Below are 72089 nucleotides of genomic sequence, written 5' to 3' on the forward strand. Positions count from 1 at the left end.
ATACTGTTATCTGAATCTAAAATATAATTAATTACTTGATGTTAAAAAAAAGAGAGAGGAAATGGGCACTTTCAGACAGTTCCTTGTTGCCTAACATAATAGGAAATATGAAAGCTGAGATAGTTTTCCATGCTGAAATAATTGCATGTGTCAAAGAAATTGCTGGCAAAGGCATATTTAATGCTGGATTAAAAAAAAATACTGACAAAAAGACTTTATACAAGGAAAAGTTATTTCTCTTCCTTTTAATAATAAACCTGATTCTCAATGCACTACTACCGTCACAGAAATGAAAACAATTTTGCACCCATGGAGGCCTCATTTGACTCACTTTGGGGCCATCATGAACACCTGAATTCTCTATTTGCTGCTATGAAGGGCAGGCATCGTGGGCAGCCTTCCAAGTTGCACATCTTCTTGTAAGGACTCCGCAATCAAACTTTAATGTAATAACTTTTGTCTGGCGATAAAACACATCCAGAGTCTTTCTCCTTAGGATGCAAGGTACAGAAAAAAAAATCCAAGCTTGGGTTAGCTTTAATGGGATTAGCAAACCCATGAGCAATACTTTCAAAATTTTATATATTTATTATTAAATCTTAAAACGTTTTAGAAATAAAACACTTTGAAGAGGTCTCCACACAATTTCGAGTTTTGGGCCAGAGTGCACCCACACACAAACACAAATGGAAACACTCGCAATTAGCATTTCCACTTCCGGGTTGGCGCCTCCAGCAATGGCTGAATTCCTCTGATCGGGAGGAATTTGCTTCGTGGAAATCAGGGTCTGGCCGCCACGGCGAAGGCGGGGACTCACCAAAAATCACAGGCGGGAGAAGCCTGTGAACGTGGGATTCGGCTGGCACCTTTTGCACCTCCCCTACTCGCGGGGAAACCCGGTTTCGGGGATCCGGAGCGAGGTGGGGTGAGTGGCGCGGTGCTTCGAATTGACTGCTTCTTTCACGGAGTGAAGCCGCATTGCTGTTGCCGGAGAGCGCTGACTTTTTCCTGTGGACAACTTGATCTTAAAACAACTACCCGTGAGTAGAACGGAAAATTGGATTTCTAAATGTCTTAATTTGGCACTGAAACGGGGAGGTTTCAAACAGGAAGTCCGCCTTCCCCTTTTGTAAATAGACTGAAGCAAAGAGGCTGCAAGCTAAAGTCTTGGAAAGTCCTCTGTAAAGGGTTAAACTTCCATCGGCTAAAATCATTAAACCCTCCTTGGAGGCAGGAGAAGAGGGGGGAAATTTTGGACCGCGTAAGCCTGCGGGAGAGAGAGTGAAGAAAGTTAAATTACCACCGCTCTGAACCTGGAAACGGGCTGCTAGTAAGTCTGACGTTTTGGGAAAGTTCATTGACTGTGAATAAAACGTTTGTTGACAGATAGTTAAATAAGAGAAATACATTGTTTCCATTGTTTCCCTCTGCATTTAAAAAGGAGTAAAAGTAACTGAAAATTGAAACTAATTTTATCACTTGAACCGTACTTAAAAGGATTGATACAAATAGAAAATGTTTCCCTCTAGAGGGAGCCTTTGAAACTGTTACAAGAGTTGAGCTGGGGGAATCTCCAGCTGCAAGATAAAAAACCGTGAGAACCAGGGATTGACCTTGGATCGGTAAGAATGTCGACAGAAGAAGCCTTAGTGATTGCATTATGCAAGATAAATGATTCATTGGAACAGCTCCATAAGAAGACGGATGTGATGACTATCAAAATTGATAACTTGGGACAAAAAGTGACTAACTTAGGACAAAAAGTGAACATCTATACAGAAACTATTCAGGAATCGATACAGGAATCTACTTTGACATGGCAAACTGTGGAGAAGGCGAGGAAGAAAGTTGTTGTTGTTGAACCTAAAGTAATACAAGTGGAGAGGGAGAGAGCCCCAGCCTTACAGAGGCAATTTGATGAATATAAGTTGTTGCCTTCTATGACTGAATTTAGAGAAAGTCAGATTTTGAGGATTGGAGCCCCGCTTGGACTGGAGAAGGAAAGTTGGATAGATCCCCCCATGCAGGGATGTACTGACCTTTGGGACCTGGACTTGGGTCAGGAGGAGATTGGAGTTGTGGGGACCTTCAGATTTGGAGGGATTTTGAAACACGTCCTGAAATATCTTTTGGATTTTAGTTTTAACTACGGAGATTTGGCCGACCTGTCGAGAAGGAATAAAAACATTGCTAAGTCGGAGCTTCCCCGAGATCTACTCTTCAGTATCAAAGGAAGGAAATTAAGAACAAGATCAGCAGAAGACAAAGTAAAGTGCATGTATAAATATGAAGATCTGCAGAAGGAACTTAGAAAAGAGTTAAGAGCCTCAGACAGAAGATCAGCAGGTTGATGGACTATATGGAATTGACGGAAAGGACTGGCAGAATCCGAGACCAGGGAGAAGAGACGGTGGAAGAAGATTGGAAAAAGTTTAAAGTTTATTTATAGAAATACTGTAAAATTAATGAGTGTTAGAAAAATGTTGGAATGAAATTATAGGGCTTTAGTAGAAATGTTATAAGGAGTTAAGTACAAATAAGTATTATAGTATTAATGGAAAATAAGGTTAAAATAAATTAAGAAAATTATATGACAGAAAAGAGAGAAAGATGGAAAGGAATTGCTGAAACAATTAACAGAAGTGGAATGCAAAAAGGGAGGTGAGAGGAGGTCGATGAAACGAGGGAATGAAAGATAGGGCATTGAAATGGTATGATGTATGTTTTAAAATTGTTTTTGCTTTGTTTTGTTTAGTCTAGTGTATTAATGTTGCGTTGTGTATTGTTTATATATTGTATTGTATTTTTTTCTTTTGCTTCTTCTTCTTTTTCTTCTTTTTTGTAAGGTTTAAAAGTAATAAATATTATTATTATTATTTTAAAAAAGCATTTCCAGCCTTCCTACTGGTGTAGGTTGACTTTACTTTGTACAGATTATTCTGGAAAAAGTAAAAGTCAGCATTTCTAATCGCAGTCATACTCTAGCAGCAGGCTAGGGGTGGCTGGAAATGCTGAATTAACTTTGTACAATTATTCTGCGCAAAGGATCAGGTGCTGGTGGCGCTGTGGGTTAAACCACAGAGCCTAGGACTTGCCGATCAAAAAGTTGGTGGTTCGAATCCCCGCTACGGGGTGAGCTCCCATTGCTCGGTCCCTGCTTCTGCCAACCTAGGAGTTCAAAAGCATGTCTAAGTGCAAGTAGATAAATAGGTACCACTCTGGTGGGAAGGTAAATGGTGTTTCCGTGCGCAGCTCTGGTTTGCAAGAAGCGGCTTAGTCATGCTGGCCACATGACCCGGAAGCTGTACGCCGGCTCCCTCAACCAATAAAGCGAGATGAGCGCCGCAACCTCAGAGTCAGCCACGACTGGACCTAATGGTCCGGGGTCCCTACCACTTAAGTACTGAGGTGGGAAGAAAGGTTGCATTTCACTCTTAAAGAGTAGGTAGGCTTTATCTCCAAACTTAGCACTCTGGTGCTTAACACAAATATTGGAGCTAGAAAATCCCTAAGGTAGAGCAGTTTAGCTCCCAATCAGATTGTGAGATTAGGTTATCGGGGAGGAGGGCTGGTTGGCTCTGTGTAACTGGAATTTATCGCCTTTTGATATATTTCAAATGCATTTTTTAATTACATTTCCCCAAATGTTAAGAAAACAAAAACATGCAGCTCAAGTACCCCACATCTGCATCTCAAAAGAGCAAATGGGTGAGTCTTTCCCTCACCCATCACACCTGACTGGTAGGTAGAAGAACAATAGCCAGAGCTGTTGTGTGAGGGAGACGAAAGCTAGAGAGACATGTCTTGTTCTGTGCTGAACCCAAGATGGACTTTGGGGCTTCTCTGAAAACCTAATGGAGAAGCTGGATCTGTTGGGGTGTTCATGATGTTGGGGTTCCACAGGGCTTTGTGTTGTCCCAGATGCTATTCAATATCTACATGAAACCACCAGGAGAAGTAATTTAAGAGTCTGGGCTGTGGCGTTGCCAATGGGTGGATGGATGACACTCAGTTCTACCTTTCATTTTCATTTTCGGGTTCCAGGAAGGCTGCTGAAGATCTGAACCAATGCCCAAAGGCAGTTCTGGGATGGACGATAACAAACAGAAGTTTAATCTGAGCAAGTCAAAGGGAAATTGCCAGCTTGGAGAACTGCTATCAGTTTTGCATAAACATCATATCCGCCTATTGGGTGACTGAGGGTCAAATGTATACAAGAAGAACAAAAAATGTGCAATATCAGGTCTCCCCGCTACACAGACCAGGTAGGAAGTCAAACCCAGGAGATTGCCTTTTAGAGAGTAAGAAAGTGTCAATTGACCTTCTGTGACCTAATAGTGCTTCCTTGACAGGTTTCTGCGCATTCACCCCTGACATTCCATAGATGATCTCCTATGGGCTTCAATCTTGACCAGGGGTCAGCAAACTTTTTCAGCAGGGGGCTGGTCCACTGTCCTTCAGACCTTGTGGGGGGCCGGACTATATTTTGAAAAAATAATAATAATGAATGAATTCCTATGCCCACAAATAACCCAGAGATGCATTTTAAATAAAAGGACACATTCTACTCATGTAAAAACACGCTGATTCCCAGACTGTCCATGGGCCGGATTGAGAAGGCGATTGGGCTGGATCTGGGCCCCGGGCCTTAGTTTGCCTACCTATGATCTTGACTATGGAACATAATGGCTTGTTATCTGATCATGTAAAATTATCCAGATTTTAGCAATCCTTTATCATAGCACATCTCTGTGTATGCAAAGAGCGAACCACTTTAGGCTTATTTGTGCATAGTTGCGAGCATAACTTATTTTCAACATGGACATACAGTAACTGGTTGTCTTAAAGTGCACTCATTTGGGGTTTCACGTGACAAATGCTATTAATGACAGCTGGGGTTGTGTGTGCATCAGGTACTCTCTTAGTAATAGCTCAATACATTCAAGCAATAGGGATGCAGATGGCGCTTTGGTTTAAACCACTGAGCCTAGGGCTTGCCGATCAGAAGGTCGGTGGTTCGAATCCCCACAACGAGGTGAGCTCCTGTTGCTCGGTCCCAGCTCCTGCCAACCTAGAAGTTTGAAAGCACGCCAGTGCAAGTAGATAAATAGGTACTGCTCCAGAAACAGCTTAGTCATGCTGGCCACATGACCTGGAAAAACTGTCTGCAGACAAATGTCAGCTCCCTCGGCCAGTAAAGCGAGATGAGCGCCACAACCCCAGAGTCATTCGCGACTGGACTTAACTATCAGGGGTCCTTTACCTTTACATGCAAGCAATATCTTTTAATGAACAGACAAGTATTATACTGGGCAAATATAATTTTTTTGCATTTACATTCCACCATTCCTCCATGGTTTTCAGCCTCATTTTATGCTTATGACAAGACTGTTAGGTAAGTTAAGCTGAGGCTGGCGCAGAGTAAAAGCACAGATACATCCCATAACAAACAATAAATTTATAATATAAGTACTGTGTTTGTGCTCGCAGGTTACCAGGAAAGAAAACATCTGTTGCAATGGGTGCAGACTTTGCCTTCAAAGTATGCTCAATATTGTATGACCTATTTGGGGCTTTATGCCTGTTAGGAGGCATTTTTTAAAATGCTGCATCCCATAGACAGTGCTTCGCTTGTGCCACGTTGCAACGGGTTAAGCTGCTGGAAGTCAGTAGCCATTATAAAGGTAATTTAAGCTGGGAAACAGTGATGGCAACACATTATGAACCAATAATGGGATACTAATGTCCTGAGCAGACTCTTGCTATTCATTGAGATAAAAAGATGCAAGTTTCAAAACCCAACCCTTAATTATATAGATGATTTTCTGACTCGGAGCTTACCATGCTGTCAACGTTGGCAAGAGCTGGGCACTGCTTCCCTGAGCATTGGAGGACTTGGGTCTCTTCACTGCAAGCAACAAAAGCAGGGCTTTCACATCAAACAGCATTTTTGTGGGTGTGAATTTTAGCGCAAAGCAAATCCGGTGAAAATGGGTTTTCAAAGACCTCAGCAAACCCTCATGGGGCAGGTTTCATCTTCTGATGCAGAGCGATGGCTTACTATTTGGCAGCATCCACTGCTGAAATGAACAAAACACCCTAGTTTCGTCGGGACAGGAAAAGCAGCTGAAAGAGACATGTGCGGCGTTTTGGAAGCAGTCTGTTGGCTTGCTGTTTGAAATTCCTCCATGACACGATTGGATGCCAGAGACTTCCATAAATATCCCAGTGGTTAGGAAATGATGTAGGAGCATAAGGCTCAGAGCAATAGATAAGACTGCTAGGAAGGAGAAAAGATTAGCAGATCAAGCATTGCTACTTCAGAGGACCTACAGGTATACAGATTGATGGATTGCAATATAGTTTGATACAGAGGCAGGCTTTTCATCTCCTTTTGGTAACATTAAGTGTGTGAAGAGGTTTTAATAAGGCAAACATACATTTCTATGATTAAAATTGTAAGTGTGCGTATTTATTTATTTATAGGGTGGTAGCAGAAATGCTTCCATATTCTGCAGAATGCTATGACTGTGCCCTTGGAGAACACACACTTGTTACTTGCTGCTTCTTAGCTTCTGGGCTCTGGTTGTCACCTTTAAAGGCTGGATTCCTTGCATATCTTAGGGCAGAAATGGGAACCTGTATCCCTCCAGAATTTGATGGACTGCTGCCCCCTAAAACCCTTGACCATTTACCCTGCTGGGTGGGACTCCAATAAAACCAAGAGTTCTGCATGTTTCCCACTCCTACCTTCCAGAATGCTGCTTCCTGTACATCTTTTCCCAAGTCCCGAGAGAAAGCTCCTGATTCTCTTTCAGAGGTGACAGATATTGGTTTGAACACAGAGTGTACTGTAATCCTGTTCTGTGGTGTCCCTCCCCCAGAGCTGCTTGCCAAGACTGTTTGCCAGTTTTCTTTCTGCTGCCAAGAAGAAACATTTCTATATGCAAAGCATCTTCACTGTACTATTTTCGTAGATGTCTCTTTAGTTGTTTTCTCATAGCTTTATATCAGGTTCTTTGGGTTTTTAAGATGTTGAAAAGTCACTTTTTGAGAACTTATTTTAGTGGAAAAGCTACTAATATATATATATTTATTAAATGAACTGTCCACTTTAAAGAATCATCCCAGGAAAGCTTAGAAAAATGGGAAGGGGAAGGAAAATTAACCGCGTGCTTCATTTTTCATTGCTTTCTTCTGTTTTCTACAATGGGGTGCTTTGAGAATTTCCCTTTCTTAGTGACTGAACAGCCACACAAAGTTGGAGGAAGAAATTTCTTGAGGAAAAAGTACTTACCGCAATGGAGGTTGGGCATCATAGTCACACACACACCACATTATGTCAATCTCAGCATCCATCTCAGCTTGACAACACCGATCACTGCTGATTCTTTGGACTAGCAGCCATTTGCATTGTGATCACCACTAGCTCCAGGTGGGTTGTGAGGTTGTGCCCAACACTAGCAAAAAACCCAAAACCTTCTGCCTTAAAAGAGGCATGAGGGAAGCTGCTCCACCATCCTTATTCTCACATTGCAAAGATCTATTTTCCACCATCCTGTGCCCACTTGCCTACACACAAACACACACACACACACACACACACACACACACATTTCAGTCACATCCATCTTAACAAATGTGGAGCTTTTTCTACATAAAGTTTTCCCTCCTGTCACCTTATATGGAAAGGTGGTGCAAAAATATCAGAAGTCAATGAATAAAATGAACAGGCTAGTTCACACATCATAGTAGACCCACCCAACCAGCTTGAGACCAAACAGGACCACCAGCATGCAGCTAGCGCATGATTTCTAGCATCTCTATGTAGATAGGGTCCTGCATAATCAGTCCCTGGAAATCACACAAACAACACTGACCAACAAACATGTTCCTGAAATAAGCACATGGGAGTCACTGTGATGTGTGAACTGACCCAAATAGAAACAGAGCGCTTTGAAACAAATTTATTCAGTGAATGAATTGAGTTACAAGTTTTGAAAGCCTGAAGATTATTCAGTATAGACCTGGAGCACCAAGCAACCCTTACAGATGTGATCCACTTTGTCAAATTAGCCGAGATGCTGTTACTACTGTAAAGAAAAGCATCAGACAAAAGAAGACAAATTGCTGGTATATATAAAAATCTAATACTCAACAATATTTCATAAGTCTCTGCAAATTCTTCATTCATCCCAAGCACGCCAGCTTTTGATCAGATTATTTTTGTGTCATTATGGATGAATATTAGCTTTTGTGTACTGGGAAAATAGTTCCTTTGGTCTGGTGTACCTTGTTAACGACATCTTAAATTTAGTATTTTAACAGTAATTTCACAACAGTTGTCAGAAGTATTATTTTCCTTGTCAACTCAAATTCTCATTGTGTGCTCTTGGTTGAGATTTTATCGCTACTGTACTGAGCAGTAATCAATAACATTGTTTTCCCCCCATCACGTTGAATCTCTATTGAACATTTTAATTAAAACTCACATACCCCAAGCATTATTCATTTTCGGCTGAAATGTGTTGCTTGCAATTTGGAAGCAGAGTAGGAGCATAATGAGAACACTGCAGACACTCTCCTTAAAATTACTTGAAGATGCAGACAAAAGACTAATAATAACATAAGAGTAATAAATCAAAAAAATCTTAACAGTAGGCCCCTTTTAATAAATATGTTTAGGTTTTTTTATTTTTCCAGCTTTGTTGGCTAACATGAAAACAGAAACTTTTCAGACCATGAAACCAGTTTTCACAATCTGGTTTTGCATTTCACAGAAATAGTCCTGACAAACATTAATAGATGAGTGTTGGTGCAATCGTAGAACAGTATAAGGCATATTTACACCATCCTTACAAAACGAACACACAGCCACACACAAATCCTCACAAAGTTCAATTCCAAAGACATTTTACATTGATCGTCTTGGCATTGAACAAAATATTTATCCAAGCAGACAAACCTCTTGCTCTTTTGTGATCTACTTGTCAACTATTGTGCTCATGCAAAATAGACATTTGCTTTATTGCATTAACATTTTAAATAGTGTTCATGTTTAATTCTGTTATCATAAGCCCCATTCTTCTTCATCCAGTGGAATTTTGTATCACTGCTATTGTGGATGATGAATGCTCTCATGATATATTTCTTTCACAAATGAGAAGTTTGAAAACCAAAATTTCCTGATCATGCACGTTTTAAACTATTATAAAAGAATCCATAATGCTTTAGTTTCGTTTTATTACTTCATTTTTGAAAAAGGAAAAAAAAAGGTCAACCCATGTCCTACCCAACATCCAGTTCACAGAAAGAAATAAGCAGCAGGAATCACTCCAATGAGTAGATCAAAAAGAACTACATCAGTAGAAACTGGCAACTTAATATACATCAAATGCACCACCGACAAGTCATAAAATACTGAAAAAACTATAGCCCATATTTTTGCAACAGTTCAGATTGCCATGGGCGTTTCCGTTCAGGAAAATAATCCGGAATATGGATTTGTTTAAAATCCTGAATACACTTTTTCATCTCTTCTTCAACACTTAGCTTCTCACATACCTTCCTTTTGGATAGGTTTGTTTCTCGGGACTTGCTAATGAGTGTCTGAAAAAGTTCGCTGTTCCTGCGTTTGTCTGGTGGAGGCATCCACTGTGCCCCTCCTTTCTTAGAGGGCCGATCCAACGTTAGAGTATTTGGCTGGTGCCCTGTAGACTGCTGAGTGCTGGCGGCGTTTTCTTGGGGAGTGCTGGCCTCAGAGTGGCTGTCGCAACTAGAGGTGGACAACTCATTGCAGGATGTCCCACTCTCACTTCCTTTGTCTGCAACTTTTTCGTGCTTCTTATCTTCATGGTCTTGTTTGGGAGACACTGTCCTCTGTGGTGGTCCTAATAAAAGGAGAGGGGGAGAGAAAGTATGAGTAGGCAATGAATTAACTAAATAATTAATCCATAAACAATAGGACTGTTTACAGACTGACTTGTGTTTTCTTACTGTGAGCTAACTTGTAGGCTTGTTGGGCCAAAAAGAAGGGTGAAGATTTAGGGAGGAAACCATACTCCTTAATATTACATTGAACGGTATTCACAGTATACCCACTGAAATTAATGGGCCTAACTCAGCCTGTTGATTAATTTTGATTTGTCTGCTCTGGGTAAAATTTAACGTTGACTACGCATTATATATTTAAAAAAAAATTCCTGCCTTTAGCCAAAGAGTTCAGAGTGAACACAGTTCTCCTTCCAATCAGGGCTTTTTTCCCAGCCGGAAATCACGGGAACAGAGTTCTGGTGCCTCTCAGGTGGGAGCCATTGTCATTATAAGAGTACAAGAGAGGTGTTCGTGGTGAGTTCCTGCACATCTTTTTGTAGAAAAATAGCACTACTCCCAATGTTGTTTTTATAGCAACTCTCAAAGTGGTTAGTCACCCAGTGAGCACTGTGACGGTGAGACTTTGAATACTCATCTCTCTGATCCTTCCTTGAACTAATGCCTCTCTCTGGTAACAGTCCTACAGGTCAGCACTCAGTGCATCAAGGCCCCTTTGGCTCTGAACTTAGGCCTGAAGTCAGACTAAGATGGGTCCAGATAACCCCTTTCCTCCAACCATACCTGAGGCTGACCACTAGCTACTAGGGTTGTGCGATAAATCACCCTATTGTTGAATACCGCTGTGGAAATAGCATCCTTATATAGCAGTGAACAAAAGGTGAAGACTTTGACAGCTTCCCAGGGGGTAGCTCAGCTGAACTGATACTTCACAGATAATTTGCAGATAATTTGCAGGCACTGTATCACCAGCTTTGTTTGCTCTCTCCCTCCTCCCTCCTAACCAAGAAGAAATGATGATAAGCCCTCACAAAAACCAGCAAACTCAGTTTCACCAGTATCTCTTAGAGCCTGCTAACAATCCAGGAGGATAGACAAGCAAAGTAAAGTAAAGAAAGAACTGGAAAGCACTTCTTCCTTCCTTCACACACTCCACCACCAATGGAAAAAGAGGTGGAAGAGGCTTTGTTTTTATTTTCTGGTGGTGTTTATGCTGTTGGTTCCCCCTAAATAGCTTTCCTCCATATCAAAAAGGAAGGGTTGGTAGGTTGATTTATTTGAGACTATCTCAGGCACCCCCAAACTCAGCCCTCCAGATGTTTTGGGACTACAACTCCCATCATCCCTAGCTAACAGGACCAGTGGTCAGTGATGATGGGAATTGTAGTCCCAAAACATCTGGAGGGCCGAGTTTCGGGATGCCTGGGCTATCTTTTCGCTTGCTTGCCCTTGCTCCCTCCCTTTGCTAGAAAGGTAGAGAGAGCTTTGCTGAGGAGGGGTGGGAATGGAGGTGAGAAGACTTGCTGGCTACCTTATGCTGAAATGGGAGATTAGGTACTATGTGAGAATGATGGGGAGGGTGTTTTTCAGTAAGCAGTGCAAGCAAATGCATGTATACTCACAAGAAAGCCCTACTAAATTCAGTGAGGCTCAAAAGAGCCCAGTTTCTTCCCTCTCCCTACCTCAGCCTGTGCAGAAGCATCATGAGGAACAACATTCCAGGAAGTGGGAGGTCTACGCATGCTTTCTGTATTCCCACCCAGTCTGCCTTCTCTGTAGGAGAAGTGCAGAGCTGCTGAGATCTAGATCTTGAACAACTTGAGCAACACAGAGGGGGAGAACTGGATGGGGACATGGGAGGCCAGTACAGACCTCCTGTTACCTGCCAGGTGGTATGACTGGAGAGTGGGAAGAAGTGTCAGTCCACGGAGCCCTATGGGGACCCCTCCATACATCCTTCTACAGGGAACGAGGGTGTCCTAAATACCTGGAGTTCGCTACATCTTTTGAAACTTGTTCAACTCTGGATGAACACGCAGGGGTTTCCACTCGGAAGGCATATGATTGAAAGAGGACTGCACAGAATAACTGGGAGTTGTAAGAGAAACCTCAAAGTAACCCTTTCTATAATGTAGGTCACAAGACAAATGTTGCTGTAGTGATAATTAGCTCTTTAATAGGTTTGAGAACAAAAACAAAGCGAAACTGAGAAAATCAAACATAGTGATGAGTCTGTCCAGGGCTAACAAAGGCAAAATACTGTCTTGATTTATTTCATTAGGTTTGACTACAAATAATGTTAAGTGGGCAACAACAACAAAAAAGCTGTTTCTCAGAATAATTACAGTTCTCTGGTGGTATTAGCATTGGTGGTGGTGCCATCTCACTTCCTTGAGTGGAAAACAGATGACTTTCATAATTAGATTTGGCAGTTTTGTGTAAATGCTAAAGTTTTCCAGGCATATGATTATGTTCTTGGGACTGTGAGTATTTTAAAATGAGGGCCAGCTGTGTGATTGTAGTTGAAACTGGAAGATGCCTTTGATTTCAAATTCCTTTATCTACTTGGGGATAAAAGGATTTTGCTGTGTAGAATTATGTTGTGGTGAGTGCAATTCCCATAAGGGAAATTACCCTTTAATAGCATTGAGCTCAATGGTGTGTGACTGGTTATGTAGGGACTTGAAATGAATGAAGCCATTTATCATTCAGAACAGGACTCCATGTCTCTAAGTGATAAGCCATTCATCTAAAGCAATGCTTCCAAACTTCTGGAAATCGTGGATTCTTCCTGATTTAACAAGGGAACTGAGCTAGACTGACCCACACAACTTTTATGATAAGTGAGAGAGATTTCCCAGTTGTGGTGCAGTGATTACAGTTTTAGACTTAGACTTGAGAGACTAAGGACCTTTCCAGACTGATGTTTTATTGTGGATGTACAGTATTCTGCCACAATAATAGTGCATTTGTGGTGGCTTTATTCTGCTTTAGTATTTTCTGTGATGCTTCCCAATGCTACTGCATTATTGCTGTCTGGGGGGGCTCTAATACAATAAAAGCAGGACAAAAATAAATCAGAACGTTTGTGGCATAAAAGGTTACGGAATTTCAACAGGAAATTTCAGGATATGAACTGATTGGGCATGAAGCTGTGTGACCGCACAAAAACCTTTGCAGGCCCAAAGGTAAAGGTAAAGGGACCCCTGACCATTAGGTCCAGTCGTGTCTGACTCTGGGGTTGCAGCGCTCATCTCGCTTTATTGGCCGAGGGAGCCAGCATACAGCTTCCAGGTCATGTGGCCAGCATGACAAAGCCACTTCTGGTGAACCAGAGCAGCGCACAGAAACGCCGTTTACCTTCCCGTCAGAGCGGTACCTATTTATCTATTTGCACTTTGACATGCTTTCAAACTGCTAGGTTGGCAAGAGCTGGGACCAAGCAACAGGAGCTCACCCTGTCGTGGGGATTCAAACCGCCGACCTTCTGATTGGCAAGTCCTAGGCTCTGTGGTTTAACCCACAGCGCCACCCGCGTCCCTTTGCAGGCCCAAAAGGTAGGATCAAATATGACTGCACTAATAGTATTATAAGCAGAAATCACCACAAATGTTGGGTGGGCGGGGATGTCTGTAGGAGCCCTAGAGTTCAAATCATCACTCAGCCACAAAGGTTACTGCATGAGCTTCATTCAGCCTCAACCACTAAAATGCCTCACAGGGTTCTGAAGGGCAAGGAGAATAATGTACGTGACCCTGAGCTCTTTGGAGGAAGAGATAAAAAATATAGTAAATAAGCACTCCTTTTTGGCATTCCGCATGGTGGTCATCACCAATCTTGGTTACAAATCAAATGAAGTATGTTCCCAATTTGAAGAATACAACTTTAAATCAGGCTTTAATCCATCAGCTCCCCCCCATTTACTGTATCATAGCTCTGCTGTGCGTAATATAAACCCTGTTCACATTATATATGTGGGGATTTCAATGCCTGGATATAAGAGTAGAATCATGAATGCTGTCACTACCCCCAACTGCGGCACCAAAGGTCTGAACAGAACTCATATCCATACAGCAGGCTCCTAGACACCAGGGTCATTAATACTGTAATATCAGGAAGTAAAATCTACCATGCCTTTTGGAGTATTGCTCGTCTCTTTGTCTGATCTCTATGCATTTGGGCACCTCTTGTGATATCATAAACAATTTTTGCATGCTGGCTTCTGAGATGAAGGAGCAGGTTCCTGTCTATGTTTGGATACTATTGGACACCATTCTGAATCAAAATGGTGGGTTGAACCTTTCAAAACTGCATGGATTTTAACCATGGTTTTCAAAAACTGCAATTTTTTATTTTATTCTTTGGTTTCGTAGAATTCCTGAGCAACACCAGGCGCTTTCTGCTAGTAAGAGAAGTAAAGAATGCTAAGAGAAAATGGGATCATTGTGTTTGTTTGTTTTTTAAAAGATACTAAGCCATTATATTGTGCTGTGGCAAATAAAGAGAAGGGAAACTGAGCTGAAATTGTGAGGTTGAAGGAGCAATTGAGCTAATAAATATAAATGTGGACCTGAGTGATTTGACTTGGGCACACCTGGTCTAGGAAGTTAATGTTCTACTGTGGGCTCAAAATAAAGGGCTAAACACAGCTATCGCTGGCAAGTTGTGATAAGGAGGGGGACAGTTGGTTGAGAGGGTGTTTTGCACAGCAGCAGTTCTGAATAACCTTGTAAATAAATCTCTATTGCTTTCAGCATAAGACGCCACCTTTGCTCCTGAATTTCTCCTCTCCCTATCTACACAACAGTACCCACCTACTGACGCAACTTACACAATAAGAATTCAATAGAAACTCTTACTATGGAGAAAAATCCCTAGTTTCTCTTTACTTCCTATTTATCAGTTTTCCAGATAGGAGCCCGGTCCAAGGATTGGAGCACACATTAGAGCCCCTGTAGAGACATTGCCGCTGGAAACTATCTCTCCGTGGTGACTGATCACCACCCAGGCCATCGTGTTCAGAAGCATTTACTGCATGGCAGCCAACCATCATTTCATGTGTCTCCAAACTCTCATTCCACATTCCTCACAGCTGCTCACTCATGGAAGAGGGCTTGGACTTGCAACTTAAATGGCAGAATAAAGCTCTTTTCAGCCAATGGACTAGCTCCAGAGGGCACAGGCAATATTTGTTGTGTGATGTCTCTTCCAACGTCACAGGGAGAAAGCAAATACCCTTTGGCTGTCCCAGAACAAAACTATTAAGTGGAGCACTAATCAGGGATGTGATCCTGACAGCGTTAGCTCCCACGCCCTGCTCCACTCAAGATGTAGCCTAGAAAACACACCCTTAGAGACACATTCTAGTTGATTTAACAGCAGCATGCTCAAGTGAACCACATTAAGCTCAATATGGGGCACATTTCATATTGAACATGAGCACTGAACACATAATCAGATATAAATAAGGATGGGGTGGGGTAGGAACTAGTTTAGCCGGAGGTGCAGTCACTCAGCACCTGAAAACACATTTGTGTCAAAATAATAAATTTTCCGTTTTTTATAAAAAAAGGGTTTGTGAATGTTCGTTTTCCCATGAGCTGAAAAAAAATCAGATGTATAATTGTGCATGAGAAGGCACAGATATAGCATTATTTATAGTAGCAGATTCCATGGACATTGGATGAAAATAACATGCAAAAACAAGGGAAGCAGCGGAAATCCAATCCTTAAAGAACACAGCACATTCCAATAGAACTTGTATATGAGTATCTCAGATCTTCATACACAAAGAGAACCAGCTTTTTTCCCCTCCAACGACCACATTTAATCCTTCTACTAATGAAAACAGATTGAATGGTTATTGCTACTGCTTTAATTATCCCAAGCAAATTGGACTAAAAGAAACAGGCAAAAACTGGCTTCACTCTAGTTTTGTTAAGTCCGATTCCATTTACTTGGCCTTATTTTCCTCTCACAGCTTGGACAGTCACATTGGAGGTCAGGCCAGTGGAAAGTTATAATTGCCTGGGAATATTGCCACAGATATACTGCCAGGGCAGTAAAGCAGCACTCCTCAGCTGAGTACTTCTAAGCAGCCATTTAGAATTAATGGAAACTCATTCAGGAAAATATTCCTTCTTCTCGAAAGGATCTTCATTCCATACCATTTGGGTATTTCCCCCCCCTTCCTTTTTAAGTTTTAGTTCTACAGTAAACTGAAAATCCTAAAACAGCCTGATGATGTAAACAATTGCCATTGAGAAAAAGTAATCTTACAGTGGTACCTCGGGTTAAGTACTTAATTCGTTCCGGAGGTCCGTTCTTAACTTGAAACTGTTCTTAACCTGAAGCACCACTTTAGCTAATGGGGCCTCCTGCTGCCGCACCACCGGAGCACGATTTCTGTTCTCATCCTGAAGCAAAGTTCTTAACTTGAAGCACTATTTCTGGGTTTGCGGAGTCTGTAACCTGAAGCGTATGTAAGCTGAAGCGTATGTAACCCGAGGTACCACTGTATCTTGATTTTAAAATAATGAAGAATACTGGTGTTGCCATAAGGTACAGAGATACCAAGAATATATGTATTTTTAACCACATGGAGAAAAGCTGATTATATAGAGAACCCCCTGATTCAGCAAAGGACAGGTGAATGGCTCACTCTGTGAGTACATTATGTTGCTGCTACCGAAATGTTCTCCATACTCCGTCTCAAGTCTACTCTTGTTGGTAAACCAAAGACTGTGCCATTGTGAGGTCTCTTGTGCTTTTCTTGTGATCTGATTGAAAGAAGGAAGTTTGCCTGCTTTCTACTTCCTCCTTTCTACTTCCAGAATAATCTGTTCACCCTTAATTTTGATGTATTAGAGAGAAACAAAGTGGGTATCATTGTCAGCATACTAATAACATTGGGTTTTTTATTCACCGAATGGCCACTCACATTGGCTTCATAGAAGTTCTTCACAGTTTCAGATATGTTGTGCCAGCTATAGCAAAAGTCAAATGATCTTAATATTGCCATCTGTACTCATATAAACAAAGATGGAGTAGGCAATTAAAGCTGTTTCAAGTTCCAATTCTTGTCTTTAGCCTGATCTAACCACACGGGTGATCACATAGTCAAATTATTTTGGGACAGCATGACTGGAGACAACAATTAGTACTGTATGCTTGAGTGATCCTCTATTGAAACAAAGGGGCAGACAGATACTGAAATACAGCACAATCAGGAAGAAGGATATGCTCAAACTCTCCTCATTGATATCTTGTTTTCTGTATAGTGGAGCGCTGTATAATTTAACCCTTCACTTGTAATCTGAAGTGGTGCAGACCAGGTGCGATGTAGTCAGCCATTTATGCAGTCTGGGCCTAAATTATCATGTACTCAAATTAAGCAAAGTGTGGTGCTGACATAATGCAAACAAAACTTCTCTTATGCCACAAGACATTCTTTTACTGCACAACACATGTAAAATATAGACTCTGCCTTTAAATGGTTCACATGTCAAACATCTCGTTCTAAGGTTAATTATTCCTTCATTTATGCATGCTTTCCCTGGCTCCTTGTTCCCCTCTCTCTCCAAACCACACACAAAAAAATTAAAGTGCCAGAGAAACCTTTCTCTGTCCAATACGGTAAAGTGATTAAAAAAGCGAAGCTAACAGGATAATGAGATGAGGAACACAGTCTAATTGGTGATAAAACATCAATATCCCAATAAACGTGTACCAGAAGTCCATTTGATTTAATAAGCTCCCTCCCTCTCTCCCAGCCATAAATCAGGAAAGAGACAAATTGCAATGGAAATCATCTGACTGATGTGAAACAACCATATATTGCTGGAGGCAGGGTGAGGTTCTATCTCCAGAAGGTGTTAGACCCAAAGTCTCATCAGCACCAGTCAGCATGATTCCCAATTAATCAGTGAATAACACATTCAGAAGATATATAGGAAACATACTAAGCATCTTCATTTGATGGAATAATTATATTTCATACTACGTGTGATTATTTATTTAAACTGTCCAATTCTTATTAGTTCAATGATAATGTGAATTGAACTTTTGATTTCATAGTAAGGCTTCTGGAAAACAATGTTAAATTGCTTTTGAAGAGAACTGAACTCAAAAGTGGAAAATGAACTTAGATTGGTAATGTTCCAATGTGAGCTGTTTTTCATGATACCGTAAGCCAAACTATGACTTAACGGGAACACAGAAACATGTGGGCTGCTAAAGAGAAGCTGCTACAGGGCTTCTGTTTAACCTGGAAAGTACCTGGCTTAATCAGAGAGACTTTGGAGGGTCTGCCCAGGCTTGGCTCCAATACTAGTCATCCAATAAGCAGCACATTTAGGAACACACTCCGAAATCTTTTTTCGTTTAGTTGCAAGCTTCAAGCCGCATCTTGAACTATCCTGCGCCTGATACCAGGCCAGGGAAAGGTTAGTCCAAAATGGATGGATCCATCTTGAAGACCTGGCAGACCTTATTAGACTCATGGGCCAGAGGTTCTCCACTCCTACTTAGGTCCATCTATTGATTAAAGCTTGCAGCACCCATATTCTATTTCATTTATGCAGCCGACAGGGAATCAAATTGTTATATTTTAAAGCTTGTATGATATGGCCTTGATTATGGGTACAGCAAAGTGTGTTAAAGGCCTTTAGCTACTGTAAAAGCTGAAGAGCACACACAATGATGTTCACCCATTCGCTTAAACCTCTTTGGTACCACTTCTCCCCCACTCAACAGTAAGTAGAAACAGGGACAAGTAGTGTATCATATTCCTTTGCTAAACTCTCATGAGTCCACAATAGCACTGAGAACAAATTGCACTTTACGGTAGAAGTCAGGAGTGATTCAAACCACTCTTACTCTCTGCTGCTAGAAATGTGCTAAAAGCATTTTAAAGAGGCAGTGCAGAATTCAGGAGATGGTAGACTGTCTCAAGACTAACCATAGGAAGCATCTCTGTGCAACAACCAGCAGGAGAAGCAAAATGGAGCTTTACACTTATCTTCATTTCGGACTGATGAGAGCCTGGGGGAAAATGCCAGCCTCAGGAGTCATCGGAGCATTTTTATTTATGATAGACCCCACTATGAGTACAGGCAAATTGTATAAAGCCAGTCCAAACCAACTTCTTATTAAGACAAGGAAATGCCTATTAGAGCTTTACATTTTGCATCTTACGGCCTTTGAAAGAAAGGAAGGTGCTTAAAAGGGCATATGAAAGTAATTCTACCTTTTAAACATATGGGATGAAATTCAGCCTAGAGCTAAGGAGACAGTTCTCCTTATGCACCATCATTTTGGCTTGCCCAGTGGAATGATCTCCCCTCCCTGCCCGCTGTGCTGTTCTGCTGCTCCTACCCATTTAATGTATTAAAATTAACATATTAAGCATATATGAAGATCCTCTTTTCCTGGCATGATTCCAAAGCTTTTAACAGCTGTGTGAAACAGTTTCTCCCAGTTCAAAATTTCTTTCTAAAAGTATCCCAGTTCTAAATGTCTTTCCTGCATGCTGTTGTTAAAGGTACATAAGCCTTATCAGGGGGAAAAAGTTGGCAACTTTGATTCCAATTTTATTTTTTTATTTATTTCACAAAATGTAGACACCATTTGAATGCAATAAAACTTCCAAGCAGCATACGTAATTTTAGTGAAAGAAATCTGCAAGTTGCTCTTGATAAATTTGTGTACCAATGCCATGGACAACAACAACATCTTTTGAAAGTACAAGGTACCCATTGGATTCATCTGTTGCACTGTACTAAGAACTAGGCTACCGCAAGCAGGTATTTATATAGATGTTCCTTCTGATAGAGAACCATTTAATCTTTATTCCAAAGGCATGGGAGCTCTGTGTGGTTGCAGTTCTATACATGTCTTTTCAGAAGTGAGTCCCACTAAGTTCAGTGGGGCTTACTTCCAGCTAAATATATGTGTATGATTGCACATTGAATATGAATAATGTTTTATCTGATGATACTACTGGGGAGAGGCAAGCCTTCCTCCAAACATAAAAGCCTTCTAAGGAAATGGCTGCTCTAAATAAATAATATTTTTTTCATGCCTAACCTAAGAATGAATATAACATAGAAATAGACCCATAGCCATATGCACAGAAAACAATGGGGGGGGGGAAAATAAATTTACAATCTAAAACTCCCCCCAAATACCACGTCTTGCTTTAAAACATCTGTATTTCTGAAGACTATTTCTCACTAATACTATGAATTACACTACCCTTTTACACACCCTTGTAGGAGACTGGAGAACCTAATACTTTTTAAACTTACAAATACTGCAAATATATTACACTGAGTTTTGGTCCAAGCATGCACGTGAAATTTCTGGACTTGAAAATGAAATTAAATATTTCAATTTCAAATGCTCACCTATGTACGAAAGTCTCAGAGGCTAAGGAACCTTTTCACCAGTCTAGAACAAATTCCCCATTAAATCAGTAAGCTGAACCATGAACATTTCCCGAATGTAAAAGAATGTATTTCTTGTGCTAGAATGTCGGAAGAGCATTTTCAGCAGAGCAGATCAAGAGAAAAAGGCATCTTGATTGTAGAAACAGCTGACAGATAAAAGCTTATAAAAGTTTATATTAATAGAGTTCCTTTGCATTTTACAAAGGAAAATGCATGAATTGCCCTTGAAAAATCAGAATTATTTTGAGCCAGCCTATGTCTCTATCTACGGAAAACAAAATTGGTTATAGAAGCCTAATTACAAGGGAGGGACAAGTCTTAATATGTACAATGAAAATCAGGGAGACAAGAAGCAGATGGCCTGAAATGGAATCTCTTAATCCTTAAAATGAAATGAAAATGTAGCCTCTAAAAGGATTCTGCCTTGGTGTTGATGTTCTTTAAATGTGGTAAGTACTTATAAATGATTCATTTTTTTCAAGGAAGAGATACACACACGTATGTATGTATGTATGTATGTTGTATGTATGTATGACAAAAATAGAAAGTAGAATTCAATGTAGTGCTAAGTGGCATATTCATATGGGGAACGAGGTCTGCTAGCGCAATGAGACTTTCCTTACCCCATATGCCCTCCAAACCTGTTCTGTGTTTTCCCCCAACTCTCCAGAACAGATTTAGTGGGTGCAGGTGGAAGAGAGTGAGGGGAGGGTCCCATTGAGCAACTGAACCTCATTCAAATGGAACTCTGCCACCCATACTTTCACATAATACTTATAAAGGTTGATACTCCATTGCATCACACTCAGGGTAGACCCACTGAAATTAATGGGCTTAAATTACTTAGCAGTAGGAGGCGGTAGGATTGCTCCTCTAGTCTTAATTCCCATCTGGCAATAGTAGGGCTGAATCTCCATCCAGTGGGGGGGGCCACCTCCCCATCCAAAGTTCTGCTCCTTATGCTGGCCAGGGTGGGAAGAGGTTATTCTCTCTTGTGGGTCAGTCACACTGCCAGTAGCTGGATCCCATGGATTCTTGGCTGGCCAGCTCCACCTCTGCTGCAGAGCCAAATGGAAGGAGATCTCTGCCACACAGAGACAAGCATGGCAGACTGGGGGTATGGATTGCTCTGCAATAGGCAGTTCCCGGTGAAAGTTCTCTCTCAGCTGCACTAGGCAGTTTCCAGTGTTGCATACCTACCCCACAAGTGCAGGGGGCATGTAGGTGTGGATTTTGAATTACAGTGGTACCTCGGGTTACAAACACTTCGGGTTACAGACTCCGCTAACCCGAAAGTAGTACCTCGGGTTAAGAACTTTACCTCAGGATGAGAACAGAAATTGCGCGGTGGCAGTGGGAGGCCCCATTAGCTAAAGTGATACCTCAGGTTAAGAACGGTTTCAGGTTAAGAACGGACCGCTGGAATGAATTAAGTTCTTAACCAGAGGTACCACTGTATAGCATTGCAGGCTAAATTGAAGCCCATGGGTTGGAAGTTCCTTACTTCTATGCTTCAAGCTTGCAAGACTCAAGTTTAGAAAAATCTTTGCCCTGTTTGGGGTCAACTATAACTTTGACCTCTTCTTATGTTTTACGGAACACATTTTGATAAATGTCATTTTTTTTTAATAGTGGGGAAGCTACAGAGTAAAATATGATTTTATAATTTTAATCCGTAAATACTTCCAAGTCCTGGAGTTTTATTGCCCCCCCTTTTTTTAGCTCATTCAGTGTTTGTTCCATTGCTATCAGAGCTTCAAGACTCTCAGCTTTGTCCTTCAATAAATGAGGTAAATATACCTTCCACATAAAAGATTTAATACTTTCCTCACAAGCATTCTCAGATGAATAAAGTTTAATGAAAATCTTTTTGAATTTACTTACTATATCTCTCGGGTGTACAACTATAATCTACGTACCTCACGAAATGTTGCTGTTGCTTCTTTCTTAATTATGCTGCTAATAGTCTATCCAGTTTGTTGCCTTTTTCAACTACACAGTTTTAGAAAACATAAGAGTTGTTGTTTTTTACCTGGAAGCAATTTAGATATATCTAATTGGTTCCACACTGCTTCCAATTTTCTATATACAGCTTTTCAGCATATCCTTTTATGTTCCTCCTCCAACTGGCATATTTGCAAAGTAATATCTTGCACCTTTTTCTTTCTGTTCTTCCTTAATAAAGAAGTCTTTTGTATTAATACCTCTTTGATCACAGCCTTCAATGCTCCCCAGATTAATTAAAATTTGGAGAATTATTGTACTGAAAGTATTAATCTATATTTATTGTTATACTGTACTAATTCTTCAAAGGCTTACATTTCTTTGAATTTTTGATGGCTCCTGTAATTCTGTTATTGACTATTCTTTCCATTTTTTTGTGAAACAGTCCTTCTGTTTCCACCATACTCTTCCAGCCCTGTCTTCACTAAGTAATAATTTCTTGTCTAGATTGGATTCTAAAATTTCATCTATTTTTTGACAGGTGAGAATGAAAGCACAATTCCTTAAAATGACCAAACTCAGAGACTTAGGTTTATTCAAACCAAAGTTAGTTTAAGCTAATTTTTTCCAGACTTTGGATCTTCAGATGTTTTTGGACTACAATTCCCATCATCCCTGACCACTGGTCCTGCTAGTTAAGGATGGTGGGAGTTGTAGTCCAACAACAGCTGGAGACCCAAGTTTGGGAAACCCTGGTTTAAGCAAACCAGGATCGTAAAATACACTTTGATCCTGGTTTGTTTATATTAACTTTCCCATGTAATCACATCATTGCGACCCATCACTCCCAGGGGAATTGCAGTTCCACTTTCAATTATCATGGCAGCAGTGTTTGCTAGCCACTTCCTACCAATCTGGCTTTGATCCGATTCTTCACTTATGTGGTTATAGCCAGGGCTTGTGGAATTTGTGATGTTTCTGGGTGGAAGCTGGAAGTATGTAGTTATGAGTACCTTCCAGCAACTGCATCCATTCAGATTCATTGGACAGAGACTCACACTTAAACAAGTTACATCAAGCATTCTTTAGATATTATACTTACTCAACAAAATGGAGAAAACCAGAACAAAAGGCCAATAACAATGTACTACAGGACAGCACTAGATAAGAAAATGACAGGCCACTCTCACTTAAAACTATATCATCTATTATCTACAGTCCATCATGGACAAATACACTTCTCTCACACAGGCCTTGGGTGGCAGACATGCACTTGCTTACAGACACCCCCCTCCAAAACCCAACATGGATACAGGCACAGACCCTGGGGCAGACCCAGATGCTAACTCTGTCCCCATATTTACTCTGACAGCAGTATTACAAGACTTAAAAATGCCATCCAAAGCATCAGGGGTTCATTCACGTCCTTCATCTTCCAATGTGATATATGTCATCATCAACCAACAATACACATTTCTCAAGGTGTCATATGCCATCATCTGCTATCAATGCCCTCTGCATTCTACATAGGGCAAACAGGTCAGTCACAACTCTGGCAACACAGAGAAGCCACAGATAAATGTTTCAGCCTCCAAGAACTTAAAGCTACCATACTTAAAGGAACTTCAAAGGGAGCATGCACCATGAAACCACTGAATTAGAATATACCAAGAGGTTCAGTACAGGTAGAATTGGCACAATGGATTTTATCACACTGCATGCGTCAATTGGCTTTATCAATAGCAGCAGGTCTGTGTCATGGATTATTTTGGTCTCAGGGAATAATCTCATGCCGAACTTTTCTGCATTTTGTTCCCAACAGACATCACTGTTTATAATACCACCCACCCACAAAAAAATAACAATTAACTCAAAAGCTTATGCCATAATAATTTGTCTGTGGTTAACATGCCACAAGACTGTTACATTTACAAGAAACAAAAAGTTTTGAAACAGTTCTGTGAGTAAAACAACAACCGGAAAACAGAATGCACGAATGCCAAGTAAAATTAATGAGTGGAGTAAGGTGGAAACAAAATTTTACTAGGTTCAGGCAGCCCCCCCCCCAATTTTAGGTCATTCTTGGAGGGGGGCAGGCAAGAAAGAAAGCATTGTTAACATCATCTAACTTTTTCCTAATTTTATAAAATATGGTTTTACAGCAGACACAATTACTTTGTTAAACAGGAGATGAAATTTTTATCAGATTCTACACTTCACTTGACTTCACGTGGTGAGATTCTTATTTTCAGGGGAATAATCCAGATAGTTTGGTTTGAAACCCATCAGCGTTAAGAGTTCTAGCTGATCTGAGCTGCATTTACCAATTTGCATTATGCTTCTCCATGCTCAGCAGTTTCGAAAGAGTATTACAAATTAATTCATAGGGGAAAGTGAAGGAAATCCACCCTGAAAATTTTAAATAGATTACGTATGACATAAAACAATGCATGGTATAAAGAACAGCAGGGTTTAAGCAGAGCAAACTAAGAAATAAAAACTGGCAAAAGCAAATTTATAATGACTCAAGAAAGTCTAGAATATGATATTTTGTACTATTAGCTTGCAGTGAAGGAAAGGACAATGAAGGAACATGAAAATGGTAAAAACAGTTGACAGAGTAATTCAATCAGTCTACACTGCATTGCTGTTTGTGGAAGGAAGAGGGGTTATTGGTTTGTGATTTTTGTTTTATCATGTATTTTTATATTGTATTTGATGTTGTGATGTGAACCACCCTAATATCTGCAGATGAAGGGCAGTATACAAAACAAACAAACAAACAAAGGTAAATGAAACAAGTTTGAAAAAGAGAAACAACATAGCAGAGCTTTCCAAACTTTTCATGTTGGTGACACTTTTTAGATTTGCACCATTTTGCGACACAGTAATTCTGTTTTCCTAGCAAACCAGAGATTAAACTAACTCCTTTCCAACCCTGGGAGGAGTGCAGGGAGAGTTTGCGCAACACACCTGTACACTGCAGCCGACACACTAACATGTCACAACACACAATCTGGAAAGGTCTGCAATATGGGATGTCAACAAACGTTGGCTCAGGGTTAGTGAGGTGAGAAATTAACCAAAAATTCAGACAACATGCTAAGCCAAACCTTTCCTTTACTCAATGCGGTGTGGCAGTAAAAAGGACCAGAAAGGAGCAACGCAGGTTGTTCGTTCCTCTCCAGGAGCCCACACATTTCTGTAGTCAGAGCAAGCCACAGTTTGGATTACTGTGCTGTGCAAACTACGAATGACCCAGTTCATACCTAATGCTTAACCATGGTTTAGCATAGTGTACATGAGCCTCCATGAACCCAAGCAGTGCCAGCTCACCCAAATTCCTGCCTCCTTACATCTTGGAGAGGGAGGACCTCTTGCAAGTTCAGTTTTGCTTTTAACCATGACAATTCTTTCAAGGAACTCTTTTTGTTGTTGTTGTTGTTAATGCCTAATATTTTTAGTTTGAAATAGTAGTATGTGTTTTTTAAAGGCTAATTTTTTATGACTTGGGAGTCTGTGTCAATTCAAGAGACTAATCTCCCAATTATTCATGTCTTCTTTAAGTCTACTGCAATAAGCAGATGTTTAGACAAAGTTAGGCACTTTTAAATTCCATTAATTGAAATGGGCACGTTAAGCATGTGCATAACTGTCTCCAGACTTGCTTAACTCTGTATTGCATCTCTGGATAATGTGTTATACCCATAAAAAGTATAAGAGTTATCACGTGAAATGTGAATTCATGTGAAATTATATATTAATCTTGCCTGGTTTATCTTTTTTCACTTTTCAGCTTTGAGGCAACTAGTAAATATGTCTATGGAAAAAACTAACTTTACACCAGACAGAATATGCAAATTAAATTCATTGTTATGGAGCTTTAGAATTGAAAATTCACATTCTGCACCTGCATAGGAATCAATAACAAGATCATCATAAATTGTTTATATAATACTGCTGAAATGGAGAAATTTCAGGTACATGTAACACCTGATGAGGCAACTGGAAGGTTTGCCACTGACATCCAAGGTTAAATTTTCAAATACTTACACCAGAAATAAATATATTCTTATCCGAAAAGAAAATTGCGAGCAGTATGAATTTTCATATGCACTGATATTACTAATGCTTCGTTTTTATTCTTTAAGGTGTTATGTTTGCGGGTAGGTAAGACACATTCTTGTGCTGCTGCTTACGCACAAGTTCCTATGGAAAAAATATGCAGAGTGTATATTAAAATATATAGAACAGATGAATTTTATCAGAAGTTTCCGGTTCTGTTAGATGCCTATATCCCAGGTGGTTTCATTTTTACATTGCTCTATCCATAGAGCTCCAAACTAGAGGATGTGGGCGATTCATGTCATTCCTCTCTGAACTAATTGCTGGACAAGGCAGGGGGCAAGGTGGGTGTGTATAGTTACTGTGCATGCATGCATGGTTGTATGCATGTGTCAACAGGTGGGCTCTGGTCTAGTGAATCCACTTTGGGCATAGAAAGGTAGAAGTGTATGCAACATTGCTCGCTTCACTTGGTAGGCATGATGATGCCTCTGGAATAGCCAGGACTACTATAACTCATACAAGGTTGGCTTTCTGCTCTTGTCTGATCCACAGATATGTCTATCTACTTGCTATGCTTCAAGTTTCAACACAGCCTTTATTTGAGCTCCAGCTAAGCCCTCTAGCGCCGATTCCTTCCAACTCAATATATCAGCTCTAGAGCAAACTCAGGGACACTAGGTAAGAGAACAGAACCTTCAGGGTGCCTTGGTCTGGCAAAAACTAACTGGTCATTGGCCACTGTCTCACGGCTAACAACTTTCGAGGCTATCCTGCTGCCTTGTGAGTGAATCTGGTATACGATGCCATGTAATCACACAAAATTTACTAAAGTATATTAGTGTCTAAGTTATCATCATGTAGCTCTTGCACATATTAGTCTTGTGGGCGAGCTGACTTGAACAAGTGAGAAGGTGTCACGGTCTGGTTCATGGGCATTTGAAGTCACGGCAGAGGACGTCAGGACCGGGGGAAAGATGGTGGGGTGGGAGCAGGAACGGGGGTCCAGAAGCCAGGAATCCAAGAGTCCGAGGGTCAGAGAGCCAGGAGTCAGGAAGCCAAGAGTCCGAGGGTCAGAGAGCTGGGAGTCAAGAAGCCAAGGGTCCAGGGGTCAGGAAGCAAGGAGGCATAAAGCCAGGGGTCCGAGGATCAAGAAGCAAGGAGTCAAGAAGCAAGAAGCCAAACACAGCAAGGCAGGGAGCGTGTTGCTGTGGCAAAGAGCCGAAGGGAAAATGCTGACCTTATATCCCTTTCCAGCTCTTGCCACCAGGTGCTGTGAGTTACCAATCGGCCTCACCTGTGAGGCCGTGCCTTGCCTTTCCAGAACAAACTTAGGGAGGCCCCAGTCCTGCAAAGTCCTATTGCTCACAGGGCCTGGCTCCTGCACGCACACCTGACAGAAGGATTTAAAGCGGAACCTTGACATGTGTCTAGGGGAAGCTGTCAGGGAGCTGTTTATGGCTCCCTGATTCACTGTCTTCCACAATTCCAAGCAATGTCCATAGTTTTGACTCATGCTACAACAACCTGAAACCCCCAATGAGCTACACGCCAACTTGGAAGTGGCAGAGCAACCTTAGTGTTGCTTTTAAAATTTCTGGTACACTCTCGCGACACATGGGAGGCACAGAAATGAATAACTAACTAGCCCACCAACAGACACAAACTTCCCAATGGGGAAATTATTTTTATATACTCATTAGTCCATGAATACTCTCAATTTTTATTTTTATTTTTTAAAAAAACCCAATTCCAGGCAGTGACTACAGCTCAAATATGCACTGTATTCTTTTCCATCACCACATATCATAAAATGCTGGATCCAATACATAAAGCTGGATCCAATACATAAAGCTGTTGGATATTAATATTTCTCTACCTTTGCTTTCTTATCAGCTACCTAAAACTGTCATTGTTTTTCAACCAAAAGTTTTTTAGCTGCAAGAAAGAAAGCTATAAATAATTGATTCACAACAGTTTATTTCCTATTTTATCCTCACTTCTTCCATTCTGTCTTTTATATCAGTTGCGGGATTCCTCACACTGCCTCAGTGGTTTCTTTTTCATGTAAATATAGTTTTAGCCCGCATTTTTTAGAAATAGTATTATTTCTATGTTTTAGGTGCAGCAAATTGTCAAGTGTGTGAGGCTATTTTGTGGTGCAAACCGGATCCAGAAAGTCTGGCTCGAGTTTAGGGAGCTTCTACAGTGAAGTGTTGCTTTTATGAAATTAAGGCATTTACAGTTGCATTTCTGTGCCACAAATCACATTCAGACTGATTTCCAACAACATAAAAAGCATTCAACGTTTTGCAAACATTAATAATAAAAAAAACCCTGGTTTGAGGGAAAGTGTTCCTGGGTGGCACTAATTATCTGGATCCACTTCAATCTGGGTTTGGGCCTGAAATAGCTTTAGTTGCCCTGATGGATGACCTATATCAAGAGACAACAGGGGGAATGTGACGCTGCTTCTACTACTGAATCTCTCAGTGACTTTTGACACCATAGAGCACGGTATCCTTCAAAGTTAACTGTGTGGGATGGTATTGGAGGCATTGTACTCCATCCTGCCTGCATGGTCAGGTCCAGAGAACAGCATTGGGAGAGTGATCTTTGACTCCCTGGCACCTATGCTATGGCTTTCAGAAGAGCTGATATACAAAGCCCTGAACATTTTAGTTCCAGGATACCTTAAGAACCACCTGAGCTTTAACATCCCAGCTTATATCATATGGAGGAATGTTGTTAGTTGCCCCTGTGTAACCAAGGCCCAACTGACCTCAGCCAGAAGTTTGGCATTTAGTGCTGCTACTCCCAAGTTGTGGAGCATTTCCAGAAGAAATTTGGAAGGCACTCTCGCTTTTGATGTTCAGGAGACTTCTTTTTGTGAACAAGTCTATGCAGTTGTTTAAAATGTTTCTTGAGTATTTCAATGGTTTTTTTAAACTGCTTTTAAATGTTTTATGTACATTGCCCTGAAGTTTTGCAAGAGGGTGGTATGCAAATCAATCAATCAATCAATAAAAAAATCTATTGCTAAGCTCTAACAATGACAGCAGAAATCTCAATGCCCCTTAGCTGCTAAATTGCTTGTTTCCAGATAGGTCCAGTCTGTATCTATGGATGGAGTATTATCTATGGTTACTGCTTAAAACCACATAGTCCAACTATATTCCGCCAAAAGTAGAAAACTTTATATAGCAAATAGGCTGAAGTAATTTTATCATTTTACTTATTATATAGACTATGCATTACACCCTTTCTCTAAGGAGTATCTGGAGTGTATCTAATCTTATTCATTTCTTTCCCCCACCCCCACATAACCCTGCAGGGTGAGAGAAATAAAGGAACTGTTCCAAAGTCTCCAGAGTTCAAGTCCAAATTTGGCATTCTAACCACTTTGAGAAACATAACTCTCATCCTGTCTTGCCACACCTTCCTGCTACAACCAAAACCCAAGAACTTGGATTCAGATGGCAACGTTTCAGATGGCAATTTACCAATATATACATGTAATCAACTGCTCATCTGTATTGTACTGCCGATTGGCCAGGAATATTTTATTGGCCTTCCTTCCTTGTTGCTTCTCCAACATAATTTCTCCAAGTCAAAAAAAGAAAATAGGGAAGTTTGCTTCTGCTTCCTGAATGTAGTCATCTTCTTAACGTATAGAATTTATTATACAAGGAGCAACATCAATTCAGGACAACTGCTCAGGACTTTCAACTTTTGTGCCAGTATCATTTTATAGCACCCATTAATACTTAGCTGAGGAAGGCATCTTGTAAAAATGTGTGAAATCAAAAAGCTCATGCTTCTTCTTGTGCACTGCAAAGTGGAGTTATTCTGCATGGCATTCTGAAATACACTGCCTTATCCATTTTCTACAGAATTACTTTACAGTAATAATTTAAATTCACTTTGCTCCAAAAGACCCCAGGCAAGCAAAATTTCCAAGATAGTAGCAAAAGAGACCTTTTTGTTGCTAACACAGGCTGCTGTCCTAATTCTGGATACAAATGAAAGCTAACAGCTGCTTTTTAAAAAGCTGAGCTTTCAAACAAGTTCAGGAATGAGGAAAGATGAAAAGTTTTCTCAACAAAATATTTTTTTTACCATATATATAAATTAAAAGGTGGGCATGGTCCAGCTTATAAATATTTTAAATAAATATTTACACTCTCACTGTTTGCTCTTGATGGAAGGGAAGTTGTAGCTTTCTCATTCAGTTTTCATGAAAACAGGTTCCCATTAATTGCAAATTTGTGTAACTGTTGCATGTTGTAACCCCAGCCAGTGTACCAATCCAAAGTTTGATCCAACTGTGATATAGTCAAAAGTGAGAAATGCAACTTTCACCCTTCTCTTCATGTGCAGAAAAGCAAGAATGCAAGAAGGGTCACCCAAATGATGGCTTTTGATGAGCATCTGAACCAGGCTACTTGATTCTTCTGTGCAATTGCAATTATCTATACAACTTTGGTTATATTTCTACCAAAAAAGGCACAATGTTTAAATATTTTCATAATAAATACTTTCAGGAAGGCTGTCAGTTACGTAAATGTAGTTATTCCTATTCTATTTTTTATTTGAAAGTTTAGCTATTAAATCAGAAGAATTGTACCATTTTTAAAATGGGGAAGGGCAACAATTATTTGCCAGTTTTTTGTGGGCAGGAAAAACAGTATCAAATTAGGAAACAATATTACCACGCAGAGTTAAAAGATGCAACTTGAATTTTCCTAGTCTTAGATTATATTATCACATCAATTGTTTACCCTGGATTATAGAGTTGGTCGATGAATCACTTAAAACTGGGTGTTACAAAAAGTTAGAACATCGTACTTCAAAAGTTACAAGACATTTTATGACTAAATAATAAAGGTAGAAAGAAGAATTATAAGATCCCAAATTTTATGAAATCATTGCTAGAAATATGGGATAGATATAAGGAAATAATAAATCACCTAGAGGGTCTGTAAAAGGTGATCCAGAATTTTATTTAAATAATATATAGGAGCGCTTTAGTCATGCAAACCAGTGCTTTTTCATACTTATAAAGTATTGTTAAGCCATGAACATTTTGTTTAACTTTAGATCTAAAAATATTGCCAGATAACATTAATCTTTCATGATCTGAATATCTGCAACTAAGGGAATATGTAATCAAACTAAAGCATCAGGGTTTTCAAGTGAGAGTTTTGAAAAGTTTTACTTATGCAATGTAAGAGAACAGTATGTGTTAAGAATTAACATTCTGTGAGTATTTTTTTGTGAAGAAAAATGAAGTACATGCTGAAATGGGGGCATACATTTTTATATTCAAAATGAATAGTTAGATGCAACTCTATACAGGTTGGCCCAAAAGTAAGTCCCATTAAATTGCATGGGGCTTATTCCCAGGTTACATTGTGAGTAAAAAGTAAGTAGTAGTGAAAGAAAGTGTGTGCCTGAACGAGAGATTGCATGGCCTTATTGGACAGTAGCAGTTTTCTACTCAGGTACCTAAATCTCATTTAAGGGCACTTGCTACTTGCCCAAGCCAAACACCCAGTTGCAAGACTGACTTAGAATGACAAGAAACACACCCTCAAACTCTGAGACAAAGACTTGTAGCTCAGTAGCAGAACACATACTCTGCAAGCAAAAGATCCAGGGTTCAACCCCTGGCATTTGCAGGCAGAGCTGGGACAGGTACCTGCATGAAACCTGAAGAGCCACTGCTGCCATTGCTGCCCCATGTCAACAGTACTGACCTAGATGGGCCAATGGCCTCACCCATGGGTTGGCAAATGTGGGCCAGATCAGGCCCAATTGCCTTCTGGATCTGGCCCGCAGATGGTCCGGGAATCGCCACGAGGATTGCCAGCTTGCACGTTCTTTCCCTCTCTCTCCCTCTCCCTCACACAGCAGTGGCGCCTCCTCCCTCCCTCCTCCTGGCTTCTCTCTGCCCTGCCTAGAGGAGGGAAGGTGGCTGAGCTTTGTTGGTGCCAGCAGCAGCAGCGCTCGAGCGGCCACCATTTTAAGCAGCCCCTCTCCGGAGCTCTTTCACGTGCTGCTCATAGTCCCTCTGCCGCTGTCGCTGTCCCTGCCACCGCCAGCCCCTGCTGCTTGCAAGACACAGGTAAGAAGCCACTGGGGCTCGTGGTACTCTTGCATCATTCCCCCCCAAAAAATATAGTCCGGCCCCCCACAAGGTTTGAGGGACAGTGGACCGGCCCCCTGCTGAAAAAGTTTGCTGACCCCTGGATGAAAAGCACCTTCCTATGCTCCTGTGATTCTGCAGTTCTGGTCCTGACTACTCATTATGATTGCCCAATTCCTACTCCCAAGTGACACTGCAGATTAAATTAAAATGCCTATATGCAATGCACACTTAAAAGGAAAAGGTATACAATAGTTAATAATAAAAAAATATTGATCTACGCATATAAACCTGTATTTTTAACTCATTATTTCTCTTCTTTCTCCTATTAAAATTCATGACTGTTTCTCTAAGAAAAGTATTTGACATCTTATAGTTTGAAGAAGTAGAAGACCTCAACTGTACTACATGCAGTCAAATGGGTTTCCTTCATACAGTTAAAAATAATTAGACCAATACTTTTGTAGAAGGAAATACACCATTACAATCTCAGTGGGGTGCAACCTTGGCCTTTAGCTTGAGAGAGAGAGAAATCACCAAGTTACTTTCCTAATAAACAATGCAATATTAATAAGCACAGTTGGGGTCTGGTGTTCTGAAAACTCGCAGCAGGTATTGAAATTGTTGCTTGATTTAGCTTGGAAATTCACTATTCTTTATAAATGGACAATGCTGATTGCAAGTAACAGAAGGGCAAATGTAGAGCATAATCAATTAAAGGATAAAAAAAGAAACTACCTAGTAACTTTGAAATAATAATTCTGCTCTGTTCTGTGCTGATCAAATCATATTTGGAGAAATGTACTGAGCTCCGTTAACCATACTGTAAGGAGGACATTGACAATTTCTGTTTGAGGCTGTGGCTCTGGAAGAAGCGCTTGGTGTGTTAATGCTGAGAACCCCACTATTGCAGGCTAAGGTTGTATATATGTGCAAATAAACCATATATCATAAAGACACCACAGTCTCCACTGTGCCTTATTCCTGAAGGAACCACAAAGCCTGGGATAGTGTCTGGAACCCCTGGAATCTCACACCACTCAGAGATTGGGGTGGCATGTAATGGTATACAGTGGTACCTCGGATTATGAACTTAATTCGTTCTGGAGGTCCGTTCTTAACCTGAAACTGTTCTTAACCTTAGATACCACTTTAGCTAATGGGGCCTCCCACTGCTGCTGCACCGTTGGAGCACGATTTCTGTTCTCATCCTGAAGCAAAGTTCTTAACCCGAGGTACTATTTCTGGCTTAGCAGAGTCTGTAACCTGAAGCATCTTTAACCCGAGGTACCACTGTAATTTAAAATCCATTAGGAGTTTAAAAGGCGCACAAATTACAAGACTAGAATAAGCACTATGTATAAACTGTAGGCATTTATTTATGACCAGAAATTGAGAAAGCCTTCAAGTATAAACGGATGGCACTTGGTGTGTGCCAGGTCTAAGCAATTGGGATATTTTTCAGCTTATGGCAGACACTAGATTAAAAGTGCCATCTGAGAAACCTGGCCACTAATTGCCAAAGCACCATGGGATTCATCCCAGAATTATGTAAGATACTTTGCCAACACAGATGGTAAGGTTATCCAGGGGCCAAATTAAATGTGAGACCAAGTTCCTCAACAGTGTTGTTGTTTAACTGAAAAGCAGCCTGAGAAGGCTAGAAACCTGCCTAACATATGTATATTTGTTCTCATGCAGTGAAAATCAGCTTGTGTGTAACTTCAACTTTTCCCAGCCAATTTCTCATTTTAAAAATGTCTAATTTAGCCCTGTAGCTCAATGAGTAAAAACATATTTACAGTGGTACCTCGGGTTACAGACGCTTCAGGTTACAGACTCCGCTAACCCAGAAATACTACCTCAGGTTAAGAACTTTGCTTCAGGATGAGAACAGAAATCATGCTCTGGTGGTGCAGCAGCAGTGGGAGGCCCCATTAGCTAAAGTGGTACCTCAGGTTAAGAACAGTTTCAGGTTAAGAGCGGACCTCCGGAACGAATTAAGTTCTTAACCCGAGGTACCACTGTACTCTTAAGGATCAAAGAAAATAATGCAAACTGGTAGATAGTATTTTAAAATGTGGTCCTATTTAAGGAAGGCCCTTCAGTTTGTTCTTCCTCAGTAAAATAGATTACTGGTGACCATCCTTTCAAGAAGTTCTAAGCGTTGGATCAAACGTTAGAAAAGCCACATGGAAAGTTCTAGAAATCTTTTGCTTTTAGGTTATTCATTACATGGACGCGGATGATAACGTGGAGAGTTTGAGCATCAACATTTGCAGCCACTGATGCAGAAGTTCTCCATATGATTCTCCACTTTGTGAAAAACTTGGATATATTTTTTCCTCTCCCTTCTCTCTCTCTCACCCCCCCCCCACGAATTTCTATTGGACTTAATATTTGAGTCAGTTGCAATTTCACCTTCTATGCAACCTATGGTAAGTAGCTTTTGAGGTTCAGAACTGCATCTAATGAATAATAAAACTTTGAGAGCAGAGAGCATTTAAGACATATCTGTTTCTTAAAGTAAAACCCACAATGTTCTTCCAAATCTTTCCAGTAATGATAAGCTGGTTTAGATACAATAGCACCAACACATGAAACAACTATTGCTATTTGCTTTATTATTTGCTTATTAAGAAATGAGCAAATTATACAAGCTGAATGTCGTCTGGGCTTCTGAGAAAGAAAAGAAAGAGGAATCACAATCTTCATGGGACCAGGCTTTTTTCCAGCAATATGGTCAGTCTGAGGCTTCTGACCCAGGGATGAGCTGGCTATAGGTCAGAGAGGAGGATACCAGACTTGGTTTGATGCACAAGGGAAGCTGAGAAGGTAAAGCATCAGAAATGCACTACTCAAATGCCCGTGAATTTGTATTTGGCAAAAAAAGAAGAGAGTACAGTAATCGAGTCTGAATCGAGTCTCTCTGGAAGGAATGTGACTAGTTCTCATAAGCATGAGAGAGAAAGATCATTTGCAGTGTGCTTCTGATTTACCTCCTTTCATTATAGTCAAGACCAAACGGCAGTTCTTCAGTTCTCTGTATGCAAAGAAAAAGAGTAAATGAGATGATTTCTCCCTTAACCTTGAGAAAGCTGGTTATTAAACCATTCTAGATTACCAAACCATCCTACCGGTGTACTGCCATCTAGTGTAGATCAAAACCACTCTGTAAAACTACGCAGAAAAAAGAATGACTAAAGAAAAATCTGAGACAGAAAGTAGCAGTATGACAACTCAACCACTTCTGTGAACTGTGTGTACTCTGCATTGTAAAGTCACTAGAACTTAGCTCTCTTCCTGATGGCTTAGCTTTCTAGGTGCACTGAGTTTTTTACATGGGTTAATCAATCAAATACATGGTGATGTACAATCAAATGGCTTAAACGGCACAGTCCTGACAAGAGTTTTACAACGTTTGTCTCTTGGCTTGCTATGGAAAGATCCGTAGCTACTTTTCTTTAAGAACAAAACTTGATAAGCTAGGATGTAGGTAACAACAAATCGCCAAATAGGAGAGTAAAGCACTGCTGAGTGGAACAGGAATGTGGAAACCAGGATTTCCTTATTCATTATCTCTGAAGTTTCTTATGCTGTTTTGCCACGGCCATTTTTGTTTAGAAATATGCTATCTGTATGCCACGATTGTATTATTGCTTTTCCTGTTTTATGTAAACTGCTATGGCAATTTCTTTTCCCAAGAGTGGAATAACAATCCTTAAATTAATTAAATAATTGAAAATTATTGTTAATTATTAAACAATTTCCAAAAGAGTACATATTTCAATACACTTGTGAGTTCTTTATAACCCTGGAAGATTTTGTAAATTTCTAATCCTATTTGCACTGAACATGGCTCCCCAAAACCACTCTATAGTTATGTTGTCTACCATAGCTACTACAGTCGTACCTTGGTTGTCGAATGCCCTGGAACTCGGACGTTTTGGCTCCCAAACACCATAAACCCGGAAGTGATTGTTTCAATTTGCGAACGTTCTTTTGGAACCCGAATGTCCGATGGGGCTTCCGTGGCTTCTGACTTGCTGCAGGAACTTCCTGCAGCCAATCAGAAGCTGCGATTTGGTTTTCGAGGTCAAACAGACTTCCAGAATGGATTCTGTTCGATTTCCAAGGTACAACAGTATAATAGCTTCTCCAGTCTCAAAAAAGAAAAGGAAAGCCTAAGTGAACTACATGTACAAGTTGTTTAACTGATTTTCAGGAAATTCCCTTTTTAAAAAATGGAATGAAAGGAGAAAAATCAGCGTTTTTATTTTGTATTGTAATCCAATCCAAAAAGCTAACTGTCATTCCCTCCAGTACCAAACTGAGATGTGCCAAGTGGGATATCCAAAAACAAGGGATGGTTACAGTTCTACATACTTGGGGAATTCCCTAAGTATGCAGAAATGCATAACTTTAAATGTATGTATGTATGTATGTATGTATGTATGTATGTATGTATGTATTTTTAAAAAGGAAAAGCCACAAATGGCCTGGCATGGACCTACATGCCTATATAACCTAGGGGATATTGAAAGCATAGAAACACAGGAAGGCACCTTACAAAAAGTCAAACCATGGTCTACCTAGATCTCTATGCTTCACATAGTCGCTCTCTGCAGTTTCACGCAGGAGTATTTCCCAGCCCTAATTGGTGTCAGGGAACTGAAAAAGGAGAACAGCTCATTTGCAGATCAGAGAAAGTCAGGGAAACACCAGCTAACTTGCAGTTAAGTTTCTTTAGTAAGGAAGCAGAACAGAGAACATACGGAGACCTCGGCAGTATGCTCCAACCTTGTTGCTTGGGCTTGCTTGTACTTCCCACTTCACCCCATTCCCTATGTGTCAGGCTCCTCCCTCTGTGCAGGCATGTCCAAAGTCCACTTCGGGGGCCTAATTTGGCCCGCTGGTCAGTTTAATCCAGCCCCTGTGGCAGTTTATTTCCTGGGGTAAAATCCTAAAAAACACCTCAGCAACTTCAACTTCAACCCTAAAAGAAGCTCAACAACTTTGGGGTAAAATGCTAAAAACTCAACAACTTCAATCCTAAAAAAAGGTAAACAACTTTGATCATCAGCCCTCGCGGCCCTCACTTCATCAAATCTGGCCCTCTTTGAAAAAAGTTTGGACACCACTGGCAAGGAGCCCCAATGGACCCTCTCTGTTTCTGCCTTGCTCTCTGCTCTGTGAAAGGAATCAGACGCCTTGGGGGGGAGGCTTGCATGCTGTCCACAGAAAAACTGTCAGGGTGGCTCTGTGGTGAAGCTGCTGGTCCTTGTCTTTGCTCTGTGCTGGGGCACCTGCCTGTTTCCTCCTTTTCCTCATCCTCCAAGCTCCCAATCTCCAGTACTTCCCAGCTCTTCCCCTCCTCTCAGGTGTGTCCATTTGTCCACCACCAGGATCGAGAATCCAAATCTTCTACTTCGGCTTTCCCCAGGGGGCAAGGCTCTCGGTCCTACGGTTTCCACCACTTCTCATCTAGCCAGTTTCTGACACCTAGGGAGCTGCCAGGGAATTTATCTGGGATTCTTGCATGCAAAGTATATGCTCTCCCCCTGAGTTTCAGCCCAGTTTATCCATGGAATGTTATGGTGAAAATTAGGGCAGAGGGAGACAGTGGAGGAACGATCTCTGTTCAGGCTCCCTAACCTTATCCTGGAAAGCGTGATGAGGTGGGAATGCTGTGAAGCTAAAAAATTGTCTCTAGGCACTATTCTGCAACGTTATCAGGAGGGAGCGACTGAGTGAGTTGCTTGTGTAAGGCTACCTAGCAGCTTCATGGCAAAAGACTGATTAGGGCAGATTATTCTGCCGTATTGTCAAGAATTAGTCCCCAGGCACAAACCAGCTGCATGCAACATAGGCTGCCTTCATTAAGATTCATACTATTCAGAGCTTCACAACAGCCAACAAGGAAGTGCTCAAAGTTCTCAATCCAAGAAGCTACCCTGGTAACACATGAAAAAAATAGTGCGTTCCAACCATGCAGCTTCTTTCCTTCAATCTCTTTTGCCACTGATTGGGAACAGCCAAGTGCTGCAAAGTTTGCAAAATTCTTCTGGACTCACATGCTAATATTAAACAAGTGAAGCCTTTGTCATGCAGGGGGTGGGGGCGGGAATCCGACATGCAGTCTGATCCAAGTAACAATATAGTTCATACATTTCAAATATCTTTAGCATTTCCTCAATCGAGTCACTGCAGCTTTTTATCAACAGATTCCCCATGAAGTGATCAAAGGGGGGGGGGTGGAATCTTTAAGGTGCCAGAAGGTAAGAGTAATATCAGTTAAGGAATTTCCAGCAATGAAACCTTATTACTATGCATGATGTTTACTCTGCAGCATCTGTTTCTTGTTGAGCAAAGACCTCTTTTACAATGATGATATAAGCCCTGTAGCTTTTCCACTAAAGGAAGCATCACAGCATAAATTCAGACATCTTTATAGAGCAGTATCAATAAGTGTATCCCATCTATTCAGAACATTCTAAGGAGCTCATTACTATGATGCTAAAATCCCTCTCCTGGTCTTCTAGGTTACTTTTTTTTAGCAGTAGTGCAAGTAGGTTTTATTCTGTTAAGCATAGTACAATTTTTAAAAATAAGATTTAGGTCCAGAGATATATTTTTTGCTGTGAAAGTTTTCAGGCTAGGAACAGAATAGATTGTAAAACATTTTGCTAAGAGAATGTTGCCAAATATGTATATTAATTCAAATATATGCAGGGCAATTAGATGGTAATTACAAGGAAGTAAGTCACAGAAGTCTGGCTGGCTCACTCCCTAAAAAGTGTACTTGGAACTGAATTTTTTACACACATAAAAAGCACCAGATTTCATGTGTTGATGGTTGCACTTTGTATAGTTCAGTCAAGCTTTGTACCTGAAGTTGGCATGGCTGCCCAATAACCATTCTGAACTACATAATTTTTGCGACACTTGTGATATACTCCAACTTCCCAGCAGCAAGCAAGTGCCTCTTGTCCCTATTGCCTAAATGAAATGGGAAAGCAAGTGTAGAACAAATATAGCACAAGCTACAGACAATTCCATCCTGTGGTGGTTCTACACTGCCAGGATCACCCACCATCACTCATCTTTAATTCCCTCTCACAATAGCTCTCCCTCTTCCTTGCTGCCCACTTGGTCTATAAGGCAGGAGAGTCAGATAGCAGTGAGAAGATGGGAAAGAAAAATTGGTACTGACATTTTTTTAAAAGGTTTTGAGCAGTATCAGGAAGGGCAATACTAGCACCATTTTCACTCACTCAGGAAGAGTCTCCATCATGAATTATGCCAACAAAGTGTCAAAGAAGAGCAGACAACCACACAGAATTGGGGTTGAACGCTCTGCCTTGTTTAGTGTGTTCATCTTTTCTTGAGGAAGCAAGGAGCAAGTTCACACACTCAGACCTCTTTTGCTGGATGTGAGGCATTCTTTCATCCTTCAAGTCTAAAATGCCCAGTGTGCATGTGAAAAACTAAATATTATAGGGCCACACTTGTGGTCCTGTGTTAAGGGTAGTAAGCAGAACTGCATTCTGGCATTATCTTGAGAAACTGGGGGGGGGGGGCAGAACTAGGTTCTATAGTTTATACCTAGAAAATGTTTGATATGAAACTTGGCAGTGTAGGAGAGGCAAGGTTGAAGATCTGGGTTAGGTCCACCACTGACAGCCATCCATCTTCCAAGGTAGTGGTGAAGCTAGAACTAACCATGGGATAGGATACCATACCATATCATATCTATATTGCCTAAATAACATGTCTTTTAAAGGTGTCATCTTTAACAGCTGTAATTTTGCAGCGTTTTGGAGCTTGACATGAACATGAACAGCTTTTAACACAACATGTTAAACTGAAAGTTTTATTAATTGATTTGCATTTTAGCTCTAATGAAAATAATCCAACTATGTTGCCATCTAAGTAAGGGGCGTCTCGCATTCTAAACATGCGAAATATTAAAACAAGACTGCTTCTGAGCATGGGTAGAATGTATGTTCCCAACAAAAAGCAATAATGATAATCACATCCAACCATGTATTTTAAATGATGGAAGGAATACAGTTTCCACATCAATGATTATCTAACTCATATTCGTACCAAAATAAGCTGGTAGTTAATGTATTTTCAAGATCCACATCAGGCAAAATCTAAGTTTTAAATGTCATTTAAGATCATTAAAGATCAATTAGCATTTGAAATCAAGGGGGCTTTAAAAGGATGGAAATCATGGTCATATTACTTTCTTTGATGTAAATACTGCTACATTGTTAATTTTTTTACATATTTTCTATCTCATAGTCAATAGAAACATTTGTCTTGGGGCACAACTCAAACTCTAACCACTTCTGAGTGGAGAATAAGGCAGATAGATGTGTCTCAGGAGAGTAATTCAGGTATTCAGCCATGGGCTCTCATTTGACCCCTTCATTAATTCAAAGAGAGCTGTGCCACAATGAAATATCTACCCTGAAAATTATGTAAAACTCTTTGTAACATTTAACCATATTATTTTGTCACTCTGAAAGCAACAATAAAATGTTTTTGGATAAGCTCTGAGTAGCCACACTAGCATTGTTGGAAAACAAAACTAGTTTCTAGCACTTTTTTTAAAAAAGTTAAATATCTTGATATTATTCTGAGAATTTGAGCCAGTAGAATTTAATATTTGCTGCTTGCTTCCATCTACTAGGCTTCTCTCACGCACTCTTCAAGATTGCTACATGGGACATATTAAGTGAAAAAGCTGTAATTGCCAGAAAAAGCTGTGTATTTCCAACAAACCTAATCACAGTAATTTTCAGAACTGAAAAGGGGGAATAGTGATACCTAGGTATTTGAAATACTTTTTTTTTATCCAGCACTTAGAAATGTGCGTGATATTTTACCCTGCAGATAATTCTGAAAAGATGCACTAAAATTTTACTTTGTTTCCACTTCTGAACTGTAGTGACAACAGTTATAGTATTCAGCGTTACTTCCTGCTCTGTGCAAAAACAGAAGTGATAAACCCATGGCAATGTATTGCTGTCTGAAGGTATCCAGTACTGTATTAACAGTGGAATAGTAATGGGGTCAGCACCACCCTTGTCATGTCAAATGAGTTATTGCCCTTTGGCAGAGGGTGATGAGAGAAGCCCCATGTTCTTCTGTTGCTTGGAGCCAAGAAATGAGACTTTGTGCTGTTATAGTGACATATTGTTAAAAGGTAAAGGGACCCCTGACCGTTAGGTCCAGTCGCGGACGACTCTGGGGTTGCGGCACTCATCTTGCTTTACTGGCCAAGGGAGCCGGCATACAGCTTCCAGGTCATGTGGCCAACATGACTAAGCTGCTTCTGGTGAACCAGAGCAGCACACGGAAACCTTCCCGCTGGAGCGGTACCTATTTATCTACTTCAACTTTGACATGCTTTCAAACTGCTTGGTTGGCAGGAGCAGGGACCAAGCAACGGGAGCTCACCCTGTCACGGGGATTTGAACCGCCGACCTTCTGATCGGCAAGCCCTAGGCTCAGTGGTTTAGACCCCATTAGCTAAAGTGTGTAAACATGCACACACTTTTCCACTAGAATACAGGTGACACTATCACTAAAATTAAAAACAACAACAACAGCATTTGGAAACAACATGCTCCAACTCACCCCCCAAAAGAATGCTAATTGTTTTATGGATAACGTTGCATATATTTATTTGGAAACCTATATGTTATTGATATGACTTGACTTTTGACAGTCAAAATATGAACCATAAAACAAAACTGGAAGCTTTTACAAAATGCTGCAGTATTGTATAAAGAGTTAGGTAGAACTAATGCTTTTTACTCCGTAGCAACAGAGTGAATCAGTAATTAAGAGTAGACCAACCAACACAAAAAAACAGAATAGTACAAGGCAAACTTTATTGCCTCCATTTTGGCACACATTTAATCAACAAACCAACCTCCCCATCTTTACTTGTCTATAGTCACCTTAGGTGAGGCCTGTAAGTATATGCATTAGAAAGTGCATTGTGCTCATACAAACCCCTGAGCTGAATCAAGCCACTTCAGAGAGATTTTGGGGGTCTTCCAAGGTGCTAAACAGGTATGCATTGAAGCACCCCAAACAAAATTAAGCTGCTCCTGAAGCCTCAGGGCCGCTTCAGACTTCCAGAAGTGCCAGGCAGTCTTGAGCAAGTTGCCTATTCAAAATGTTACGTTCCCCCAAGCTCACAATATAAATGAAAAGGGGTGATGATCTGTAGTTTTGTGCCTAACAACTCTAGTTTCCAAGGAGACTCAAAACTATTTTCATTCACCATAACTCCCTATCTGCAGTGCCTATCCCCTCAGAAAGGCAATTTGTATTCAAATTGCATACACGACAGAGGCAGCCCCTAGGTAAATAACGTGCAAAACTGGTCCACCCAATTTAGGCAGTTAGAATCCCTGATTGGGAGGAACACATGGTTCAATACATGAGTTGAGGCGCCATTTTGCATCTGGCTCTGCCTCCTTCAACACTGTTCTGCACCTGGCTTCTAGTAAAAAAAGTAGATCCTGCAAGGCTGTCCATGAATGTCTAGAACCCTGGTTTTAAACAAGTGGATCAGGAGTACAACATGGACATGATGCAACCTAGGGGAGTTTCATGTTCGCTCCCCCCCTCCCAGGGGGAGTTGCCATAAAAGAAAGAGAATGAAAGAATACAGAGAGAGGAGAGAGCCCGAAAGAACAGAAGAAGAGAGCAGAGGAACTGAGGGCTCACCTAGACTTTGCTTGCCTCATAAGCTCTATCAGAACATCAATCAGGTTTTGTCTGGATTGGCATGTGCCCTTGTTTAAAGCTAAAGTGTGGGTTTTTCATGCCTAGAAAGTGTGGGTCCAGCATAAAACCACTCACACCCATGCTTTCTAGGCATGAGACAAGTGGAAGTGTTGCTGAGCCCTGAGACAAGTATGGTACAAAATAGTTCCCATGCTGCATGTTTTGTGTTAGGGAAGGTCCTTGGTCTGAACAAGTTGAAGGCTCCTGTTCTAGAATGAATGCAAGAGCAGTCCAATACTTTTTTCACAATGCAAGAGCAGTCCAATACTTTTTTCACAAAACATACTGTAAGAAAGCAACTCCCCTAAGTATTAAGATGCAGAGGATAGAGCAGAGTTCAGACATGTATCTTCAGAACTTCTTATGATTAACTATTAGCTTCAGTCATACACACCTTTGGTTACATCCATGATAGATTCCTATAATACTTTAGACCATGCAAGGCAATTTGAAAACTTCCACTAGTACAGATTGCAGCAGCCAAGATGCTTGTGGCAGATGGGAGTTTGAACTATGTGATACTAATGTACCAGGTTACAATGGTTCTGTGTTTGCTTCTGGGCTCACTTTCAACTGCTAGTTTAGTTCTTAATGGCCTTAAATAGTTGGGATCCAGAAGGATTGCCTCTACCACAGGCCTGGAGATGAACTCAGAGGTTCTGTCCCCAATGCTAAGAGTTCTCAGGTTGGCAGGTACCATGGACAAGGACTTTTCAGTAGTGGCCTCATAGTTACCTGGAGAGGGAGTTCTTATGGCACTCTCGCTAATGACTTTTAATTGGATTGTAAACACTCTTTTATTTGATTTGGCATTTGACTTCTGGCCTTATGCTGGCTTTCATGTTTTAACTGCTGCTGTTTTATTTTTTATTTATTTTGATAATTTATATACTGCTTAAATGCAGTTCTCTCTAAGCCATGCATAGGTAACTTGCTTTACAACTTGTTTGCAGGTAACTTGAACTTTTATATATATATGGTTGTTTGATTATATTTTTGCTGGCCACCTTCAGAGGGTTTGCCCCTTAATATCAGGTTATAAAGAAACAAACAAACTTTGTGATTATAGAACAGTTTTGATGCTACTGTTTGACAAAGGTAGACTTATGAAAAGTCTGTCCTGACACTTTCTCTTTTAATTTTTAAACAAACTTTAAGTTACATCCAATAATCAATGTGCTATCAATGTGATTCACTTCTTCAGGATATTCAGCGGTATTATAAAGTCAACAGATTCAGAAAGAAAATATTTCATCTCTTCCAGTGATGCATTTACGTTTACAGTCTGCCCTCCAACAGTTTTGGGACAGGTGTCATATGTTTTATAGGTATATATTAAGAAAAGAATATGATGAGCTCATGTCCCAAAAGGGCTGATGATAAAATACTTTTGCTTGGCTGTGACAATTTCCGCAACCACCAATGCAGAGGGAGCAGAGAATTGTAACTCCAGATGGAAAACTAAGCAACATTATTTGGACAGATTTTTTTTAAAAAGTTATATTTTTAATGCATTTATTGCAAGAATCAACCTAAGCTTAGCCACAGTAGCACAGAACAGATAGCCCCAGAATCTTTCACGTGTTAAATGTGAACTCCATTAAGATCCACTGGGTTTTTCAAATGAAGAAGGACATTAACAGCCATGTGCAAACAATCTTTTGTGGAGAAGCAAACTGAATTTGACCACCCCTCTTACCATTAAAAAAAGAAACCCTGACCTTGTAAACACATTAGCTGAAGAGCTGTGTCAACAACTGTGAGAATGGGATGCTGAATTAGATGGGACATTGGCAGCAAGCTCTTCTTATGTCCTTAACTGACACATTAATACAGAGCATGTAACTCAGATAATGGTTTCACTGCACATAATGCAGGCCTGCAACTGAAACTAAGCAAGTCTGGTTCAGTAAGCTGCCTCAGTGTTAGATATGTGTCCCGTCCCGTCCCCTGCAGACTCCAGCATAGCATCCAAAAGGTTGCTAGTCATAGACAGAGGCTGAGTTTAAAACAACTGCCCATGAAACTCAGAGTGGTAACCAAAGGCACTATAGTTGCTGGGAGAATTTTATTTATTTAAACCATTTCTATCCCAAACTTCTGCCTCAATATGAGACACTCAAGGTGGTTCACAAGTCTAAGACAACCCCAAAGTACAAAAATAATCAAAGAAACAAAAAGCAAACAGATACAAATATTACAGCAGAAGGACTCTGGGTACACAAAGTAATATTAGGGTCAGCAAAGCCACATATCCAAAACCCTGTTGGATTTTTATTTTTTTAAGTCTCCAGCGCAGAACAGAATGCCATAAGCAGAAGCATAAGACCAATCTGTTGAGGGAGGGTAACCCAGAGCTAAGGCACCACAACAAAGATGGCTATGTCCAATGTTCCCACCCAAAGAGTCTCTGATATCAGTGAGCTACCCAGCAGGGCTTTCCCCATTGATGATTTATTTAGAAAGACTTACAGACCACCACCGCCCCCAACTCAAAGTGCTATACAAAATAAAACTGAACCATTTTAGTAAATAGAACAGTAGCCACAAATTTGAAAATGAATAAAAATACTGACAAAAATAAATTATCAACAAAACATAGATAAAATCAGTAGAACACTCTGAAGGAGCGTCTCCACCCCCATCATTCTGCCCAGACACTGAGGTCCAGCGCCAAGGGCCTCCTGGCGGTTCCATCGCTGCAAGAAGCCAAGTTACAGGGAACCAGGCAGAGGGCCTTCTCAGTAGTGGCACCCGCCCTGTGGAATGCCCTCCCACCAGATGTCAAAGAGAAAAACAACTACCAGACTTGTAGAAGACATCTGAAGGCAGCCCTGTTTAGGGAAGCTTTTAATGCTTAATAGGTTATTGTATTTTAATATTCTGTTGGAAGCCGCCCAGGGTGGCTGGAGAAACCCAGCCAGATGGGCGGGGAATAATAATAATAATAATAATAATAATAATAATAATAATAATAATAAAAACAGACTGCACTTCAGTAATCCAGTCTTGAAGTTACCAATGTCTGAATTACTGTGGTTAACCTTTCCTGATTCAGGAATGATTACAGCTGTGGTACCAACTGAAGCTAGTAAACCAGCCTCACTGAAATCTCTTGGGCCTCCGTTACAAAGCTGGATCCAGGAGCAAACCCAGGCTGCCTGCCTACTTCTTCAGAGTGAGTACAATTCCCTCCAGGGCAGGCTGTTGCCCAAGTTCTCAGATGCAAGAACCAATCACCCACAGAGTCTCTGTCTTGCCAGGATTTATAAGTAGCTTTATGTGGCAGGTAGAAGTCCTTGTAAATATTGTTCCTGATACAGGAGGTAGTAAGGAAGAGATTAATTAAGTCTAGATAGTATGTTAGAGCAGAAGTCAAAGTTGAGAAAAAACTTAGTAATTGCACTTTCAGTGTTCAACAGGACTCTGCAACACAAAGATTATTCTGATAGTTATTTTTACACCTATAAGAAAAGCTGGAACAATAGATTTGGAGACTGATTTGTAAGCATGCAGATTTTGGGAACAAGTGGCAAAAAACAAATAGCACCATCATGCCACCATCTTCCATTGGCCTACCTCTCTGGAGATGTTTTCACAAGCCAAACTGATAATAATTGGAGGTACCAGGGAAAGTCTGCTTGTTTAATGTTTGCAGTCCATATTTGCAGAAAAACCTTTGGACATCAAGGAGATGGAACCAGATAGGTGGAGGGCAGAAAGCAGCCCAGGATTTGACCGGGGACATCAAAGCGGAAGAAATGAGGTTAAAAGTCAAAATGAACCACAAGGAGGGGCACAGACTAGAAAGGTAAAAGTGGGGTGGGATAGGGAGGACACTGACAGGAAAAGAAGGGTGAAGGGGCGCAGAATGGAATGAGCTGTGAGCTGCATGACTGTAAGTGGTATGCTTAGTGCTGAAGTGGCAAAAAGTGAGGCTTCTCTTCCAGTACAGGGATGCGGGTGGCGCTGTGGGTTAAACCACAGAGCCTAGGACTTGCTGATCAGAAGGTCAGTGGTTCAAATCCCCACAACGGGGTGAGCTCCTATTGCCCAGTCCCTGCTCCTGCCAACCTAGCAGTTCAAAAGCATGTCAAAGTGCAAGTAGATAAATAGGTACCGCTCCAGCAGGAAGGTAAACGGCGTTTCCGTGCACTGCTCTGGTTCACCAGAAGCATCTTACTCATGCTGGCCACATGACCCGGAAGCTGTATGCCGGCTCCCTTGGCCAATAAAGCAAGATGAGCACTCCAACCCCTGAGTCGGCCACGATGGGACCTAATGGTCAGGGGTCCCTTTACCTTTACCTTCCAGTACAAGTAGCAGCTGGGTGTATTTTGTGGGAACCGTGAAAGGGTTAAACTCTCCCTGTCCACTCCCTGTGGTTGCAATGCTACCTCAAGTTCCCTGTGACTGCTGTTTACATACAGTGGTACCTTGGGTTACATACGCTTCAGGTTACAGGCTCCGCTAACCCAGAAATATTACCTCAGGTTAAGAACTTTGCTTCAGGATGAGAACAGAAATTGTGCTCCGGCAGCGCAGCAGCAGCAGAAGCCCCATTAGCTAAAGTGGTCTTCAGGTTAAGAACAGTTTCAGGTTAAGAACATACCTCCAGAATGAATTAAGTACTTAACCCGAGGTACCACTGTACTAATGTTTTAAAGTGCATGTTAACTACATTCATGCAATTAACTTTGTGTCTAGTTTGGCCCTCAAAGTCGATTCGCATGACCACCAAGCTCAAGGTGGTCTCCTTAAATCACTGCAACCAGCAGCTGCCGCCACATGAAATGTGAGGAGCCTTTTCAATATCACTGCAAAAAAGGGGCAGATGTGTAATGACCTGCAACATGTTTTCTCCTGCACATGGTCACAGGTAGGAAGCTGGCAGCAATTTCAAAAAGCCTAATGGGTGCATGAGTTGTCCTCAGCTGCTGCTTAATATGCCAATCAGTGAAAATCCATAAATGACTTCCCATTATATTTTGTTTGATTTGTTTAAAAGTGCTAAATTGCAGTTATTTCCTAGTCACAAAGCCACTGCACTAGAGTGCTCCAATTTCCTCTATCTGTAGTTCCCTCCATTGCAAAAGCATAAACACACAGGCACCTCCACAAAAGCCAGTGAATAGGAAAAATTACACTCACTCCACTCTGTCTCTCATATACAGGACTTAACTCAAACCCTTTCAAACATTTTTTAAAAGACCTAAAGCTTACTGAGACTTGGGAAGGGAAAATCTGCCAAACAGACGTTCGCATATGGAATCCAGTTATGCTTTTCTTTAGTTCAAATCACTTCCTACTTACCGTTCAACACAACATGTACTTTGTGAGATTTAAGGATGCCGTCTAGCAGTATGCAGCTACAGTTTATTTTTTTTTCATTTCCAAATGTCTTGAAGTTTGTACAGTACACTTATGCACACCGAACCTAAGAGAGAGTTATTTAAAGAATTTTCCCTACTGAGAAGCTTCTTGCTTTTTTTCTTTTTGAGGTTTATCTTTTCAGTAGCCTTTGGAAAACTGAGACTCTTCTTGCTGTTCTGTCCTCCACTGAAATGTGTCCAGATGGAGTCTGTTTACTTTGTAGTTAATGAGAATGGAAGGAAATGTAGTGATGAAATATTAAAAACCCTTCCTTACTTCTAGCATTGCCTGCTTTAATCTTGTGCAAAGCTTCCTTCAACAAACTCTGTGAAACCTTCAAAGTCAAACAGCATCACTCTCTAAACCTTTCTTTAAAAAGCAAGAAAGGCTGTGGTTTTGGGGGGCTTCAAATAGTTTCTACAGGCAGAGACGGGGAGCTCCAAACTTTTTGCATGGAAAAATATTAGAACCTTAAATTTAAGAACCCATTCACCAATTTCCAAAGACTGACAACTGCAACAACCATAATATTAATAAGCTGATAGTGACTTGGTGCCACCACAGTAAGTTTCAACTTGATCCTCTTGATTTAAGTTACTGGTTCTAAGTAAAATGATCAAGAACAACTTGCATCAAGAAGACAACTTCTTGGAGTACTAAAAATACGGGTTGAGTTCCACTTCACACATGCATATTCACATACTCAAGTACAAAATGATGGTATATATCACCACATGTGGAACTTTTTTGTATCACCCAGTTTCAAGTTAAGGAATACTTTCTCAGGAAAACAGTTCACATATTTGGCTTTGAGTTATCAAGAATAGCGAGCTGGTGGGTGATGAACATGAATATGTGTATCTGCCTTGGGATGAAACAATGTCAGGAGTCCTTAAACTCATCAGGGAAGAGCTTTCTCATCCTGAAAAAGTCAAATTTGCCCTCCTACTGGTATTTCACTGCACAGGCGCCCAATGTATAAATGGTATGCAAATCTCAATGAATTTGTTCAAAAAGTGTTAATAATAATAATAATAATTTTATGATTTATACCCCACCCATCTGGCTGGGTTTCCAGGACTATGTTCTGTTTCAAGTCGAAATAGATTACACATTGGAAACTGAGGGCTTAGGGGCTCTTCTTTTTCCTGCCACACACATTTAAATACTACGTATAGGGATAAAGATTTGTGGTATACTTGGTGCAGTGGTAGTTAATGGTTAAGTTGTAACTTATTTAGCTACTTTCCACATGGAAATTTCTCTTCCTCTGCAGTATGTATGAGCCTAAGTGGGCTTTACAAGACGAGATTCTTTGCAATGAGACATTTCTACACATGAGTGCCCGCAGCACTGGGCAAATTAATGCAGAATTCTAAAAGGGACCAACTACATCTTTGAAGCGATGAAATAAAGAAAATATTTTCAATTACCTAGCAACACCCTAACCTGCATATCCCAGCAACTAAAGCCAGCACTGTCAGGGATGGAACCTGGCTTTGGGGGTTCCCAGCAGCATCTGGTTGGAAACTCTTCAAAAGAGAATGCAGGACTGCATGGAAAGCTGCCAGGATCCCTCTGTTCTTCCATCCTTGCCCCATGTCCTTTAGGAGGGAGACTAAAATGCACTCTGCACATGTTTAGAGACCGATTTAGCTCCATCTGTCACTGTGGAGCCTTAAAAAAAAGTTTATAAATCACTTTTGTGAACCATGGAGTGGCTGGGGAAACCCAACCGGATGGGCAAGGTATAAATAGAGTCATATAATTGTGGAGTGTTAAAGCTATGGTTTTCCCAGTAGTGATGTATGGAAGAGAGCTGGACCATAAAGAAGGCTGATCGCGGAAGAATTGATGCTTTTGAATTATGGTGTTGGAGGAGAGTCCCATGGACTGCAAGAAGATCAAACCTCTCCATTCTGAAGGAAATCAGCCCTGAGTGCTCACTGGAAGGACAGATCCTGAAGCTGAGGCTCCAATGCTTTGGCCACCTCATGAGAAGAGAAGACTCCCTGGAAAAGACCCTGATGTTGGGAAAGATGGAGGGCACAAGGAGAAAGGGACGACAGAGGACGAGATGGTTGGACAGTGTTGTTGAAGCTACCAGCATGAGTGGAAGACAGGAGTGCCTGGCGTGCTGTGGTTCATGGGGTCACGAAGAATTGGACACGACTAAATGACTAAACAACAACAACAATTGTAGAGTTGGAAGGGGCTCTAAGCATCATCTAGTCCGACCCCCTGCAATGCAGGAAAACGCAGCTGCCCCATAAGGGGATCAAAACTGCAACCTTGGCGTGATCAGCACCATGCTCTAAGCAACTGAGCTCTCCAGGCAAGTCTTAATAATAAAATTATTATTATTATTATTATTATTATTAGGCGTTAAGCCTCCGCCTTCAGCTTCTCCCCACCGGGGAAGGAAGAGCATCGGGGACTTACTGTAGAAGATGTACTCGGTGTAGCTGCTCCAGATCTTGTCCTCTCGGTACTGGTTGATGAAGGCGGCGGTGCCGGTGGAGTTGCAAGCCACCATGTGGAAGCCGGCTTCGGAGAGGCGGTCGAAGGCCTGCTCCAGGTAGGTGAACTTCAGGTAGAAGCGCGACGTGTACTTCTCGGGCGGGCGGTCCGGGTCTCGGCTCTCGTTGAGCGTCTCGCCGAAGATCTCCTTGGCCAGGGCGATGCGGCCGCACACCATGATGCGCGCCACGCGGCGGAACTTGGCGTCGGCCTGGTTCTCGCGCACCGTGGTGTACGAGCCGCGGTAGCCCACGGTGATGAAGCCGGCGCGCTTCTCCCCGGCGCTGCGCTGCTGCTGCTGGTGCTGCGCCACCAGGAGCTCGCCGCTGCCGGGCGAGTTGGCCTCCTCCAGGTCGCTCTGGCAGCCCTCGTCGTTGAGCGAGCTCTGCTTGGCCACCTTGGGCGACAGCAGCTTGACCAGCTCGGCCAGCTGGAAGTACTCGGCTTCGCGGAGCAGCCGCTCCTTCTCCGGGAAGTGCTCGGGCAGCGCCAGCTGCTTGTCGCGCAGGTAATCCAGCACGTACCTGAAGAGGAAGCCGTCGCGGTCGATGAAGAAGCGCGCGCGGCTGTCCCGGGGCAGCTCCCGCGGGGCGCTCCGCCGCGGCGAGAACATGCGCGCCAAGGTGCTGTCCGGCACGCTCAGCAGCGTCGCGTGCTTGGTCACGTACACCTGCCCGCCCACGTTCAGCTCCACCACCTCAGGGAAGGCGCCCACCGACCCCGGCGCCGACGGAGAGGAGCACGACGACACCATGTCGCTGATGGGCAGGATGGTGGCGCCGCCGCCGCTCACCCCTCCGCCGCCGTCCTTGAGGGCCATGGCTGAGGCGCTTTACCTCAGCGAGCCGCGCGCAGAGCGGGAAGGGACGGCGGCGCCCGCCGCTCCGAGAGTGCCTCCGGACGCCGCGCGCGCAGCAGGCGCGGAAGGCGGGCGGGCTCGCCCAACCCACTCGCCTTCCTCCGTGGCCACGTGCGCGCTCGTCTCCCCCTTCCCGCGCCCGAGCGGCCGGGCTGCTTTCTCCTCAGTTGGCCGGCCAAGAGGCCACTCGGTGGCACAACCCCGATTGCGCACGCGCGTGCGCCTGCCCCCAGCTCTCTCTATACACCTCAGGCGATTCCCTCTCACGAAAGGGGCTTCTCGAGCGCTCGTCCGCTTATCCCGCCTTTTTGCTCCTCACAGGGTGTTTTGCCGCCTGCCGCGGGGCGCCTTTGTTGGAGAAGCGGCTTCTTCCTTTCTGAGAGAAGCGGTTTCCTTCGTTGGCTCCCCACAAGACAGGTCCCGTTTCGTTCAGCGCTGAAGGAGTGGTGGAGGAGGAGGGGGAAGAAGACCCCTTTATCCCCCCACTTCCCACTTAGAGGGCTCGAATCTTCTCTTGAGGAGAATCTTCTCCTCAGGAGGGAGCGCCTCACTCCTGGACATCCCGCGCCCCGCTCTCCCCTCTTGCCGGCGCCTCGGCTCCCTCTGAGGAGGAGCAGGAGGAGGAGGACTCCTCCCGCTCCTCTGCCGTCAGCTAAATGCACCACTCCGCGGGTTCTGGCGCAGCGGCGTGCCACCAGCGGCGCCTTCCGGACCGAGCAGCAGCGCGGGGCGGGGGGGGGGGAGCGCAGCGCGGGAAGCAGCTTCTGGTGAGGCAACAGCGTCGTCCGCTCTCTCTCTCTCGCTCTCTGCCTCACCAACTCCCAACCCGCCGCGACGGCAACTCGAGAAAGGCGCGCTGACGTCAAGCCCAGCCTGCAAAAAACACACGCGAAAGAAGCGGCCGGGACGTTGCGAACAGAACAGCTGTCGTGTTTCTTGGGAAGCGCGGAGTGGCGAGAGGACTGGACAGGCGCGGTTCGTTGCTGGGATGAGGGAGCGGGGCGCTGGGAAGGGGAGAGAGGTGGCTTTGGGGGCTTGTTTAGGGTCCCCCCCACCCCACCTCTCGGTTTATGAGTGAGAGGTGAAGGAGAAACACATTGCGGAGCTGCTCCTCCAGATCAGGGGCCGGGCCCAGTAGGGTTCACCTGCAACCCGAATCTAAGCATGTTTACACGGAAATATAAGGTCCGCTGAGCCCCATGATAGAATGCAAAGTTTAGGATGGCAACCTCTTACTGCGCATGCAACGCACCGCTTAGGATGCAACTGGTATACAATATTGTGGGATGTAAACACAGGAGCAGTCAATGACAACATTCCTAGAGTGTACATGTTAGAACATGGGGAGGGATGTCTGTCCAGCAAGCAGGTAAACTTCCTGGGGACGGACTTCCTCCGCATGTGACCAGAGGTGGGTGTGGCCTCACCTGTGCAGGTAATGACAAAAGCACAGGGCAGGCAGTCACTCTCTCTCTCTGCCATCTTCCTTCGATGAGGAAACATCTAAGGATGCTCTCTTGGCTCCCAGCCAAGAGAGGAGATAAGGACTATCTTGCTACAAGATAGATTCTAAATGTATTTTACCTTTTTAAGCCTGTGTGCCTTCTGGGATCATATTGTGAACAGAACGTGAGTAAACTCTTTTATACTTTTATAAAGACTGTGTTGTGTCTTGTATTTTAAGAGGGAACAAAGGGGAAATTACCAGAGTAATTATTATAGAGGTTCTAGCGAACCTGTGCACACGTTACCGTTGTGAACTTAAAGGGGAATGTCTATAAACTCTGCTGATATTTTGGGAACTTGTTAGCACAAGTTGGATAAGGATATAATTAGTCAATATATCCTCTCCTGCACCCCTGAACATTCCCACAAAGGGTTATGGGCCCAGTATTGCATATTTCTGCATATTTTTGAAGGATTGCGTTGAATTGTGATTTTAAGTTGAGTAGTATTTTTCTGAGTTAACTTCCTGGTAAGCACATGGTCCTTTGTTCCATTGTGCAGTGGGGATTAAGCAACCCCCCCCTTCCCTCAGAGTTCACAGTGACCCAAGGCAGTGAAGAATTGTTTTTGTATTTTAGATTTTTGAGATTTTGATTTTAAAATTTTGAGAAATTTTGAGAAATTTTGAAATTTTGAATAATTTTCAAATTTTTGGATTTTAAGATGGCTAGAGCAGCTTTTGATAGTGATGCAAAGCTAGGAATGCCTGTGCTGAATGAATACAATTTCATACACTGGAAGCAGCGCTTGATAGCATGTTTAGATTATAAGCACGTTTTGGAAGCTTTAGAGCCTCAGCCTACAGGATCGTCTGAGGAGGATTTAGCCAAGATAAGTGCTTGGAAACGCATGAACAGCGAAGCTAGACACATAATTTTGAGTGGACTTCGTGATGAGCAGCTATCATTAATAAATAGTACAGATGATGCATCTCAAATCTTAAGAGATATTGAGCGCGTGTATGGAGAATCTAGCATAAACTGCTTCAGAAACTTGGTGTGTAAATTAACCAGAGTGAGGATGAATTCAAAAGAGGAATTCACAGAGCACATCAACAAGTTTACTGAGATTATTCAAAGAATAGATCTGACTCCCAAAGCTTTTGATGAAGATACAAAGATAGCATTTTTGTTATCATCACTTGGACCACGCTTTAGCGCATTTGTAAGTTTGATGGATCATAGACAAGGTCTGACTTTTAAAGACTTGATTGGTTATTTAAAAGAAGAATGCAGAGATAGAGCTGAATCTCCAGTGAGAAATGCTAGAAGCAAAGACAGCAGTTATGCATCTAGGCAATTTACAAAGACGAAAGAGATGCCCAAGAAAGTGATTTGTTTCAATTGTAACAAAGAAGGACACATTGCAAAGAATTGCAGAGCTCCTAAAGCGAAGAAACCCCACCCCTTTCAGCCAAAAGGGGAAAAGAAGGGGAAATGTGAATGCACATGGCTACTGCAAGAAAGGAATTTAACTGTCCAGAATCGTGAGAATAGACGTAATAAATGGATTTTAGATTCAGGTGCCAGTTCGCATTTTTCATATAAAAAGGACTATTTTAATGAGATAAATGATGAAGAAGGATCTGAAATTGAAATTGCAGATGGGAACATTGTTAAAGCAAAAGGTGCAGGTTCCATGAGTCTGAAATGCAATATAAACAATAAATGCATTGAGAACACAATCTCTAGAGTTTTGTACGTACCAGAGCTGAGCTGCAATTTAATCAGTGTGTCCACTTTGGACAAGAAAGGTTTCCAGATCACATTTGGAAATGGAGAATGTAAAGTGACTAGAAATGGCAAAGTGTTTGCTCAAGCAAAGCTAATAAATGGTGTATATGAGCTTGATCTTTCAGAGAACCAGTCTGCAAAAGTGGCACATTCCAGCCAGAAGGATGAAGCAGATCTGGACCTATGGCACAGAAGGCTTGGACACAGAGACACCAGCGTCATTCTGGATCTACAGAAAAGAGATCTTGTAAGAGGTTTGCAGGTAAAGCAGAGCAACAAAGCTCCAGCAAAGTGCATAAGCTGTATTACTGAGAAGGCTGTAAAACCTTCATTTCCACGTTGTGCTGAACAAAGAAGCAACAAAGTGCTTGATATTGTGCACACTGACATATGTGGACCCATGAATGTTCCCTCACTGGGAAAGAATAGATATATTTTAATATTTCTGGATGACTTTTCAAGATTTTGTGTTGTATATTTCCTCAAAGAGAAGAGTGAGACAGTGGACAAGCTCCAGGAATACATTGCCATGGTCAAGAACAAATTCCAAAGAGCTCCAGCTGTGTTAATGAGCGACAATGGAGGTGAGTACTGCTCAAATGAAATGCAGGCTCTCCTGGCCAAGGAAGGAATTGCACACATAACCACAATTCCTTACACACCACAGCAGAATGCCATAGCTGAGAGAAAGTTTAGGTCCATTATGGACATGACAAGGTGCATGCTAAAGGATGCATGTTTGCCACAGAAGCTGTGGGCCGAAGGAGTATACACGTCAGTCTATTTGCAGAATAGACTGCCAACTAAAGGTGCAGAACGCACACCATTTGAACTTTGGCATGGGAAAGCTCCCAATCTGTCGCACATACGTGTGTTTGGAAGTCCGTGCTACTTCCACGTGCCCAAGGAACACAGACACAAGCTTGACTCCAGGGCAAAAGCAGGTATCCTGGTGGGATATGCCTCTGGAGGCAAAGGATACAGAATTATGGACTTACAAACTGGTAAGACAAATGCATACCATGCGGTTTATTTTGATGAATATGGAAAAGTAGACACTAAGAACACTGTTGTGGACTCTTCCGATGAGTCAGAAAGGACTCAAGAGTTCGTATATTTCCCTTTTGAGACCCCACAAAGTACTAATCTGCCTTCGAGTGTTACAGCGCCCCCTACAGGCGACGCACCAGAAGACGCAGAGGACCAGAACCCTGGCGGCACCAGAGACGAAGAGGAGGACTCAGATGGGGACATGCCTGCGTTGGAGGAGGATGAGGAAGCTGATGCGGTCACACAACCAGGGGTCAGGATCTCATCCAGAACCAACAAAGGTGTCCCACCATTACGGTTGTCCTACTTTGCAGGGTCGGCGTTTCCACAGGAACCTTCCACTTGGGAAGAGATACAGGAGATGCCAGCTGCAGAAGCCAGTCTCTGGAGGAAGGCCGCGCAGGAGGAGATGGATGCACTGCATCAGAACAAGACCTGGACACTCACTGAGCTGCCTCCCGGTAAGAAGGCCATTGGCAGTAAATGGGTTTTCAAGGTTAAGAAGGGGTCAGAAGGAGAAGTGCAGCGCTACAAAGCTAGACTTGTAGCACAGGGATTTTCACAGCGTTTTGGTGAAGACTATGATGAAGTTTTTGCACCAACAGTGAGGTACAGCAGCGTAAGAATGCTTTTAAGCATTGCGGCCTCCAAGAAAATGAGGGTGAAACACATAGACATTGCTACCGCTTTTCTACATGGGCAGATTTCTGAAGAAATTTACATGAAACAGCCCAAAGGTTTTGTAAAACCACATGAGGCACATCTAGTGTGCAAACTCCAGAAAGGACTTTACGGACTTAAACAGGCTGCCAGAGCCTGGAACCAGAAGTTGCATAAAATGCTGACGCAACTTGGGTACAAGCAAGGCGATGCTGACAAGTGCTTGTACAGTAAGTCAAATAATGGACAATTCTCATATATCCTAGCATTTGTTGATGACCTGATTATTGCCACAGCAAGTGAGAAAGACTATACACAGATAGTAAAACACCTTAGCAAAGAGGTGGAGGTCAAGGAGCTAGGAGATGTCCAGTACTACCTCGGGATCCAGGTGGAAAGAGAAGAGGACGGCTCATTTCTTCTCAGCCAAAGACAGAAGATCCACGAGCTGATTGAGCACATGCAGATGCAAGACGCACATCCAGTTGCTACACCAATGGCCACTGACTTCCTGAAGAATCAGCAGGATTCGAAGCAGTTGCCAGACAACAATGACTACAGGTCGGCGATTGGTAAACTTTTGTATTTAGTTACCACATGTAGACCTGACTTAGCTAATGCCGTGGGGATTCTTAGCAGAAAAGTGAATTCTCCCACTGAGCATGATTGGGCAGGTGTAAAGAGGGTGGTGCGATATTTGAAGGGTACCATGAATTGTAAATTAAGGTTACCAGCCGTCAGAGACCCTAAGTTGGTTGGGTATACTGATGCGGATTGGGCTGGGGATAATGCTGATTATAAATCAACAAGTGGTCATGTTTTCATGTTTGGTGATGGACCTGTTTCATGGGGCAGTTATAAACAGAGCTGTGTAGCATTATCTTCCACAGAATCAGAATACGTTGCAGCAACAGAAGCCTGCAGAGAGATCGCCTGGCTTGATCAACTCATAAAGGACTTTGGGTTGGTGAGGAAAGGGCCTGTCAGCTTGCTGGAGGACAATCAAAGTTGCCTGAAGCTGACGCAGAGTGAGAAGTTCCTGGCCAGAACAAAACACATTGGGGTTAAATACCACTACATACGCCAGATGATCCAGGATGGACTTGTGGAGCTATCCTACTGCAGCACCCAAGAGATGACTGCTGACATCCTGACGAAACCCCTACCAAGAGAGAGTTTCCAGAATCTACGTGTCAAGCTGGGACTCTGGGTGGTCGAATAAAGTTGTTTATGTTTTGTATATGTTGTATTGCCTGAGAAGGGGTATGTGGGATGTAAACACAGGAGCAGTCAATGACAACATTCCTAGAGTGTACATGTTAGAACATGGGGAGGGATGTCTGTCCAGCAAGCAGGTAAACTTCCTGGGGACGGACTTCCTCCGCATGTGACCAGAGGTGGGTGTGGCCTCACCTGTGCAGGTAATGACAAAAGCACAGGGCAGGCAGTCACTCTCTCTCTCTGCCATCTTCCTTCGATGAGGAAACATCTAAGGATGCTCTCTTGGCTCCCAGCCAAGAGAGGAGATAAGGACTATCTTGCTACAAGATAGATTCTAAATGTATTTTACCTTTTTAAGCCTGTGTGCCTTCTGGGATCATATTGTGAACAGAACGTGAGTAAACTCTTTTATACTTTTATAAAGACTGTGTTGTGTCTTGTATTTTAAGAGGGAACAAAGGGGAAATTACCAGAGTAATTATTATAGAGGTTCTAGCGAACCTGTGCACACGTTACCGTTGTGAACTTAAAGGGGAATGTCTATAAACTCTGCTGATATTTTGGGAACTTGTTAGCACAAGTTGGATAAGGATATAATTAGTCAATATATCCTCTCCTGCACCCCTGAACATTCCCACAAATATTTAGAGCACTTTGCAAGGAAGAAGAACTATTAAACTAAGGTTTCCGACCAGAGCTGGGGCATCAAGTGGTATTTGATGTTGGGTGCAATTCTGTGCAGATACTTGCCCCCCCCTCAATAGTCATGCAGTGTTGGCATTTTCTAGTTTTGGGGAGGGGGAATCCCATTCAGTTATTGGCAGGAAATTTGAACTGAAATTGAAACATTAATACTTCCCTTCAGCCACAATAGAATTTTGCCAGTGTCTAGGAGTTGACAATGACAACGACGTCATGGAAGGACATCGGAGGAGCGTTGTGCAAAGTACAAATGCATCTTTGAGAAAGTGATACATGGTGGATTGGGCCGACAAGTGGCTGAAGAGACTAGAGTTGTCTAGACCTGGTGCCTAAAAGATTGTTGGTCTGACCCAGACTAGTCATTTATTTAAAATAGGAGGGAAAGCATTTATAATCATATTAATACTCTTATTGTCTTTGGGATAATATTTATATTTGTGTGTGACAGATCCATTTGATTGAGCATAGTCGGACATCTAAAGTAACTAATCAGAAGAAAGGGGGCGATTCTAATTTTGGGACTGAGGGATTGGAAGGAGTTAAAGGGTCTAGTTAATGATACCACTAGTCTCCTTTCTTATAAAGGAATGATGAATAATTGAAAGGGCAACGGACCAAGTTAAGAGGTTATACTCTTCAGGCAACAGATTTAGACATTTTGAAAGATTATAGATCTCCTTTCCTTTTTCCTTTCTTCTTTTGGGAAGTGACTGGAAAGCACGATTTAATAATTTTGGCAGAAGGGACTTTTTGAACTTAATAAAAAGGGAATTTTTTTTGAAAACTAAGAAAGAGATTGTAAGCCCTTTAAGGGAAAGACTTGGTTGTCAAACAGATAAAGACCGAAAATAAGGGCATAATGTTGGGGGGAAATGGGGAAAAGGTGGGAGGAAGTCATCCCGACAAGAAGAAATTAAAGATCTAGATATTTTATGGCTAAAAATTAAGGAGGAATTTAAACAAAATGAATTGCACATGGAAAATAAATTAGGAGAAGTGCAGGAGATGATAGATAAAAAGATACAAGGTGCAGTAGGAGAACTTTTAATTAAGATTCAGGATTTGTCAACCAAGTCAAAAATAATTGAAGAAACTAATAAAAATATCCAAAAAGAGATGAGAGAACAGAAGAGGGAGACGGAAAAAATCAAGGAAGAAATGACAGAGGTGAATAAAATGCAGGATCAAATGTGGGACAACCTAGCCATGGCAGAAATGCGACAGAAACAGCTTCACTTAAAATTTAGGGGAGTAGGAGAAGAAGCGAATGAGAACATAAAAGAAAAAATATCAAGGAGTTAACTAAATGGTTGGGAATAAAAGAAGAAGAGGTGGCATACACCGTAGAAAATGTTTTCAGAATAAGAATGAGATCTCAACAAACTAAGTTAAAAAAAACCTCCTGGGGACTGCCTAGTAATTTTCAACTCAATAGAGATGAAAAATGTAATTTTGAAAACAAGCTACCAAAAAAAATTAATAATTGAAGGCAGACCAATTATCATTTTTAAAGAAATACCAATCAGACTTTTGCGCAAAAGGGAAGGATATAGACAAATATTAGGAGCTCTGAAGAGAAACGCCATACAGTACAGATGGGAGTTCCCTGAAGGGATTGCTTTCTTTTATAAAGACAAAAGATTTAAGTTGACGGATACCCAAGAGGTGGAGAATTTTTTGAGAAGGTATGAGAAAGAGCTTGGTAAGATTGAAGATAGGTTAAGAGATAGAGAGGGAAACAAAGACGAGAGAAGAAGAAGGAAAGAGAGGGGAAGGGAAGGGGACGAGAAGGAAGAGGAAGAAGAAGTAGAAGAGGAAGAAGGTGCTGTGGGAGGAGAAGAAGCAGAAGAGGAGGAATCTACAGGGAATAGAAGCTCTAGAATATAAGCCCGAAAACCCGAATATAACAAATAAAAGTTAAACATAATAATGTCGTTGAAACTTTTGTCCTGGAATGTGAATGGTTTGAATGAAAAACTTAAAAGGAATAAAATTGAAAAGGTTTTGAAGAACAAGAATTATGATGTGATCTGTTGTCAAGAGACACATGTGGCCAAAAAACACAAACATATTTTGATAAATAAAAGGTTGGGGGTTGAATTTATTAATTCAGATGTAAATAAGAAAAGAGGGCTGGTGATTTATGTTAAGGAGAAATGGGAACCTGTATTAATCTGTAAAGATGATGAGGGAAGAATTCTGGGAGTACAAATTAATCACCAAGGGGGAAAATTTAATGTGGTAACTGTTTATGCTCCAAATACAAACAAAGCAGAGTTTTTCAAAAAATTGGAACAAGTACTATTAGAATTAGAAAATCATGAATTAATTCTGCTCAGAGATTTGAATGGAGTACCAATACCAGAATTAGATAGAAGTGAAAAAAAGAGGAAATTGAACCAAGGGAAATTACCAAGATCATTTAGCAACCTCGAGGAAAATCTAGATTTAATTGATATCTGGAGGCATAAAAACCCAATAACGAAACAGTTCACATACTTCGCAGAACCACACCAGACCTGGAGTAGAATTGATCAGATATGGGTCTCAAGAGAATTATCGACAAGAACAACGAAATGTGAGATACAACCCAGAACCTTATCGGATCATAGCCCAATAATCTTGGAAATAAAATGTGAAACATCAGGGCCGTATAGGTGGAGAATGAATGAATATTTATTTGAAAATGATGAGGTGATTGAGAAGGCTAAAAGTACCCTGAAAGATTACTTTGATTTAAACCTTAACAAAGAAACACAAATCGATATAGTCTGGGATGCCAGCAAGGCGGTCTTAAGGGGCTTGCTAATCCAACAAAACAACCATAGAAGGAAATTAAGAGAACTAAAGAAAGAAGAAATTATTACTCAATTAAGAGACTGTGAGAAAAAATTAATAATAAATCCCGGTGATGAAAGGATTAAACAAATTTATAAAATGTTACAAACACAATATTCAACTTTATTAAGCCAGGAAGTAGAATGGAGAATTAAATCTATGAAGCAAAAATACTTCGAATCAGCAAATAAAACAGGGAAACTATTGGCGTGGCAATTAAGAAAAAGGAAAAAACAAAATGTGATCAACAAAATAAAAACAGAAGGCCAAATAATAGAAGACCCAAATGAAATAAAGGAAAAGTTTCTCCAATTCTATGAAAAGCTGTACAAAAAGGAAGACGAGGATATAGCAGAAATATGAAAATACCTGGAAGGAAATAGAGGGGAATATTTAATGGATGAAGAAAAAGCCCAATTAAGCAAACTGATAACAACAGATGAGATCAAGGAGGCAATTAAGAAGATGAAACCAGGGAAAGCACCAGGACCAGATGGACTGTCATCAAAGTACTACAAAGTACTAGTGGAACACCTAGCTCCGGTGCTTTGTGATGTAATGAATAATATTTTACAAGGAGGGAAGATACCCGATTCCTGGAAAGAGGCACACATCACACTGATACCTAAATTAGAAGCTGACAAATTGGACATAAGAAACTATAGACCGATTTCATTACTTAATAATGATTACAAAATTTTTGCGGAAATAATGGCGAATAGACTTAAGAAACACCTAGTAAATTTGGTTCATAAAGATCAAGCTGGATTCCTCCCCAACAGACAATTAAAAGATAACGTAAGGCATATAATAAATATTATAGAATATCTGGAACTCAAGAATGATACCCCCGCGGCATTGATTTTCATCAACGCCGAAAAGGCTTTCAACGACGTATCCTGGCGGTTTTTATTAAAAAGCATGGAGACAGTAGGGATAGAAGGACCGTTCATGGAAGGAATAAAGGCGATTTATTCAAGTCAAAGGGCTAAACTGATTATTAACAACAATCTAACTAATTCCTTTGAGATTTCGAAGGGTACAAGACAGGGGTGTCCGTTGTCCCCCCTTTTATTCATTATGGTGCTGGAAATAATTGCGAACAAAATAAGGAGAACATCAGAAATAAGAGGAATTAGAATTGGAGAAAAAGAGTATAAATTAAAGGCTTACGCCGATGATTTGGTAATATCGTTAGAAGATCCCGTAGAAAGTACCGGTAAAGTTTTAGAGTTACTAGAGGAATTTGGAAAACTGTCCGGTTTTAAGCTAAACAAAATGAAAACCAAAATTTTGACAAAGAATATGACCGAAGATTTAAGAAACCAGCTAGAGTTACAAACAGGAATTAAGGTGGCGAAAAAGGTGAAATATCTGGGAATATGGGTTTCCTCGAAAAATATAAACTTAGTAGAAGATAACTATACAAAGATCTGGAGAGAGATTAAAAAAGATCTAGACATCTGGAGTAGTTTAAAACTCTCCTGGTCAGGAAGAATTGCCGTAATTAAGATGAGCATACTTCCGAGACTGTTGTTTTTATTCCAGAATATCCCGGTGATCAGAGGAACGGCAAACTTTAAGGATTGGCAAAAAACCCTTTCCAGATTCATCTGGCAAGGGAAAAGAGCAAGAATTAAATTTAAGCTACTCACAGATCGAAGAGAGAGAGGGGGGTTTGCAGTCCCAAATTTGAAATTATACTACGAAGCCGCGTGCCTTTGCTGGATCAAAGAATGGATTATTTTGAAAAACACAGATTTGTTAGACTTAGAGGGATATAACATCAGATTTGGTTGGCATGCCTATCTGTGGCACAGTAAAGAGAGGGTACACAAGGGCTTCTCTAATCACATCATTAGAGGTTCGCTGCTTGAAGTATGGGATAGGAATAAAAGACTTATTGAAAAAGACACGCCCTGGTGGTTATCACCAATTGACATTCTAACAATTAAAAAACTAAACATGGAAGGAGAAAGATGGACTTACGAAGACCTCCTGGTAAGATCAGAAAAAGGATGGGAAATTAGACCATATGAAGAGTTAAAGGATAAATTAACAGGATGGTTAAAATTCCACCAAATTAATGCCCTATGGAACGAACAAAAAAAAACGGGGATGAATGTAAAAAAGTCCAGATATCAGGTGGAAATTTTAGAAAGTAACTCCAAACTTTTATCCAAAATGTATAACCAACTGTTAGATTGGGAGACTAAGGACGAAGAAATAAAGGAGGTCATGATTAAATGGGCTATAGATCTTGGATATAATCTAGAGTATGACAGCAGGGTGAAACTTTGGAACAAGGGTATGAAATTTACAGCATATGTTGGACTCCGAGAAAATATGGAAAAGATGATGTACCGATGGTACATCACACCTGTGAAATTGGAAAAAATGTACAAGACAGGACAAAACATGCTGGAAATGCAAAACAAAAGAGGGTAACTTTCACCACATGTGGTGCACCTGTGAAGAAGTGAAAAGGTTTTGGGGACTTATTTACGATGAATTAAAAAAAATATTGAAATACACCTTTCCCAAAAAACCCGAAGCTTTTCTCCTGGGAATGATTGGAGAGGAGATTAAAAAAGAAGATCAAACATTATTCCAGTACGCAATGGTAGCCGCCAGGATACTGCTAGTGCAAAACTGGAAAACTCCTAACATCCCAACCGTTAGAGAATGGCAAATTAAATTATTCGAGTATATAGAATTAGCAAAGATGACACAGAAAATCAGACATCAAAAAAGTAGAAAGTTTATTAATGACTGGAACAAATTTGTAACATATATTGAAGCAAATCTAGGAAATATTAAAATCACAGTAGGTGAAATATAAAACCCGTGACGTACAGATTTGGCCAAATAAAACTGCAGAGAAGTATGGTGTTTGTATAGCTCAAACCGAGATGGAGGGAAGTCAATTAGTGTTTTAGAGTTGATTTGTTTGTTTATTTGCTATGTGTGTTGTCTTCGTTTTTTTTCTTTTCTTTTTCCGTTTGTATTTTTCTTTGTTTTGTTTTTTAATCTTTTTATGTTTTTTGCTGTAAAGAACTCAATAAAAAGAAATTAAAAAGAGAAAGTGATACATATTACCATATTAGATTCTCAGCAGATATATAGCCCTGCAAGTACAGGCCTTATACTTGCAGACACTGGAACAGTTTCTGTCCATGGAATAAAAAGTTGCCGTCCGTTTGGTTATGTTAATGAACGAATCAGTATATAAATCTTAACGGCCAGAACTAGCTGATGCATGAGAACCAAGTGACTGAAGATGGATGCACTGCCTTCTGGAAGTTCATTGATAGAGTTGGGCACAGTTGCAACACAAAACCAATAAGGATGCAGAGGTAGCTAAGTTTTATTTCTGTGGCAATTAAAGTATAGGCTAAATCTCGTATAATAACATTACACCGATTTTTGCATATTTTCCCCACACTGGAAAATAGAGGCAGGGAGGTGCTGGAGGAATTTCATTTTATTATGTTGCAATTATATACATTGGAATTTTCACTGGTATTTTTCAGTGTTCAAGGGAAAGTACCGTTTTAAAATGTTTTACAGTTTTCCTGACCCAAAGGCATGATTGACGTGATATCCAAACTTGAAGTGAAAACTTTTATACTGACTTCATGGCAACTTTAATTCTGATAGCTCATTCATCAAGGCAGATATCACACTGTGGTATCTTCTGCATATTCCTTTCCCCTCTTTTAAATATAGGTGTGGAGTTCAAGCTGAAGACGGAACTGCAAACCAAAAAAATGTAAAAGTGTATATCAAATTTCATTGCAATATATCAATACTCAAGGGAGATATTGCGTTACTGGGTGCTTTTATACCCTTTGAGGTGGTGTAGAATCATTGCTTTTAGAACTTTAAGTTCCAGTTTATCTTGATTTATCTTGAGTTTGCACATAGTAGAACTTGTATCTTCAATGGCTTCCGAGTATTAACATATCCCCATTCAAAACTTTTTCTTTCCTCAAAAATATATTATTCAGGTTGTATATTTCTCCACAGGGGGCTATACTTGCAGAATCTATTATCATATTTTCCACAAAGCTGCATTCTATAGCTCTCCCAGCCATTTATCTGCCTTGGCTCTGGGTGCCCTGCATTTATAGCTGCATTCTAAAACAGAAATAATTTACTCTTTCCTGTACTGTCCACACTCCATGCAACAATGGAGCACAAATTATTCCCATTCACTTATGTGTAAGATAAGGTATTATATGGCTACTGTTATTGCAAGAGTCAGCTATATCGGTGTAAAGCTTTATAGGTCAAAACTGGCACTTTGAATTGGGCCAGGAAACTAATTGGCAGCCATTGCAGTCGGGCCAGGACTGCTGTAATATGCACAAACCATCTTGCGCTGATGAGCAACCTGGCCACCAAATTCTGCGCTATCCAAAGTTTACGAACTATCTCCAGAGGCAGCGCTACATACAGTGCAAACCTAGAGGTTTGCCAGAACATAGACAACAGAAGTTAGGCTATCCATTTCCAGATAGGGGCACAATGTGGCCAACAGTCAGAGCTGGTGGAAGCCTCAAGCGAGAGCAAAGGATCCAATAGAATCTCCAAGCTATGCACGCGCTCCTTCAGAGGGAGTGTAACCTCATCAAGAGCAGGCAACCTTCCATCCATCCAGTTTAGGGAACCCACCACTAACAGAGCCTCATTCTTAACTGGATTGAACTTCAGTTTGTTGACTCTCATCCAGTCCAAGGAGGCTGTGTGTCATCAGCATATTGCTGACAATGTATCCCAAAACTCCTGAGAAGGCTCCATGAGGTTGAAAAGCACTCCCCCCAGCATCACCCTCTGGAAACGATATAATCCAAGTAGGACCGGAACCACCGCAAAGCAGTGCCACCCACCCACAATTCGGATAGCTGCTCCAGAAGGATACTGGTGATGCTATTGCAAGCATCTAGGAGGTCAAAGAGAATTAACAGGGACGCATTTCTCCTCTCTTCTGACAGAGGTCATCGTACAGGGCTACCAAAGCAGTTTCTGTGCAAAAACCTCCACCTCTACACCAATTGAAATGGATTTAGAAAACCCGTTTCCTCCGAGAGTGCCTGGATGCACCCAGTCAAGACCCTTGCCCAAGAAGGGGAAATGGGCAACTGTCCACCGGGATGCTTCATAGTGAAATGCTATTGGTAGGAAGACCCCATTATTACGAATGATGAACTGTCCTTTAGAAGATTATGTGTTTATATTTATATGTATACTCTCTTTCTCTCTCTTACACACACACAAACACACACAGAGAGAGATTTTATAAAAAATGGGTATTATAAACACAATAGGTTTTGTCCAAGTACAGTTATGTATGAAAAGGAATTGTAAGCAATGACTACTCCCCCCCCCCCCATCGTAATACTGCAGTGAAGCAATGTAATCAGAATGTAAAACATCTTCATATTGCAAGGTGCTGCATTTAAAAGCAGCAGTCTCCCAAATGCATCATAAGGATAAATTAACGTTAGTGCTGCAATACATGAATAAGGTTAAAGGTGACAAGCTCTACGGAGCAGCTTAATAAGCTAACATATGTAAATGCAGAATTCAGTAGCGTCTTCCTCATAATAATGCAAATCTAACTTTAGCATCCAGTCCATGGTTGCCAGTGAGGAAACTGGCATCAGAAACATGACAGGAAAAGGCAATACAGAGAAATTTGCAAGAGGAGATTTACCCCCAGAGTCTTGTGAACATGACACTCGGAATGAGTCGAACTATTGGTCAATTTAGCTCAATAATAACTTGCAATTGTACCTCAGGATCTTTTGTCTTCGCCTGAGATTCTTAACTCAGTGGTGAGGAACCTGTCATTATTCAGATGTCATGGACTCCAGCTTCCATAGGTCACAACCAGCATTGCCAGTGGTCAGGGATGCTGGGAGTTGTAGTCTTGCGATATCTAGAAGGTCATGGATTCCTCACTCCCTAATACAACTGGAGATGTCAGTGTCTAGTGACTTCTGTCTGCATGTATGTGTCCTTCCTTGGGATCAGTGGTCCTCCTGGCATAGGGAGGAGGTGAAAGAAGCTTGTTATATCACACATTCCAGCTTCAGTCCCTAACATTTTAAGTTGGAGGGAGTCGTTGGCATCTGTCTGTCTCAAGAGGCTATGGAGTGCGGCTCTGGAGGTGGAGTCAAACCACTGCACATTAAAGTGTCACACCAAATATAACTGATCCATAGAAAGGACTTTATGATCTGAAAATAGAGGTGATGTATGTACTTTTGTAACCCAAGAAAATTGTTAGCAAAAGCAATTAATTAGCAGCACCAAAGTGACCTCCACTGGAATGCAAGCCTGGGCAGCGTGTGTGGACGTCATGGGCTGGGAACTGGCATTTAAATCACATGTCTTGCCCAGGGCTGGATTTACGTTTGATGAGGCCCTAAGCTACTGAAGGTAATGGGGCCCTTTATATGTCCAGCTGTCCTTTGTCAACAACAAATTGTCACTGGTTTTTGTGTTGAATATATGCTATATGGTAATGGGCCCTGCCTGCTAGCCTATTAGGTCCATAGGCTAATCCCCGCGACGGGGTGAGCTCCTGTTGCTCGGTCCCTGCTCCTGCCAACCTAGCAGTTTGAAAGCACGTCAAAGTGCAAGTAGATAAATAGGTACCGCTCCGGCGGGAAGGTAAACGGCGTTTCCATGCACTGCTCTGGTTCGCCAGAGGCGGCTTATTCATGCTGGCCACATGACCCGGAAGTTGTATGCTGGCTCCCTCGGCCAGTAAAGCGAGATGAGCGCCGCAACTCCAGAGTCGGCCACGACTGGACCTAAAGGTCAGGGGTCCCTTTACCTTTAATTTATGGACCTAATAGGCTAGCAGTCGGGGCCCATTACTTACATCATAGGAGCCTACACAAAACAAAACACTGTTGCTGTATGTAGGTTTTATTTTATTTGTTTTTTATCTTATATTTTGGAAATCTACATCCAGTTGTTTTTTTCCTTTTTTGGGGGGGGGAGCCCCCAAGAGAGTAGGGCCCTAAGCTATAACTTGTTTAGCTTATACTGGTCTTCCCCCAAGGAATCATGAGAACTGATTTCCAAAGTATTTTTTTTAAAAAAAAGTAGTGGGAAACCATTCATAGATGAGGATAAAATATGCGAGAAACACTTCCAATCACCCAACAATGCTCTCTCGCTCTGTGTTCTGAATGACTTCTTTGATTCTTGCCAACCTTTCAAAGTTTGGCATGTTTAGTGGGGGGAAATGTATTTTTAGAACCCACATCAATCAATGAGCGGCTCAGCGTTTTTCCTGCACTATGAGATCACTTCATTTTTAGAAAGCTAACTCGTTCCATGATAAATAAGGCTGTTTACCTACGTATTGTCATAGTAGGACTCCCCTTCTCCCACCAAGGATCCTCAAATCTTTATGGAGTGGCATCTCTATAAATAGATACATAAAAATAATGGAAATGTAAAAGAGCTTGTGAAGGAGACATTAAAAGGAAATGCAATCTTAGAAGTGAAAACGTGCCGTATAATTGATTCATATGGGGTTTATAAACATTAATATCCAAGATTCCAAGCTCTGTAACGGAACACTGTTAAAATGCTACATAAAAAATGAAAAGAAGTTGCAGCTGATTTGTAATAAAAAGAAAAGTAGTATGGTTATACTTAAAACATGCTAGAAGATTACATAAATTTGGCTATTAAATGATCAGATTACAGCCAGAAAAAGATTGTAGATGAGTTTACTCATTAGATACTGGGAGTGGCTGTATATACTGTAGAATAAGAAATCCCATTTGTTTGGATTGAGTGGACTAGACTAGTCGTGATATCAACCACATCATTTCATTTACTGGAATTATTATTATCAACTTTATCAACACTTTAGAGTGTGCAAAGCGAAGCAAATAACACATACACATTACCTCAGCAATGATGCTTTGGAGGCGTAAAATAATGTTATGAGTGAGGTGGATGTGAAATAACGTTCTGAGTGAAGTCAGAATAGCACAAGACAAAGTCGTGTTGGCGAAAGCTATAAGTAACAATCCTAATGAAATAAGTCAAGTGGCAAAAGGTCAGTTGACAATATGTCTCAAGGAAAAGCGGGATAAATTTAGTAAACTAAAAAAAGCAGGGCGGGGGCGAAGGGTTGGACAAATTAGATGAATAATTAAAATGCTGATGGGGAAAAAGTATTTAGGGGATCCTAGCTGTGAAAGGATCAGATCAATTGTTTGATGGATAAAGCAATCAGGCAATGTACCATCTTGGTCATACATGCCCCTAAGGGCAATAACCTCTCTTGTTGGGTTGGACGCAGTTGGATAACCTCTCTGCGGCTCCTGTTGCTAGTGGCACCTAAGGTTCTTCGCTGCCTCCTATGCAGTCCTTTCCCTGGATAACCACATCCCTCAGTGAGGAGAAGAGCCATCCTCCTTTCCTGAACCATGAATGATATTTAACTAAGTTTTACTCAGAACAGACCCATTGAAATACAAGGCTAGGCACTGAACAATTCTAAGTCAGGTCCATTAATTTCAATAGGTCTACTCTGAATAAGACTTCGTGAAATCCCACCCGGTCTCTCTGCCCATTCTTTAGTCCTTGTGAGCCAACTATATAAAATCAACAATGTATTTCCATACCAAAGCCTAACAAATAACAACAACAACAACAATTTATTATTTATATCCCGGCCATCTGGCCGGGCCTCCCCAGCCACTCTGGGCGGCTTCCAACAGGATATTAAAAACACAATAAAAGATCAAACATTAAAAACTTCCCTAAACAGGGCTGCCTTCAGATGTCTTCTAAAAGTTAGATAGTTGTTTATTTCCTTGACATCTGGTGAGAGGGCATTCCACAGGGCGGATGCCACTGCTGAGAAGGCTCACTGCCTGGTTCCCTGTAAGCTCACATCTTGCAGTGAGGGAACCACCAGAAGGCCCTCGGAGATGGTCCTCAGTGTCCAGGCTGAACGATGTGGGTAGAGACGCTCCTCCAGGTATGCAGGGCCAAGGCTGCTTAGGGCTTTAAAGGTCAGCACCAACACTTTGAATTGTGCTCGGAAACATACTGGGAGCCAATGTAGGTCTTTCAGAACCAGTGTTATATGGCCTTGGCGGCCACTCCCAGTCACCAGTTATTAAGAACTCCAGTGCTCTGATCAAGTTTCCTTCAGTAACCTACAATGACAGAGGACTCATTCACAGAAATCTTAAAGTCAGTGATGGTAAGGATCTGAGGAGGTTATCCAGAGCAACCAACTTCAAACTCACAACACTCTATAGATTGATATTTGGTGAAAATGCACTGTGGTAGCACATTTTCAAGCTTTTAACGCCTGACGGTCAATCAAGACTTCTCTGGATGTGTTGAAGCCACAACTATCTGACTTTTAGAAGACATCTGAAAGCAGCCCTGTTTGGGGAAGTTTTTAATGTTTGATGTTTTATCATGTTTTTAATATTCAGTTGGGAGCCACCCAGGGTGCTGGGGAAACCCAGCCAGATGGGCGGGATATTATTATTATTATTATTATTATTATTATTATTATTATTACTATTATTATTATTATTATTATTATTATTATTATTAAAACCTGATGCACATGAGCTAACTATAATCAGATGGTCATTTAGCCATAGATGAAGCAGTCACTAGCAGTAGATGAAAAATAAGACAGTATTTTAATAAATGTGTCAGCAATATTAAGAATTTTTGGAAATTTATTAGATGCACATCTATGCATTATTCCTTAACATGCTGATGGAATCTTGGCAGTCATTCTTGATGCCCTGTCCATCAAGGTGAAAGCATAAAATCCACTGCCATTGTTTTCCACTGGTCCTTCTACTTTATTGATATGGCAGAGCTGTCAATTCGAAAATGGTTAGCCAGAAATAGCCCAAGTCATTGAGACACTCAGTGCCAATGGTGACTCTCATCTCGGGTATAAATAATAAAATTATTATTATTATTATTATTATTATTATTATTATTATTATTACTACTACTACTACTACTACTACTACTACTACTACTACTATGTGTGGGATCCAACCAACCAACCATGCATATTCAGGGGCATCCATAAAATTGCACATCTGTGCAGTGTCACAAGCAGTTCCCCCCTGAATGTGGTGGCATTTGAGCACCAGGTTTGACTATATCTTGGGCCTTAATCACATTGAGTGAGCATCAGCTTCCTTGCTCTTTGCTAGGGAAGACAGTGGAGAAAGTGATAATTGCTGATTCGGTAATGGGCCGGATTTGAAAGGGACTTCGTGGCATGGGAGCATTTTGTATCCCGCTTTCTTCAAAGAGAGCAGCTGAACTGTGAAATGAGTGCATAAATG

The 72089-nt window shown here is 41.4% G+C and overlaps 1 protein-coding gene across 1 annotated transcript; it reads right to left on the reverse strand.

Moving 5' to 3' along the window:
- Positions 1-8651: 8651 nt before the first annotated feature.
- On the reverse strand, positions 8652-52730 carry KCTD8 (potassium channel tetramerization domain containing 8). Its single transcript, XM_053402700.1, has 2 exons — positions 51067-52730; positions 8652-9890 (listed from the first exon to the last, which is right to left on the reverse strand). The coding sequence occupies exons 1-2, from the start codon at positions 51962-51964 to the stop codon at positions 9430-9432; spliced, it is 1359 nt and encodes a 452-aa protein (XP_053258675.1). The 5' UTR covers positions 51965-52730; the 3' UTR covers positions 8652-9429.
- Positions 52731-72089: the final 19359 nt, after the last annotated feature.

Source organism: Podarcis raffonei, chromosome 9 (assembly GCF_027172205.1).
Source record: "Podarcis raffonei isolate rPodRaf1 chromosome 9, rPodRaf1.pri, whole genome shotgun sequence".
Lineage (NCBI taxonomy): Eukaryota > Metazoa > Chordata > Lepidosauria > Squamata > Lacertidae > Podarcis > Podarcis raffonei.

Bases quoted from the DNA above. Each gene is read 5' to 3' on its own strand.
- KCTD8 (XM_053402700.1), bottom strand. From the start codon at position 51,964: ATGGCCCTCAAGGACGGCGGCGGAGGGGTGAGCGGCGGCGGCGCCACC. The intron at 9,891-51,066 runs GTAAGTCCCCGA...TCCTTTTATTAG, and splicing joins CACCGAGTACATCTTCTACA to GACCACCACAGAGGACAGTG.